Raw genomic sequence first — 72,089 nt, forward strand, 5'->3', positions numbered from 1 at the left:
TGAGATGTATCACTTAAGGGAAGATGGTAAACCTAATTTAGCTCACAGCACAGCTTTGATCTTCATTGTTGGAGATCACAACAAATCTGCTGTAGAGTAGGCTCTGGTGTCTATATCAGGGGAGAAAATAACCTTTCTCCTAGATGGGCACATTCTAAACTGTGTAATCTAATGGTCCTTCCATGTTTAGGTAGCAGTTTTAGGCTCATCTGGGACCATCCCAACCTTGTGATTAAAATTCTATGGATTGATGGGGTGGGGTGGTAGGAGAGGAAGGTTGAGGGTCAGCAGAGGAAGATATAGTGGCCTTTGGTAAGACTGCTTTAGTAAATAGAAAACATGTTTATAAATTTTAGACATCATGAAGCAAAAATATCTGGTTCCCCTCTACCTATGTATTTTTTTTTAAGTAATGCAAAGCCATGCTACTTAATCTGACCAATGAAATGCCATTGTCAATTAGAAGCTTAAGAACATGTGCTAAGTACCCATCCTCCTTCCCTGCATTAAGAATCATGGAAGCATGTGTCAAGGCAGAGTCTCAGTCTGCATCTCTGCAATGTATATGGACTTTGAATAAGAGATCTGTTTGTGTTTTTTAGCCACAGAGATTTGTGGACATTTTATTGCTGCAGTCTAGTTTAGCCAGTCCTTACTGACACAAATATTTGTTGAATTCTTTTCATTTAAATGATGACTTGTAAAACTATCTTAGAATGTTTACTTGATAGGACAGATCAATTGAGTGTTCCAAAGAGTAGAGTCTTGCCTCTGTTAGAGCTCTCCTTTGTTCATCTTTAAGTTTTTAGAAAGAGTTATATTAGTTTTCATCCTTTCCAGCTTTTCTTTTACTTCTTAGACAACTGAAATTCAGCTTGCACTATGACTTCCAAAATGGACCTTTCAGCTGCTTAATAGGATGCTTACTGACAGAAGTAATCAGCTTTTTAAAAACCTCATCTTGTTCATATTTTCTCCAATTCTTGATTCTTCCTCTTTGGACTCCCTCTTTTTTGATTTCCAGGTCATAATTTACCTTTGGATCATCACCTAGCTCCCTGGACTCTCATTCTCATTTCCTTGATGGTTTTCCTCCTGTTGTCAATGTTCTAAATACTAATATTTCTCGGGGTTCCATCCTTAGTGACTTTCTGACATCAAACATCACTTTTAGGCAATCTTACCCACTCCTTGGTCTTCAGCATTTCCTAAGGACTCTTACTTCAGCTTTCACATTTCCTATGAGAGATTAGAATCTCTCACCACCTAAAGCTTACCTTTACATTCTGAGACAACTTACTTTCGTCACACCTACCCTTTCCTCCTATTATTCGTACATTCACCGACACCCAAAATTTGGGTATAATTTTGTATTTCATCTTCTGTCCACTGTTCCCCAGTTGTTTCCTATTTCCTCCTATCCCACAGTTCACAAAAAAATGTCATTTCTACTTGCTTAATAGGTCTTGAACCTGTTACCTCCTTGTGATCATCACTGTTGCATTTATGTAGAAATTTATCAATTACAGGCATACCTTGGAGAGACAGCAGGTTTGGTTCCAGACCACCCCAGTAAAGTGAATGTCATAATAAAGCGAGCCACACATTTTTTTTTTTGGTTTCCCAGTGCATATACAAATTACGCTGTAGTCCATTAAGTGTGCAATAGCATTATGTCTTAAAAATGTACATACCTTCATTAAAAAATAATTTATTGCTAAAAAATGCTAATCATCATCTGAGACTTCAGTGAGTCATAATCTTTTTGCTGGTGGAGGGTCTTGTCTTCATGCTGATGGCTGCTGACTAATCAGGGTGATGACTGCTGAAGGTTGGGGAGGCTGTGACAGTTTCTTAACATAAGACAACAATGAAGTTTGCCACATTGATTGACTTGACTCTTCCTTTCAGGAATGATTTCTCTGTAGCATTCACATTTGCCCTCAGTAGAACTTCTTTCAAAAGTGGAGTCAAACCTCTCAAACCCTACTGCTGCTTTATCTACTAAGTTCATGTAATATTCTAAATCCTTTACTGTTATTTCAACAATCTTCACAGCACCTTCACCAGGAGTGGACTTCATCTCAAGAAACCAATTTCTTCGTTCATCCATAAGAAGCAGCTCCTCATCTGTTCATGTTTTATCATGAGATGTCAGCAATTCACTCACATCTTCAGACTCCACTTCGAATTCTAGTGCTTTTACTACTTCTGCCACATCTGAAGTCATTTCCTTTGCCGTCTTGAACACCTCAAAGTCATCCATGAGGCTTGAAATCAACTTCTTCCCAACTCTTGTTAATGTTGATATTTTGACCTCTTCCCATGAATCATGAATGTTCTTCATGCATTTAGAATGGTGAAACCTTTTCAGAAGCTTTTCAATTTACTTTGCCCGGATCCATCAGAGGAATCTCTATCTATAGCAGCTATGGCTTTACAAAATGTTATTTCTTAAATAATAAAACTTGAAAGTCAAAATGACTCCTTGATCTGTGCTCTGCAGAATGGATGTTATATTAGAGGCATGAAAACAACATGAATCTTGTTGCACATGTCCATCAGAGCTCCTGGGGAGTAGTTGTGTGGTCAATGAGCAGTAAATACTTTGAAAGGAGTCTTTTTTTCTAAGCAGTAGGTCTCAACAGGGGGCTTAAAATATTCAGTAAACCATGTTGTAAACAGATGTTTTGTCATCCAAGCCTTGTTGTTCCATTTACGGAGCATAGGAAGAGTAGATTTAGCATAATTCTTGAGGACCCTATGATTTTCACTATGGTAACTGAGCATTGGCTTCAACTTAAAGTCACCAGCTGCATTAGCTCCTTACAGGAGCGTCAGCCTGTCCCTTGAACCTCTGAAGCCAGGCATTGACCTCTCTCCTCTAGTTATGAAAGTCCTTGTTGACATCTTCTTTCAGAACAAGGCTATTTCATCTACACTGAAAATCTGTTGTTTACTGTAGCCACTTTCATTTTATAGGTAGTTTTTTTTTAAATATATTTATTTTTGGCTGCATTGGGTCTTCATTGCCGCGTGCGGGCTTTCTCTAGTTGTGGCAATCGGGGGCTACTCTTCATTGCGGTGTGCGGGCTTCTCCTTGCAGTGGCTTCTCTCGCTGCAGAGCATGGGCTCTAGGCACATGGGCTTCAGTAGTTGTGGCACATGGGCTCAGTAGTTGTGGCTTGCGGGCTCTAGAGCTCAGGCTCAGTAGTTGTGGTGCATGGGTTTTGTTGCTTCGCAGCATGTGGGATCTTCCTGGACCTGGGCTCGAACCCATGTCCCTTGCATTGGCAGGTGGATTCTTAACCACTGCGCCACCTGGGAAGTCCCCACCTTCATATATTATTGTAGCTAGATCTTCTGGATAACTTGCTGTAGCTTCTACATCAGCACTTGCTGCTTCGTCTTGCACTTTTATGTTATGAAGATGGCTTCTTTCCTTACACTTTATGAACCATCCTCTGATAGCTTCAAATTTTTATTCTGCAGCTTCCTCAACTTTCTCAGTTTTCATAGGGTTGAAGAGAGTTAGGGGCTTGCTCTGGATTTAGGTTTTGCCTTAATGGAATTTTGTGGCTGGTTTGATCTTCTATCCAGAATACTCACAGTTTCTCCATATCAGCAGTAAGCCTTTTTCACTTTATCATTTGTTTGTTCACTGGAGTAACGCTTTTAATTTCCTTCATGAACTTTTCCTTTTCATTCACAACTTGGCTAAATGTTTGCTGCAAGAGGCCAAGCTTTCAACCTATTAGGGTTTTCGACATGCCTTTCTCAGTAAACTCAATCATTTCTAGCTTTTGATTTAAAGAGAGATACGTTACTCTGACTTTCACTTGAACACTTAGAGGCCACTCTAGGATTATAAATTGGCCTAATTTCAACATTGTTGTGTCTCAGGGAATAGGGAGGCCCAAGGAGAAGGATGCAGGAATGGCTGGTTGGTGGAGCAGTCAAAACACACACAACATGTATCGACTAAGTTTGTGCACTGTCTTATATGGGCGCAGTTTGTTGCCCCCAAAACAATTACAATAGTAACAACAAAGATCACTGATCAGAGATCACCATAACAAATATTATAACAATGAAAATGTTTGAAATATTGCAAAAATTACCAAAATGTGACAAAGTGTGCAAATGCTGTTGGAAAAATGATACCTATAGATTTGTTGGACACAGAGCTGCCATAAACCATAAACCTTCAACTTATAAAAAGAGCTGTGTCCCCAAAGGGCAATAAAATTAAGCACAATAAAACGAAGTGTGCCTGCATTTTGGAATACTGTACTCACCTCCACAATGGATTTAGTACTTCAAGTTCCATCATTCTTCACCTTCTTCCATGAGCTCAAATAATTTTAGAATTAAAACTAGATCATCTCTTTCTTAGTTACACTATTTCCATGACTCCCCCATCAAATTCTTAAACTTTTTCTTGAATCCATATCTTACAGAGACATACAAACAAAATACATAAAGAAATACATTTGGGACTTCCCTGGTGGTGCAGTGGTTAAGAATCCGCCTACCAATGCAGGGGACACAGGTTTGAGCCCTGGTCCAGGAAGATCCCACATGCTGCAGAGCAACTAAGCCCATGCACCACAGCTACTGAGCCTGTGCTGTAGAGCCCACGAGCCACAACTACTGAGCCTGAGTGCCACAACTACTGAAGCCCGCACGCCTAGAGCCTGTGCTCTGCAACGAGAAGTCACCACACTGAGAAGCCCGTGCACCTCAATGAAGAGTAGCCCCCACTCACAGCAATTAGAGAAAGCCCGCATGCAGCAACAAAGACCTGAAGCAGCCAAAAATAAATTAATTAATTTAAAAAAAAGAAGTACATTTATCTGCTGATGGGTATACAGTCTTTTTCTCTGTCTTCTGGCTCCAACTCCATTCCTACTATACACCAGAAATGACCCTCTTGGAATCCTCAGGCTCCCTGGAACCAAATGTTGAAACCAACACTAAAAACCATACTAATTCTGAACACCACCAACGTAAAGCACAAATTAGATGGCACCTGTTACTCTTCTTGATCCAGTTTCACTTTATTTTTATATCTTGTCTTTACTACATAGTACATAGAGCACTTATTTTTAGTTTCATTTGTTATTTTGTCACCCTGAAGTGCTCTTCTTCCTGGTCTTTCTGATTTACTCTTGCTAAAGTTAATTAAAATTAGTTGCAAGCTTTTCTCTTGATGCTCAACTAGAGGTTGTTGTATGTACAGCCCCTTTCCTCATTATTCTTTCTGTGTAGCTATTTTTAAAATAGATTGATCAAGATCTTAGTTCGATATCACAGGCTGCAGTATTCAAAGCCTTCCCTGAAATTTTTTTTTTTCTGGTTTAACTTTCATTTTATTTATTTATTTATTTATTTATTTATTTTAACATCTTTATTGGTGTATAATTGTTTACAGTGGTGTGTTAGTTTCTGCTTTATAACAAAGTGAGTCAGCTCTACATATACATATATCCCCATATCTCCTCCCTCTTGTGTCTCCCACCCACCCTCCCTATCCCACCCCTCTAGGTGGTCACAAAGCACCGAGCTGATCTCCCTGTGCTATGCAGCTGCTTCCCACTAGCTATCTATTTTACATTTGGTGCTATATATAAGTCCATGCCACTCTCTCACTTCATCCCAGCTTACCCTTCCCCCTCCCTGTGTCCTCAAGTCCATTCTCCACGTCTGTGTCTTTATTCCTGTCCTGCCCCTAGGTTCTTCAGAACCTTTTTCCTTTTAGATTCCATATATATGTGTTTGAAGTTGGTTCTAAAGGGAGAAAAAAGAGTGCCTCTTCACATTCTTCAAGATTAAAAACTCTTGAGCTGTTAGTTTTCCATAATTTTCTGAGAAACATTATGCAATAAAACAAAATAAATTGACATGTAGAGTAATGAGTGATGGAAAGAGAACTGTGGAAGCACTGGAGTACTTGGTTTAGTGGCAACTGAGGTTTAGTGTCGTCCTTGCCTTTCCCGTGCATTGAGTGTTCAGTCTAACTCTTATTATGTAAACTGCCACATTGTCTCTAAAATAAAACCTTTTATGTATTAGCTAATTTGAATTGGATTTATGTCACTTACATCTAAGCATTTTTCACTTCTACTCACATAACCACAAAAAATTTGGTAATATAGTTCAGAAAGTTTAAAATTTCCCTAGATTTTACTTAAGGATCCCAACTTAAGCAAATCTCTGCTAGGCAAAGTTCTTCCATCTTTTCTCTGTGTCTTCATAGTTCTTCATTCAGAAGACATTTATAGTTCAATCATGCTTCTTTAACTTGGTTTATAGTTTGTCACCACCCACCCCTCACCTCTCACCCTTTACTGGAAAAAACTGTGTTGTATTCATTTCTCTAATTCTCTTTCTCTTATGATTATTATTTAATGTTTGAATGTAGAAGACAGTAGAAAAAATTTAACTTATGTGATTCTCTGAAGATTACTGCAGATTTTTGAAAGGTAAATAGAACATTAGAGGTCAAGTAATTTTGTGTCCTAATATATAAATATATATTCTTGAGAGCCCTTGATAGCTGACCATCCACCTCTGTTTAAACATGTTAGTGATTCATGAGATAGCTTGTTCTACCAATGGATAACTCAATTGGTGTAAATTGACATACAATGGCAAGGCCAATTTTTAATTTCCATAATCACAGAAAATACTTTTTGAAGTTACTATATTTGTCAGGTAGGGCTGCCATAACAAAATACCACAGACTGGGTGGCTTAAACAATAGAAATTTATTTTCTCACAGTTTTGGAAGCTGGGAGTCCAAGATCAAGATCTTGACAGGGTTGGTTTCTCCTGAGGCCTGTTTCCCTGGCTTGCAGATGGCCTCCTTCATTCTGTGTCCTTGTATGGTTTTTTGCTGGGCATGTACACACCTAGTGTCTTTTTCTCTTCTTAGAAGGACACCAGTCACACTGCATTAGGGCCCCACCCTTATAACCTCATTTAACCTTAATTACCTCCTGAAAGGCCCTATTCTGTCAAACTGGGGGCTAGGACTTCAACATATACATTTGATGTGGTACTTATCTTAAGATTCCTTTCTGCTCACATAATCAAGAAGCCATATTGAAATTTTAATTTTAATCAATGATGCTGAAAAACTTCCACTTGGTTTATAAATATTAACTTGGTCTTTTTAATTCAATTACTGGCAGTGAACCATTTCATGCTCTGTATAATTTACAAATATCTTGATTAATAAGAACTAATGACAAAATTATTATTTCCCTTACTACTTTTTCGTATTTCCTTCACTCACCTTTAGGGAGCATGATCCACTTCCTACTAAAAGATACTAATTTTATGAAAAATGAGCAAAGTAAGGTAGGAGAGTAGTTTCTCTGAAGAATCACTACAATTTTATTAACAAAAAACTAGCCAGTGCACAAAGCACAACAGCTTAAATTTCCACTGAAATAATTTTGGTTATAAATTACAGTGTTTGATATCAAATATGCATATTTCATCTTATTCTGAATGACAGTGACCATATGCAGCTTTACAACCATGTAAATTGTATTAGATATGAATACACTAACATAGCCAATTTAATGACATATGGTAAGGATCATATTTCTTTCACTTTTTACTTGAATTTTTTTTTTTTCGGTACGCAGGCCTCTCACTGTTGTGGCCTCTCTCGTTGCGGAACACAGGCTCCGGACGCACAGGCCCAGCGGCCATGGCTCACGGGCCCAGCCGCTCCATGGCAATGTGGGATCTTCCTGGACCGGGGCATGAACCCGTGTCCCCTGCATCGGCAGGGGGACTCTCAACCACTGCACCACCAGGGAAGCCCTTTACTTGAATTTTTATCATAACTAACTTTAATTTCATAATAATCTAAGAGATTATCTGAATATATCAGTAATGATCTCTTGACATTCATTCCATAGTGATTAAGTTGATGCTTTTTGTATATATATTTTGGAAGTTCTTAGTAGGATGAACATAAGGAATTTAGGGTTAACTATTTTAATTTAATTGATAAGGTGATTATAATGCCTCACTGCTTATAATACTTACGTTGCCCCTCCACATTAGTAGCCACTGCTACTTCTTTTTTTTTTTTTTTTTTTTTTTTTTTTTTTTTTTTCTTTTTTTTTGCGGTATGCGGGCCTCTCACTGTTGTGGCCTCCCCCGTTGCGGAGCACAGGCTCCGGACGCGCAGGCCCAGCGGCCATGGCTCACGGGCCCAGCCGCTCCGCGGCATATGGGATCCTCCCAGACCGGGGCACGAACCCGTATCCCCTGCATCGGCAGGCGGACTCTCAACCACTTGCGCCACCAGGGAGGCCCCACTGCTACTTCTTTATACCTTAGTAACAGCAGTAATTTTTACTTGAGTGCCGTCTGTACAAAGACAGAAAATTATGGATAGAATAACTTTTCTCCCCAAATTTACTGAAGAATACCTATGGAACCGTCTAAGAGTCTGAAACAAGCAAGGGGATAAAAACAGTAGTTTAGATAGAAAAGAACAGTCATACATAAAAAGGGAAATATAAATTGTTTAAATTTTTAAAAATGATATATATTTACTAGATGAAAATTTCAGGAAAGCAGTACCCTTTGTGGTTCATGTGAATTACTTATTGCTGTATAGTATCTTCTTTATAATGACTTTTTACTTTTTATGTGAGAAGAATTTTTTTTTTTTTTACTATTTAGGTAAAGTTGAATATTATAAATGGGGTTTATAGAAGTATATAGAATGAGACTTTTCTTTTTAAAGTACAGATTAGAAGGTTGGGTATTAAGCCTAATTAAACTATAATACAAAGCTACAGTATTCAAAACAGAATGGTACTGGCACAAAAACAGACACACAGATCAGTGGAACAGAATAGACAGCCCAGAAATAAACCCACACACATGATCAATTAGTTTACAGTAAAGAAGGAAAGTATATACAATGGAGAAAAAGTCTCTTCAATAAGTGGGGCTGGGAAAACTGGGCAGCTAATTGTAAAAGAATGAAACTCTAACACCATATACAAAAATAAACTCAAAATGGATTTAAAGACCTAAGTGGAAGACCAGAAATCATAAAACTCCTAGAGGAAAATATAGGCAGAATAAACCATAACAATATTTTTTGGATCTGTCCCCTAAAGCAAAGGAAACAAAAGCAAATATAAACAAATGGGACCTAATTAAATTTAAAAGCTTTTGCACAGCAAAGGAAACCATTGATGAAACAAAAAGACAACCTACTGAAAGGAAGAAAAATATTTGCAAATGATATGACTGATAAGATGTTAATATCCAAAATGTATCAACTGCTCATGTAACTCAACATCAAACAGACAAACAACCTGATTAAAAAAGGCACAGAACACATGAATAGACATTTTTCCAAAGAGGACATTTAGATGGTCAACAGGCACATAAAAAGATGCTCAACATTAAGGAAATGCAAATCAAAACCACAATGAGATATCACCTCACACCTGTCAGAATGGTTATCATCAAAAAGACCACAAAAAACAAATATTGGTGAGGATGTGGAGGCACAATACAGGGGTAGGGGATTAAGAGGTACAAACTATTATATATAAAGTAAACTAAAAGGATCAATTGTACAACATGGGATATAGCCAATATTTTATAATAACTAAAATTGAAGTAGAACCTTTAAAAATTGTGAATTACAATATTGTACCCCTGTAACTTATGGAATATTTTACTTCAACTATATTTCAATTAAAAAAGAAAATAAAAAACACATAAGCCACAAGGATATACTGTATAGCACCAGAATTACAGCCATTATCTTGTAATAACCCATAAAGGCATATAATCTGCAAAAATACTGAATCACTAAGTTGTACATCTGAAACTAATATGATATGGTAAATCAACTATATCTCAATAAATAATGAAATCATGAAAAAATGTACAAAGTTTATGTTACATGATTAATTATAAAACTCATTTTTCATACCAAAATTCTATTAAAATAGGGACAGCCCTCAGCAACATATAATAATTAACACCCTGAGGTATTCTTTAGCAATAAGGAATCTCTGTCCTGTCACAATCTGTTTCATAATCTTGGCAATCTCAACTTCTCAGAGTTAGAGGCACGTTTTGTGAAGGAACTCTCTACTCTTGAGACTGGAAGGAAGATAAGTGGATGAGAATAAAAGGTTTCAGTTCACTACACCTCTCAGGTGCTTACTTCTCTGGAGGAGGTGATGTTCGCCTCTGGTTGAGACCATGAGGACTGTGGTGGAGCCAGAAACGTCTTTCTGAGGATTTTACCTCCTAGGTCTCCCTATGAAGAAATTAAAATACCTTCAAAGGTGAAGGAAATATGTATATTTTGGGAGATCCTCCAGCTGCTTTAGATCCAATGGAAACATTCCCTGTTACAATAAAGTAGTCAAGAATTTCTTTTCAAATTTTCTAGATATTTTCCAGATGTGTTATCCAATAAGCCCACATTGTACATATTTAACAGTATAACTTTAAGATTTTTGAATAATCTTCATTATACCATATATATATATATATATATATATATATATATATATATATATATATATATATATATATATATCTCCTGTGGCTTTAAAATGTTTGGTAATTGTTATAGCAGAGAAAGAGCATTGTTTTGGTTGTTTTATTACGGGAAGCATCCAAGCTATTTCTGAAAATTATCAAATTATCTCCACATGTGTAGAGAAACTAGATTAACTGAAAGAAGGAAAAAATAATAAAGATTCATAAGAAAATCTTTACTGTGGAACTATTACTGTGAAATACACTAACAAAAAAAATCAAACGTGCATTAACTCATCTATCTTTTCTAATATATAATTATGTTAAGTCCATTTGATCACATAAACCTATTTTTTTCTGAATAGAAATCTAATGCAATATTACATTCAAATATGCTTTCCTTTCTGAGAAGAACAAATATCATATATTAACGCATATATGTGGAATCTAGAAAAATGGTACAGATGAACCGGTTTGCAAGGCAGAAATGGAGACACAGATGCAGGGAACAAACGTATGGTCGCCAAGGGGGGAAAGCTGAGGTGTGGGGGGGTGGGGGTGGGATAAACTGGGAGATTGGGATTGACATATATGCACTAATATGTATAAAATAGATAACTAATAACAACCCACTGTATAAAAATAAATGAATAAAATAAAATTCAAAAAAAATATGCTTTCCTTCCTTGATGATAATTTTTAATAAACATAAAATAGAAATGAATCCAGTGTTTGTGTAGCATAAATATTTTTATGTACGTGCTCATGTTATATGCTGATCAAAGGCCCATCACATTTAAGTACATGTTCTAGAAAAGCAAATTTCCTTTATGTATAAGAAATATGCAGTGAAAGCGTGGAGTCCTAACAACATTGTTAATCAACTATACACAATATAAAATAAAAATTTTTTAAAATATGCATGCCATAATTTAAAGTTAAATGAATAAAGCAAAAATTAAAATGAATATGATGAGTGACTGTTTTTAAGCATGTTTTCTACAAATTTGCAGATATGTAATTTCTGTCAGTTTCCCTATTCTTAAGTTTTAAGCTCATTGATGTTCATCCCTAATGTAGACATTTGTTACTCTTGTATGAAATTCATACAGTGACTATTTTTCTATGTTAAATTCCATTTAGATTAAAGAAAATACATTACCTTAAGTGAATTTAATCACAATATTGATTTTTTTTTTTTACTATGTGATAATCTGAACTCATCCTGTAACATTTACTTTAAAATAAATGGAAGAAAAACTCAGATAAGTAGTTTGCCTTTAAGATACTATGGTATATAACTTCTGAATATGTTTACACCTGATAGCTTAAGAGCATTAGTAAGTTTTGGAAAGCATCTAAAACTTTACATTTAAATATTGTATATATGCATACAATATGTGTGTTATATATATATATATAAAATATGTATACTAATGTCTACTTTTCAATAAAGCCAGCAAAAACAAGACTCGTGAAGAAGAAACAAAAATAAGTTTTTCAAAATATTTTTCATTAGTCTTAATATCATTAAAAAGGTTTTTGTGGGCTTCCCTGGTGGCGCAGTGGATGAGAGTCCGCCTGCTGATGCAGGGGACACGGGTTCGTGCCTGGGTCCAGGAGGATCCCACATGCCGCGGAGCGGCTAGGCCCGTGAGCCATGGAGCCTGTGCGTCCGGAGCCTGTGCTCTGCAAGGGGAGAGGCCACAACAGTGAGAGGCCCGCATACCGCAAAAAAAAAAAAAAAAAAAAGTTTTTGTTTGGTAAAGACTTGTTTGTTTGTTTTTTTATAAATTTGTTTATTTTTGGCTGCGTTGGGTCTTTGTTGCTGCGCGCGGGCTTTCTCTAGTTGTGGCGAACAGGGGCTACTCTTCATTGCGGTGTGCAGGCTTCTCATTGCGGTGGCTTCTCCTGTTGTGGAGCACAGGCTCTAGGCACGCGGGCTTCAGTAGTTGTGGCTCACAGGCTCTAGAGCGCAGCTCAGTAGTTGTGGCTCGCGGGCTTATTTGCTCCGCGGCATGTGGGATCCTCCTGGACCAGGGCTCGAACCCACGTCCCCTGAATTGACAGGCGGATTCTTAACCACTGAGCCACCAGGGAAGCCCAAGACTCGTTTTTTCCTAACTTTTTTCTTTGAATATCCTGGGATGAACTGGACCCTGAAATATGATTCTAAATGGGATTCTAATAATAAAATTAATTTTTATTATCATAAAATAGCAATAGAATATTTATCTAAGTTAACTGATATGTTCAAACTAGTCTTTAAGTACCTACACAAATCCAAGCCAATAATAACTGTTCTAAATAAAATTAGCTTTTCTTAATAAAAAGGCTGGAATTAATGGAAGAGTAAAAAAAGCTTTTGTATTTTTGAAATGCATTATTTATCCTTGGTTCAAACATTGCTTTCTGTAAACAGAATCTCTTGAGAGTCAATAATAGAATGAATAATAGTCATTAGTATCAGCCTGCATTTATATGTGCTGACACATTTTTCATGTCACTGGTAATCTGTAGTATTTTGCAACACAATGAAAACCTATTTGGCTAGAAAATTACAGAAGCATAGAAAAGTAGATTATCATCTTTCTGGGCAGCCTTTATTTATAAGGCAATTCCCTTAGCAGTATTTCTCATTTGATTAGTTTAATGGAGGAGTAGAAGTATAAATATTTAAGTACATTATGAAAACAAGATGGTAGGTAATTATTGGTAAGGCTTTTATTTTTATGATTAACTTCTCCTAAAAGGGAATCGTTAACAGAATAATTTTTGAAGGATACAGAGACTCAGGTTAATAGCATGCGGTACTTTCTGCTCTAACAAGAGAAAGCAAATCAAGAGTGTTGCTGTGTAAAGAAAACATACATTTGAAGTCAGTCAAGCTATCTTCCTTTATTAACCTGGAAACTCTGAGAGGAAGAACACAGTGTCTAGTGTATGAAATATGAGCGATTTTGAAACACTGTGGAAATCAGAAACGTAGGCATTTTCGAAGGAAGATTGCATATTAATTAATATTCAAATAACTTACATAGTTGTAACAAACCAGAACTGTTACTGTAGTTGGTATGTGTCATCTAATTTGCTCTTCACAATAATCCTATGACCATCTTTGGTCTGTTGGAAGAACTGTGTGAGAAAAGTCTCAGGAAGGTTACAGTTACAGGGAGTTTTCTGAAAGCTAGCCCAGTGTTTTTTTCACTCATGCCAGAAGTAGAATTTCCACACCTTCCACAGAAAGGTGCCAATAGTTTTACTTGGGTACAACTCTAAGAAAAAAAGATGTAAATGTGAACAGAAGGCAGAATACCTTTTAGTAAATCAGAAGGAACTGGGCTAGGTACCCAGAAATGTCAGGCTTGTTCCCTTAGCCATTTTGGTATATATTCTACAGACATGGTTCATAGAAACAGAACACTTTTATTGTTTTAAAGATCAGGAAAATGAGAAAGCTGTCTTCCTATACCAGTGGAAAAGTACTTTTTAGTCTTTTATTGTATTCTTTTTGCAAAACTCTATAATGTGTTGTATAATTACTCTTTCTTATACCAGTGGGAAAAATAAATAATGTAGATGAAATGTCCAGGCTTTATATTTCATGTAAGTAGTTACAAGTCATCTCAGCAGCTGCAGGATTGGGGGAAAAATAAATAATTGTAACCTTCTGAATTTAGTTTTGACTTTTGTTGAACCTTCAAAAATTCTTTGAAGATCTGGATTTCTCTGATTTTTGAACTGAATATTTCCACTAATAATTGGCTTTATGGGTGTAGCCAAGATGTAGCTCTCTTTTTGTGGAGCAGGCTCACAACACTGAATACAGGAAGGAAAGCTTCTTAAATGAAGGAATGAGACAATAGTGGACGTTTGATCTGCTAGTACCTAGAGCAAACAATGAACTGACTAAGCTCTTAAGGAACTTCCAACAAAGCTGCATTAGGGGCATTTGTTCCTACTTTAAAGCATACCTATTTAGAGTGGGAGAGAAAAGAGGAAGACATAATTTGTCAGAGAGCAAGCCCAAAGTAAGGTGAAGCTTTGAAACTGCTGGATGGGGAAGACATTCAAACACAACTAAACATTAATCAAAAAACAATTGAGTATTGATGCATTTCTGTGAGCTTATCTATAAGTCAAACAATGTTATAAAAACTGGAAAAATAAAGATTGTGAGGAAGATGCACAATAGAAACCAAAAATTCTGGCTTTTAATTTTTACTCAAAAGTACTCTTAAATTCTCAGTAAAGGAGAATTGTCACAAAGCAGTAAAGTCACAGAAATCTCAAACTACTAAATTCTCATTATATACAGTTTAATAAATTTGTAATATTATTAAGTATGGCAAAACACCACATGGCTTGACAAATGGCTTTTGACATTTATTTAAACATTTTAAAATGTGTTCCTAATATGTCAAGGTGACCACCGTTTATTCAAATTGTGCTATGGAACAATATTTCCCATAATTAAATTATATAGCTGATTAGCATTAACACAGGTGAGAGGTAACAGAGAAATTTATGTGACCTGGCTGTATTTTTGATTCAGCTTTTATTTTTAATACAGAATTTCCATGTTTTAAAATGTAATTTAGGCTCATCTTTTGTTGAATAGGTATTTCCATATGTCCCATGTAACAAGTTGATCAGAATTCAACAATGATGTAAAATATCATCATTAGAGTAATATATGAATATGCTGGAATGGAATATACATACAATATTTTCATATTGCTTTTAAAATGAGTTAAAATGGAACTTTCATCTCTTTTAATGTTACTGTCACAGTTAAAAGGCAGATATATTTACTTCCATGATAATGCACATATGTAAATATGTGAGAAATGAGTCTAAAATTAAAACAAAAAGCTTTCATGTGCTCTTTCTTCATATGTATTTCACAGTCATTTTTTCTTGCCCCTCTCCTTTCTTACTTTTACATTTCAAGTAGTTAAGTCTTCTCGGTGCCTTATTTCTTATTTAAATTTGAGGCACCTGTTCTCATCTTTGTGACTTTTTCTTTCAGTTTTTTTTTAAAGTAATGGTATTACACGATATTTTACATACATACACACAATACAGATACATATACATGTATGTATTCTTGGGAAACCATCACTCAACCTTAGAACTAGAATATTACCAACATTGCTGAAACTATCTGTGTGCCTCTCTAATTTCATCCTCCATTCTTCTTCCCACATCTAGTCATAAACACTATCCTGTGTTTTTAATAATTATTCACTTTCATTTATTAAAATATAATTTACCATATCTGTATATGACCAAAACATATAGATTGTTTTGTTGTTTTGATATATAAATGGAATCATGTTGTACACATAATTAGACACAGCTTTTTCACTCAATATCATGCATATAAGATTGACCCATGTCACTATCCATGCGTTTCTGGTTCATTCATTTTCACCAATATGTAACGGTTCACTTTGTGAATAAATCCAATTTTATATTTCCACTTTTTTCACATTGGCTATTTAGTTGTTTTCTGTAGTGGATTGAATAGTGTCTCCTCAAAATTCATGTCCACCTGGAACCTCAGAATGTGACCTTATTTGCAAATAGGTTTTTGCAGATGTAACTAGTTAAGGATCCTGAGAGAAAATTATCCTGGATTAGGGTGGACCCTGAATCCAATGACTGTCATCCTTATAAGAGGAGAGTGTGCAGAGACAAGAGAAAAAAAAAGCCAAGTAAATACAGAGGTAGGGAGTTATGCTGTTATAAACCAAGGAATGCCAGGAATGCCAGGAGCCTGGAAGATGCAGAGGATTAGAACCTTTGGAGGAACCTGGCCCTGCCCACACCATAATTTCAGACTTCTGACCTCTGCAACTGAGATGGAAGAAATATCTCTTGTTTTAAGCCCTCATCATATCCTCTATGTCTCTTTATCTCTATTTTGTATCACAACTTTTGAGTCTCTGGGCCTCATCCTGGTAGCACCTTCAGGCTTAGATATTTCTAATTCTTTCTTCAGAGGTGTTTCATCTGTTGGTGAACCCATTCACTGAGCTGTAAATTTCAATAATTTCACAGATTGTTTATTTTTCTTCCATGCATTTTTATACTATTCCTTTCCTGACAATTTTTATTACACTATTTTTTTCTTATTCTTATTCCACTTTGAGCTGCAAATCAGAATTAATTTTGCAATAGAAATAACTATGAATGACTGTTCATATTCTATGGAGATAGAATAACTATAAATTATTTGACCTCCATTTACTAACTATAAATGTTTATCACTTTATTAATTGATATAATTAATATATATTATTTCTAAAAGTGCACCACATAGGTAAATTAAATAACATTTAAAACAAGCCAAAACTTTTAGCAACCTCTAGAAACTTTGTTTTTTTGCTTTGACAACATTACCTCTTTAAATATAAAAGTGGTAATAATAATATTTCCTTCAGCCTATTAATTATTAATAGGTAATAGTAATTATTTGGAAATAGCATCATAAGAATTCTGTTTCTACTGAAGTTCAGTTCTATTTAGCAAAGTACACATAGAACATACTCTTTTCAATTTGTCAGTACATATTAATGTGCACTTTTGATTTTATGGTGCATAGCAGACATACAGCTTTTATCAAAACAGCTATTGTTTTTCAGAGATCTAAAGCATAAGTACTGAGAAGACTTTGTATCATTGAGGTGAAGCTAAATGGATTTAGCTATATTTGTTATTAATATTATTTCTGCTACTAAATATTTTATGTTTGAACTGTTCTCCCAAATGACAAATAGGAAAATATGTATATATCGTTTACCTTTTTAAAATTTCATGTTAATTTTTTTCTTTGTTATATAGAAGTGGATGACACTAGTGATGGGTTAAAAAGAAAGAACTCCTGTTTCCAAGGTAACCAATCTAAATTAATAGCAGCCATACAGAGCTTCATGTTCAGAATATAATGTAAAAGGTTCAATCTGCAGTTCAGAAAAGAAAGCCAAAATTGTTATATTTTAAGATTGGTTTGGAAACATTTTTACATTTCAAAAGTTTAGGCCTAGAATTTTAATTTCAATTAGGCAGTAATATTTCTTTCTCAAAACAAAAACTAAAACTTTTTCTGATAAAATTTCAGATTGAGGCAGAAATGCCACTGGTTTTCCTCAATAATTCCATTATCTACATAACAGAATATGAAATAAGCTATAACAATTCTCCAGTGAAATATTCTGATGGAGAACTAACACTAATCATTGACCTCAAAGTCCATGTGAACGTCTCTTACTCTCATGCATGTATTTATTCATTCCTTCATTTATTCTGTCTATCCATCTATCCATTCATCCACCTATTACACATGCCTGTCTTCTGTTGTCCTTCTACATTTTAAGAAACACAGGTAGTAAAAAGATGGACCTGAGGTTTGCTCACTTGTGTACTCATTCCAGAGTCTGAACTCTTAGCCTCTATGCTATAATGTCTCACAGAAGAGAGTGCAGAAGAGTGAAAGAAAGAATTTACAGAGAAGGCATAAGTGATCCAGTAGACGTAATTTATTAAAGCATTGTTGCAGAGGAAGGCTTTAAAATTTCTGAGCTAGCTAATATTAAGACAAAAGTAAAGGAAAGTTCAGATAGATGAAAACAGTGGGCAATTAATGAATGCTGTAGAATTGAAATTCTAGTAGTTTCCAAGGGTAATGATGGGCAAAACTAAGTTTACAATTGTAGAGTTTACATTTAATACATTGCTCTGTGTGGGACATCCCTGGCGGTCCAGTGGGTAAGACTCTGTGCTCCCAATGCAGGGGGCGCAGGTTCAGTCCCTGTTTGGGGAACTAAGACCCCACATGCCACATGGCACAGCCTTAAAAAAAAAAATTGCTCTGTGTGTGTGTGTGTGTGTATGTGCGTAACTTAGAGACTTAGTTAATTTTGCACACAAAAGTTCATTCATATAGTGACGGAAGTGTTTTCACAAAAACCTTTTAATATCAAATATCCAAGTCAGTAATAGCAAGGTACTGATGAAACTACAGTGCATTAATTTGGATGGAACACATTGAACACATGTTCATTGAACTTTTCCATTAGTTTCTGCTACTACCTATTTGTAGGGAATGAGAGTGAGAAGGGATGAATATGAAATAATTAATGCCTTGATCAGGTATAACTAGCTAGATACAGTCCTGTCCTGAAATCCACATGAATGTCACAAAGTGGACCACTTTGGCGGAGTTAATATGTGATATCAAGAGAAATATTGATAAGAGAAACAAAGTACTTAGATCCTAAGCCTAAAGAGGACAAGAGAGCTCTTCCTGTATATTAAACCATGGTTAGCAAAACTTTGGAGACAGGAAAATATTTTTTCCTGTATATCATGTTATGAAGAGTTGAGCTTCTCCCTGAAAGGTTATTGATTTATGAGGAAATAAAAGAAAATTTTAATCTAAAGGCTAAATCCTCCTTAGAGTACTGACAGCAGAATCCATTGTATAAGACTGTCCTAAAATAAGATCCAAAAACTTCTGAATTCTCATGACTGGAGTACATGTGAAGCACATTTATACCAAATTTCTCTCTATTGTAAATAGGATTAGGCAGGAAAGACAAAATCATTATTTTAGTGTCATGGGGGTTTTATTCATCTTTATGTACTTAGAGAGTGATAGGCATAAAATGATTATCTACTAAATTCCTGAGATAGCTAAATAATATTTAGAAATCATCATCTTGTTCAAATCCACATAACTATTCAAGCTATAAATCAATATACTCTGAACTATAAGAGATGCAAAGTAGTTTAAGACTTGATTTTTGCCTTCATGAGAATTAGGAAATCTCGTAAGTGCAATGCTAAACTACAAATCTTATATTAGAACTTACAGTTCAATTTATGAAATTTTTTTTTTTTTTTTTTTTTTTTTTTTTTTTTTTTGCGGTATGCGGGCCTCTCACTGTTGTGGCCTCTCCCGTTGCGGAGCACAGGCTCCGGATGCGCAGGCCCAGCGGCCATGGCTCACGGGCCCAGCCGCTCCGCGGCATATGGGATCCTCCCAGACCGGGGCACGAACCCGTATCCCCTGCATCGGCAGGCGGACTCTCAACCACTGCGCCACCAGGGAGGCCCCCAATTTATGAAATTTTTATTCAATATTCTCAATTTAAAAAATCCCTGGCCCCTGGCTGATGGATTTCAACTTTGTGGCAAAGTGAGGTAGTTCATTCTATATTTTTAATATTTCTGACTGGCAGAGAGTTCTTACTTAGTAAAATTCTGTTAGAATTGGTCAATTCTTCAAGTTTCCTCTGGCAGTCTTCCTCTAAATATCATCCACTCTTTCATCTGCATTTTAAAGCTTTCTCTTTCTGCTTGTTCTTTATTTTCTACATACAGATATGCCTGAAGCTATGGTTAAAGTACATTTCCCTCTAGGAATTTTTCTGTCTCACCTTTTCATAGCAAAAGTAGGCTAAATAGCTCTATGTTTTCTTAAGAGTATGAATGTGTTTTTACCCACACATGTAAGGTTCTGTGCTAACCACTAAAAGATGCGCAAAGAGAATTAAAAAGAATTTAGAGAAACAAGTTGAATATAAATACATTGATAATTAATAATACAAGACAGTAGGATGGGTCAACTATATTATAGAAATCTATGTTATATATATTTAGAGGAGATAGACATAAGTTTGCATTAGTGAATCAGAAGGTTTTATACAAGCTATACAGCTTAAGGAGATTAATCTTAAAGGCAGAGTAGAAATTTAATGGAGAAGAAAGGTACAGCAAAACTGTATGTATGTGAGAGGGAAACAATTTGGTAGTGAGGAGCACTACAAGGGTTAGTTCAAGTTGAAAACTTAATAATAATGAAATAGAAGAGATTTTATTTTGGAGATATGTTATTTTTGAAATCATAAAAATGACTTTTGTATGCCTTATGCTTCATATGACCTTGTATGCCAAGTTTTTGGTCACCTTTAAATTGGCTAGGTATCATATCCTAAACACAAAAGATCAATTTTAAAATAATCATGACAATTCTTATTCCTATTCCACCACATTTCATATTTTAACCTTTTCTGACACTTACAGAGAACTATACGTGTTATTTCTTTCTCCTACTGCATATATTACAGGGGTGAAGTAATTGAAAGGAATTCAGGTAGATACTACATACAATGTATTTCAATTATTAATTAATCAAATTTGATCCTATAATAATACAGAAGAATATTTGACAATGCAAATGTGTGAAGAACCATAAACATCCAGCTGAATAATTTGACTTCTAAAAATTTAATATTTCTGAAATAATATAATTATGCAATGTAATTAAGATACAGATTTCATTTTAATTTCTAATGAAATACGTATGCAATGTTATCATGAATACCCTGTAACTATTTTAAAGCTAATTATAACATTTACTATTCATTGATATGTTAATTCTTAATAGACTACTCAAATGGAAAAATTTTGATATGTTAATTCTTAATAGACTAGATACTCAAATGGAAAAAAAATTTTTTTTTTCTTTTTTTTTTGTGGTACGCGGGCCCCTCACTGCTATGGCCTCTCCCGTTGTGGAGGACAGGCTCCGGACGTGCAGGCTCAGCTGCCATGGCTCACAGGCCCAGCCGCTCCGCGGCATGTGGGATCTTCCCGGAGTGGGGCACGAACCCGTGTCCCCTGCATTGGCAGGTGGACTCTCAACGAGTGCGCCACCAGGGAAGCCCTCCTAGGTATTTTTAAAAAGGAAATAACAATGTATGTCCCCACAAAGTCTTGCACAGGAAAGTTCTTAACCTCCTAATTTATAAAAGCCCCAAACTAGAAACAATCCGAATTCCCATTAACAGGTGAATGAAAAACAAATTATGACACATCTGTTCAATGGAATCCTACTCAGTAATTAAAATAAACTACTAACATAGACAAGCAGATGAATGAATTTCAAAAAACATTATATTGAGAAAAAGGAGTTCCACTGTATGGAGGTAGGGGAGGAAGGCTCAGATTGACTGTTAGAGGCACAGTCATTCAATTGTGGGAACATTCTGGGTGATGAAAATATTCTACATCTTGTCTTGGTTGGTAGTTACATAGCCTATACAGTTACCAAATCTCACAAAAGTGAAAAAAAGTTCTGTGCATTTAATGTTATATAAATTATACCTCAACTAACACCTGTAAGAAAAAGCTTTTTAAAAAAATTTTTTTATTGAAATATAGTTGATTTACAATGTTGTGTTAGTTTCTGGTGTATAACAAAGTGATTAAGTTGTATATATATTACATATATATTCTTTTTCATATTATTTTCCATTATGGTTTTTTACAGGATATTGAATATAGGTCCCTGTGTGATACAACAGGAACTTGTTGTTTATAAAAAGCTTCTAAATGGAACTTTTTAATCAAGTTTCACACAATATATAAAATGTTCATTTCTGTATATTTAAATAAGTTTTCAGATTAAACATATATCTTAAAATTGCTTGTAGAGCAATTTTTTCTAAAAATGCAAAAATGTTAAATATTTAAAAATATCATATTTTGGTTATGATATATGCTTTAAACAAGACCAATAAACTCCAGTATAAAAGTAAAAGGAAAATATTGAAATACAGAGCTCTGATTTTAATTTTTCACTTGTCTGTTATATTTGATATGTATAATAGTGAAATTATAACTTTGTTCTATCATTTTCCTCTTTACCAAAAAGTATTTAGTACTTCAGTCTATGATCAAAAATTGTTTGCCATTAAGTGGATTTTGTTTACTGGAAATGTCACTACTTCTGAAAATGTCAACTTTGATGTAGTATAAATAATATTTGAATAAAAATGAATAAATCAAACACATATAGAAATGTGAACAGCTGTAGTTGCCCAATTTAGCTGACTTCTAAAAGAAAGTTGTCTTTGGTCAAAAAAAAAATCAGCCCTCTAGGATTGAGATACTAGTGTATCATTTATTATTCATAAAGTAGATCCAAAATAAAAATTGTATTAAATTTTACCATATAGAAATTCAGGGAGACTACAGAAAGAGAAGCTTGATTTTCCAAGTAGGGGATTAAGACATAGAAGGATCCTACATGACCCTTGACTGATCTTTGGTCAAATATGATATTTATAAAATTTATGATTACTTCTTCTAACATGGAAAATAAATGGAATTAGCAAATTAAATCTGCTGCCTTTTGTTCTTATGTAAATCAAAATAAGATCCTTTCATAGTACATAAATTATATATACTGCAATGAGAAAATGAACATCATGTTTGCCATACTCCTCTGAGAAATCTTTTGATTTAAAAAACTGAGCTTATTTTCAGTTTTTGTTTCTCTTAATAAAAGAAGTATCTCTTGAAATGTCTCAATGAAATAATAAAGATTTAATTGGATTTTACTACAGATCACCATTTTTTTCCCACAGAAGATAATAAATGCTCAGCTTAGACTGAATGTTTTAATCATAGTAACTGACTGATACCAATTAGCTGATTTTTTTGTCATCTTAAAAATCAACGAACTATTTCCTTAAGAAATATTTGTTTGCAATCATACTCATCTGCCAATTTTCTGCTATTCCATATGTCATGAAAAAATTTCCCAGAACTTACCCCCACTGGATTGATAAATTAATAACTAGGAAAACTGGGAATAAGGTTCATATTTAGAAATCATTTCATGCATTTTTTGTTAAAAAGAGATTTATTGAGATACGCTTGATTATAATAAACTATGAATATTTAAAATGTACAGTTTGATAAATATTTATACATGCACACTTCATGAAAGGACTCCCACAGTAAAGATTGTACAAGGTTTTTTGACAGTTTATAAAAATGTTAATGGATACCTGTCACAATTCTGTATCCCACTGGACAGCACTGCTAAATATTCTACAGTCAGGCAGTGTACATGTACCCCTACTCTTCCTTACCTGCATTAAAGTCATTTCCTATCTCTGACAAATGTGTGTGTGTGTGTGTGTGTGTGTGTGTAAAATTTTAAAAGGGAGGTAAGGCTAAATAGCACATACATCTATACCATACTTCAGAAGTTTGGTCAAGCATAAATTTTTCCTTTAAAATTGTTAAATTTTAACCTAATAATATCACATTGGTTTGTAATCTATATTAACTAATTCTTTTCTATCTGCTTGGCTGATATATGTAGAACCTCTAATGCTGGTAAAATTTTTTGTCCATTTTGGAATGTTTTAAAGTTTGAGTTTCAGAAAGAAATTATCTCTCTTCACTGAGGGCCAATTAGGACACAATCTAACACTTCTTTTATTCAAAAGTAAAACATTTCAGAAAACTTTCTTCAAAAAATGATAGGTATATGCCATCATATTCTGGCCCTTTCTTTACATTAAATCATTAGATGCAAAAAAAACCTCCACGGCACAATGAAAATGAGAAAATAATCACAGCATTTGACTAATTTCATGCAACTTAAACAACTATTAGAACAATTTTCCTGATCTGTATGTCAAAAATAGTAAATAAAAGAATAATGAATGTACTTTAAAAGATAGAGTAGGGAATTTAACATGTATCTTTTATCTATTACTCCGATAACAAATTTTAATGTATTAGCTATTCCCTGAAGGGGAGATAAATTTAATGTGATTAAATTATAATGGGAAAAACTTTAAAAATATATTTTAAGCAGAAGCTGACACGCCATAGAAAATTTCCAAATGCATTCGATGTAGCTATAATACAAAAAGCATTCTACTTATGTATCTGTGTCCTGGCTTAAACTGCTTTTCACCTATCTTCTTTGCTGGCCTCCCTATTGTTATTGCCAACACAGAAAAATAAACAGGAGTTTTAGTTTTGATGATTCTTCTGTTTCTTATTCTCAGCATATTATTCTAATCCTTTCTTTGTAATTTTATTATTATTTTCTGAAGCCAATTGTGATAGAAGACATAGCATTTTGGATTCAGGTAGGGAAAAGATTAATGGGAACAGAGAGAAAGCTTTCATGTGGATAATCTGAGAGAATGGGATTATGGGAAGAGGAAACAAAGACAGGGCAACTAAATGTGATTGTGACAGTCATATTTTAAATCATCCTGATTACTACAGTGTATTTGAACCAGAGCAAAGATTTGTATTTGTTCAACGTATTTATCATAAATAGCTTTGAGGAAGTTTGTTTATCCAAGCCAGCGTCTAAAAGTTTTGCTTCATTTAAACAGATTAGGATAATAAAAAAGAATTAAATTTAAGAGAGAAATTAGCGCTTTTAGAGAGTTGTATTTGAGCATAAACTGTGTATGAATTAAATAAGTAAGGGTCTTATTTTTTTTTTTTTTTTTTTTCTTTTTGCGGTATGCGGGCCTCTCACTGTTGTGGCCTCTCCCGTTGCGGAGCACAGGCTCCGGATGCGCAGGCCCAGCGGCCATGGCTCACGGGCCCAGCCGCTCCGCGGCATATGGGATCCTCCCAGACCGGGGCACGAACCCGTATCCCCTGCATCGGCAGGCGGACTCTCAACCACTGCGCCACCAGGGAGGCCCCCAATTTATGAAATTTTTATTCAATATTCTCAATTTAAAAAATCCCTGGCCCCTGGCTGATGGATTTCAACTTTGTGGCAAAGTGAGGTAGTTCATTCTATATTTTTAATATTTCTGACTGGCAGAGAGTTCTTACTTAGTAAAATTCTGTTAGAATTGGTCAATTCTTCAAGTTTCCTCTGGCAGTCTTCCTCTAAATATCATCCACTCTTTCATCTGCATTTTAAAGCTTTCTCTTTCTGCTTGTTCTTTATTTTCTACATACAGATATGCCTGAAGCTATGGTTAAAGTACATTTCCCTCTAGGAATTTTTCTGTCTCACCTTTTCATAGCAAAAGTAGGCTAAATAGCTCTATGTTTTCTTAAGAGTATGAATGTGTTTTTACCCACACATGTAAGGTTCTGTGCTAACCACTAAAAGATGCGCAAAGAGAATTAAAAAGAATTTAGAGAAACAAGTTGAATATAAATACATTGATAATTAATAATACAAGACAGTAGGATGGGTCAACTATATTATAGAAATCTATGTTATATATATTTAGAGGAGATAGACATAAGTTTGCATTAGTGAATCAGAAGGTTTTATACAAGCTATACAGCTTAAGGAGATTAATCTTAAAGGCAGAGTAGAAATTTAATGGAGAAGAAAGGTACAGCAAAACTGTATGTATGTGAGAGGGAAACAATTTGGTAGTGAGGAGCACTACAAGGGTTAGTTCAAGTTGAAAACTTAATAATAATGAAATAGAAGAGATTTTATTTTGGAGATATGTTATTTTTGAAATCATAAAAATGACTTTTGTATGCCTTATGCTTCATATGACCTTGTATGCCAAGTTTTTGGTCACCTTTAAATTGGCTAGGTATCATATCCTAAACACAAAAGATCAATTTTAAAATAATCATGACAATTCTTATTCCTATTCCACCACATTTCATATTTTAACCTTTTCTGACACTTACAGAGAACTATACGTGTTATTTCTTTCTCCTACTGCATATATTACAGGGGTGAAGTAATTGAAAGGAATTCAGGTAGATACTACATACAATGTATTTCAATTATTAATTAATCAAATTTGATCCTATAATAATACAGAAGAATATTTGACAATGCAAATGTGTGAAGAACCATAAACATCCAGCTGAATAATTTGACTTCTAAAAATTTAATATTTCTGAAATAATATAATTATGCAATGTAATTAAGATACAGATTTCATTTTAATTTCTAATGAAATACGTATGCAATGTTATCATGAATACCCTGTAACTATTTTAAAGCTAATTATAACATTTACTATTCATTGATATGTTAATTCTTAATAGACTACTCAAATGGAAAAATTTTGATATGTTAATTCTTAATAGACTAGATACTCAAATGGAAAAAAAATTTTTTTTTTCTTTTTTTTTTGTGGTACGCGGGCCCCTCACTGCTATGGCCTCTCCCGTTGTGGAGGACAGGCTCCGGACGTGCAGGCTCAGCTGCCATGGCTCACAGGCCCAGCCGCTCCGCGGCATGTGGGATCTTCCCGGAGTGGGGCACGAACCCGTGTCCCCTGCATTGGCAGGTGGACTCTCAACGAGTGCGCCACCAGGGAAGCCCTCCTAGGTATTTTTAAAAAGGAAATAACAATGTATGTCCCCACAAAGTCTTGCACAGGAAAGTTCTTAACCTCCTAATTTATAAAAGCCCCAAACTAGAAACAATCCGAATTCCCATTAACAGGTGAATGAAAAACAAATTATGACACATCTGTTCAATGGAATCCTACTCAGTAATTAAAATAAACTACTAACATAGACAAGCAGATGAATGAATTTCAAAAAACATTATATTGAGAAAAAGGAGTTCCACTGTATGGAGGTAGGGGAGGAAGGCTCAGATTGACTGTTAGAGGCACAGTCATTCAATTGTGGGAACATTCTGGGTGATGAAAATATTCTACATCTTGTCTTGGTTGGTAGTTACATAGCCTATACAGTTACCAAATCTCACAAAAGTGAAAAAAAGTTCTGTGCATTTAATGTTATATAAATTATACCTCAACTAACACCTGTAAGAAAAAGCTTTTTAAAAAAATTTTTTTATTGAAATATAGTTGATTTACAATGTTGTGTTAGTTTCTGGTGTATAACAAAGTGATTAAGTTGTATATATATTACATATATATTCTTTTTCATATTATTTTCCATTATGGTTTTTTACAGGATATTGAATATAGGTCCCTGTGTGATACAACAGGAACTTGTTGTTTATAAAAAGCTTCTAAATGGAACTTTTTAATCAAGTTTCACACAATATATAAAATGTTCATTTCTGTATATTTAAATAAGTTTTCAGATTAAACATATATCTTAAAATTGCTTGTAGAGCAATTTTTTCTAAAAATGCAAAAATGTTAAATATTTAAAAATATCATATTTTGGTTATGATATATGCTTTAAACAAGACCAATAAACTCCAGTATAAAAGTAAAAGGAAAATATTGAAATACAGAGCTCTGATTTTAATTTTTCACTTGTCTGTTATATTTGATATGTATAATAGTGAAATTATAACTTTGTTCTATCATTTTCCTCTTTACCAAAAAGTATTTAGTACTTCAGTCTATGATCAAAAATTGTTTGCCATTAAGTGGATTTTGTTTACTGGAAATGTCACTACTTCTGAAAATGTCAACTTTGATGTAGTATAAATAATATTTGAATAAAAATGAATAAATCAAACACATATAGAAATGTGAACAGCTGTAGTTGCCCAATTTAGCTGACTTCTAAAAGAAAGTTGTCTTTGGTCAAAAAAAAAATCAGCCCTCTAGGATTGAGATACTAGTGTATCATTTATTATTCATAAAGTAGATCCAAAATAAAAATTGTATTAAATTTTACCATATAGAAATTCAGGGAGACTACAGAAAGAGAAGCTTGATTTTCCAAGTAGGGGATTAAGACATAGAAGGATCCTACATGACCCTTGACTGATCTTTGGTCAAATATGATATTTATAAAATTTATGATTACTTCTTCTAACATGGAAAATAAATGGAATTAGCAAATTAAATCTGCTGCCTTTTGTTCTTATGTAAATCAAAATAAGATCCTTTCATAGTACATAAATTATATATACTGCAATGAGAAAATGAACATCATGTTTGCCATACTCCTCTGAGAAATCTTTTGATTTAAAAAACTGAGCTTATTTTCAGTTTTTGTTTCTCTTAATAAAAGAAGTATCTCTTGAAATGTCTCAATGAAATAATAAAGATTTAATTGGATTTTACTACAGATCACCATTTTTTTCCCACAGAAGATAATAAATGCTCAGCTTAGACTGAATGTTTTAATCATAGTAACTGACTGATACCAATTAGCTGATTTTTTTGTCATCTTAAAAATCAACGAACTATTTCCTTAAGAAATATTTGTTTGCAATCATACTCATCTGCCAATTTTCTGCTATTCCATATGTCATGAAAAAATTTCCCAGAACTTACCCCCACTGGATTGATAAATTAATAACTAGGAAAACTGGGAATAAGGTTCATATTTAGAAATCATTTCATGCATTTTTTGTTAAAAAGAGATTTATTGAGATACGCTTGATTATAATAAACTATGAATATTTAAAATGTACAGTTTGATAAATATTTATACATGCACACTTCATGAAAGGACTCCCACAGTAAAGATTGTACAAGGTTTTTTGACAGTTTATAAAAATGTTAATGGATACCTGTCACAATTCTGTATCCCACTGGACAGCACTGCTAAATATTCTACAGTCAGGCAGTGTACATGTACCCCTACTCTTCCTTACCTGCATTAAAGTCATTTCCTATCTCTGACAAATGTGTGTGTGTGTGTGTGTGTGTGTGTGTAAAATTTTAAAAGGGAGGTAAGGCTAAATAGCACATACATCTATACCATACTTCAGAAGTTTGGTCAAGCATAAATTTTTCCTTTAAAATTGTTAAATTTTAACCTAATAATATCACATTGGTTTGTAATCTATATTAACTAATTCTTTTCTATCTGCTTGGCTGATATATGTAGAACCTCTAATGCTGGTAAAATTTTTTGTCCATTTTGGAATGTTTTAAAGTTTGAGTTTCAGAAAGAAATTATCTCTCTTCACTGAGGGCCAATTAGGACACAATCTAACACTTCTTTTATTCAAAAGTAAAACATTTCAGAAAACTTTCTTCAAAAAATGATAGGTATATGCCATCATATTCTGGCCCTTTCTTTACATTAAATCATTAGATGCAAAAAAAACCTCCACGGCACAATGAAAATGAGAAAATAATCACAGCATTTGACTAATTTCATGCAACTTAAACAACTATTAGAACAATTTTCCTGATCTGTATGTCAAAAATAGTAAATAAAAGAATAATGAATGTACTTTAAAAGATAGAGTAGGGAATTTAACATGTATCTTTTATCTATTACTCCGATAACAAATTTTAATGTATTAGCTATTCCCTGAAGGGGAGATAAATTTAATGTGATTAAATTATAATGGGAAAAACTTTAAAAATATATTTTAAGCAGAAGCTGACACGCCATAGAAAATTTCCAAATGCATTCGATGTAGCTATAATACAAAAAGCATTCTACTTATGTATCTGTGTCCTGGCTTAAACTGCTTTTCACCTATCTTCTTTGCTGGCCTCCCTATTGTTATTGCCAACACAGAAAAATAAACAGGAGTTTTAGTTTTGATGATTCTTCTGTTTCTTATTCTCAGCATATTATTCTAATCCTTTCTTTGTAATTTTATTATTATTTTCTGAAGCCAATTGTGATAGAAGACATAGCATTTTGGATTCAGGTAGGGAAAAGATTAATGGGAACAGAGAGAAAGCTTTCATGTGGATAATCTGAGAGAATGGGATTATGGGAAGAGGAAACAAAGACAGGGCAACTAAATGTGATTGTGACAGTCATATTTTAAATCATCCTGATTACTACAGTGTATTTGAACCAGAGCAAAGATTTGTATTTGTTCAACGTATTTATCATAAATAGCTTTGAGGAAGTTTGTTTATCCAAGCCAGCGTCTAAAAGTTTTGCTTCATTTAAACAGATTAGGATAATAAAAAAGAATTAAATTTAAGAGAGAAATTAGCGCTTTTAGAGAGTTGTATTTGAGCATAAACTGTGTATGAATTAAATAAGTAAGGGTCTTATTTTTTTTTTTTTTTTTTTTCTTTTTGCGGTATGCGGGCCTCTCACTGTTGTGGCCTCTCCCGTTGCGGAGCACAGGCTCCGGATGCGCAGGCCCAGCGGCCATGGCTCACGGGCCCAGCCGCTCCGCGGCATATGGGATCCTCCCAGACCAGGGCACGAACCCGTATCCCCTGCATCGGCAGGCGGACTCTCAACCACTGCGCCACCAGGGAGGCCCGGGTCTTATTTTTAATATGGGAAGGACTCCAGAGGGTTTCTCTAGGTGTATGATGTCAAGCAACTCTGAACTAAACTAATTAGATGAAAGTATTTTTCAAATGAATACTTTTACACCTTTATATGTAAATCAATTTTATTCTTACTGTATAAGGATGCCCTGCATTCATTACAGGTTACCTAAACCAAGATGAAATTGGAAAACATGTAGTTAGCTATGAATATGATAGAAGGGATTTACAAAGAGTTTAAATGAATGTGGGTTACTAATAAAGAGAAGTGATGCGGTTGTTTGATATTATGCTAACAACTGCAGCAAAAATGATAACAAATAAAAATACTAGTTAATATTTATGAATTACTATGTGCCCAAAATTTCCTGTTTCATGTGCATTAACTTGTTTTTTCCAGTTTTATTGCGATATAACTGACATATAAAAATGTGTCTGTTTAAAGTGTACAACATAATGATTTCACATATGTATATATTGTGAAATGATTACCACAATAAGTTTAGTTAACATCCATCACCTCACATTGTTACAAATTGTGTGTAATGAGAATTTTTAAGATCTACTCTCTAAGCTTTCAAATATACAATACATTACTGTAAACAGTAATCACCATATTGTACATTACATTCACAGAAATTACTCATCTTATAACTGGAAATTCGCACCTTTTACCATCTGTACCCATTTTCCCCACTTCCTACCCCCACCTCTGGCAACTACCAATTTTTTCTGTTTCTATAAGGGTTGTTTTTTTTTTTTGAAGAATTCCTATAGAAGTGAGATCTTACAGTGTTTGTCTTTCTCTGTCTGATGTACTTCACTTAGCATAATGCTTTCAAGGTACATCCATATTATCACAATGGCAGGCTTTTCTTCTTTTTAATGTAATATTCCATTGTGTATATATATATATATATATATATATATATATATACATTTTCTTTATCCATTCTTCTGTTGATGGACATTTAGTTTGTTTCTACGTCTTTGCTACTGTAAAAAGTGCTGCAATGGAACTCCCCCGCCACCCCGGACATACCACCTCTGTGTCTGTTGCTCCATGCCCCAATCTTCGGCCTGCTCCCCGCTACGTACCGGGTCGGCCTCGGCACTCTGGAGATATTGCGCGCTCTGCAGGCTCATCCTCCGCCGCCGCGTCTTTCCGCGAAGCCTCTGTGGGTCTCTCAGGCTCCTCGGAGCGGCCCCACGGCACCGCGGGTGCTGGCGGCCGCCGCCATCTTCCTCTCCTCCGGCTCCTCCTCACTCGGCGGGGGTTGGGGACACTGTCCAGGTTACTGTGGATACTACCATGGAAGAGACATGGTCCCTGTCTTGGAGGAACCCACCTTCTGGTAGAGATACCAGAGAATAGAGACATGATTTGGATGCAATATTATGGGTGCAAAAATTAAGTACTGAAGGACACAATGTATATGAAGCTGGCCCATGTTCTCGTCATTACTACACCTCAGGTGTGGAGCTAAGTGATTGAATCAAGATTTTAAAACTTCAGGTTACAAAGTCACAAAGGCTCTGAAGAATTCAGGACAAAGACTGATGATTTAAGGGTAAGGCTTTCAGCACCAGAATATATTAAAAGTTCCTCAAATTGATGAACACAGAAAATCAGAGAGGAGAGAAAGAAACAAAGGGACTTTGTGCTTTGCCTCCCATCCTTCGCCAGAAGCCTGAGGAGATTTATAGAGATTCTTAATAGGTTTCTGGCATTTGAGAACAGAAGAAACCTCAATCCCTATTACTGAGTAAAGCCAAAGAAGGTAGCAAGACCACAGAGTTCCTAGCATCCAGAAAGGCAGAGGAAAATAGTCAAAATGGTATTGTGAGCTATGCTTTGAATTTCCACATCTTCTCCAAGAACTCCAATCACAAAACCTTTTTATTTTATTTTTTTATTAAGAGATGTCTCTGGGTTCATTCACAAGATAATCATCTCTAGGTAACAGAAATGAAAAAGCAACACCACTAGGTTGGTAAAGCTAGAGCTGTGACCCTGATGGTCTTCTGGGTCTGGAAGCAAGTAGAAGTTGGCTAGGAGTTTGAATTCCTCAGAGCAGTGGGGATCAACAGCACCCCGTACAGGGTGTGGCACATTAGGCAGGCTCACTGTGAAACTGGGATTTGGGAAAAGCTTCCAAATGATTTCCACCCTGACCTAGAGTTTAAAAAACAAAATAAATAAACAAACAAAGCCCCTACCTATCTGTGGGGGTGGAAGGAAGAATAGAAATCAGTGCACACAGGACTTATGCCAGTCTGCTTTCCTGCCTAGAGGACAGATGTGTTATCTTTCCCATATCCCTGAGGGTCAGGAGTCCTGTGACACCTAGTTCTGGACTATGGGGTCTCCGGATCTACATGGAGGCTACACTAAAACAGCAAATGGAGTGGAATAGGTAGAAAGATAAAGCTACCATTTAAGATGAGCTGCGAATTACAATTCACACACAAGGCAAGTTAATGCTAAAAACATTAACCAACCTCTCAACTTAGTTTTGTTTAATTGATCTGTGAGTTTCTAATAAAATTATATTAAAACTTCCCCCCACCAAAAAAAAAAAAAAAGTGCTGCAATGGACCTAGGAGTGCAGATATTTCTTCCACATAGTGATTTTGTTTCCTTTGGATGTATACCCAGCAGTAGAATTGCAAGATCATAGGGTAGGTACGTTTTAAAGTTTTTGAGGAATGTCTATATTGTTTTCTGTAGTGGCTGCATCCATTTACATTCCCACCAACAGTGCACAGGGTTTCCCCTTTCTACATCCTTGCCAATACTTGTTATTTCTTGTCTTTTTGATAATAGCTGTTCTAACAGGTGTGATGTGATAGTTCATTGTGGTTTTAGTTTTCATTTCCCTGGTGATTAGTGATGTTGAGCATCTTTCCACGTACCTGTAGGCCATCTGTGTGTTTCCTTTGGAAAAAGGTCTGTTCAGCTCCCCTGCCCATTTTTTCATAATTTTTTTTTTTACTTTTGGGATGTATGAGTTGTTTATATTTTTGCATATTAACATTGATCAGATATATGATTTGCAACTATTTTCTCCCATTCTGTAGCTTGCCTTTGCATTTTGTTGATGGTTTCCATTGCTGTGTGAAACTCTTGCTTGATGTAGTCCCACTTATTTATTTTTGTTTTTGTTGCCTTTGCTTTTGGTGTCAAATCCCCCCAAAATATATATATATTTTCAAAACCAGTTTCAAGGAGCTTACCCCCCATATGTTTTCTTCTAGGAGTTTTATTGTTTCAGGTCTTACTGTCAAGTCTTTAATCCTTTTTGAGTCAGTTTTTGTGTATGATGTAAGATACGGGTCCAGTTTCCTTCTTTTGAATGTAACTGTCCAGTTTCCTCAACATAGTATTGTTCAGCATAGTATTCAAGTATTCAACATAGTATTGAAGACACTATCCTTTTCCCATTGTTCATTCTTAGCTACTTTAGAGGATACGACTCTCTTTTTAATCCTCACAATAATGTAAAACATAGTGTTACTTTCACCCCCATATTAAAGATGAAGAAACACAGGTAGAGATGTTAATTAACTTGCTTAAGATCTCAACAATGGTTAGGAAATAATGGAGCAAGGTTTAAGCCCAAGAAGTCTGGCACCAGAGTTTCACTCTTAATAACTATGATACCTCAATCCCCATTCCTTAGATCCATAATTTCTTTATGAAGTTTTCTTGCTTTTTTTATTAGGCAGACTTTTCTGCTGTCTTGTTTTCTTTTATGAACAAATACTCCTTTCGCTTCCTCATATTGATGAAAGTCACAAAACCATAGGGCTTTCAACATACTTTGTTGTAGTGTCTTCCAATGCAAGCTGTCACCTTCTCTCTATGATTAAATCCATCCCACCACTTCGGACTTGTACCTCAATACTTTCCTCTAAACATATGACAGTCTAGTGTTTGGAACATTCTGGACTACTTTGTGTTCCAAACAGTGGGCAAATGTGACTACCCACTACTCAAAACCTGTGTTCATAATATTCTTCCAATCTATCATGTGTTTCATTTCTCTTTTACCAAAACATAACTTACTACTTAGCACAAATGCCATTCCCTCTGAATATTTTTTTTTCTAAATAACTGTGTCAGATTTAGTTGTTTCTTCTCCTATTCCAGCCTATCATCTTGCCTGTACCCTTATGATTGTACTTGTTTTATTTTCCTTTTATTACAATTTGATTTTTAAATCTCTAAGTCCATAAGGAATCAAATATCTTTGGAGTGTTAACTTTTTAGCCATTGAACAAGTTTAACATAACTAATGACAAAATTGTACCCTCACTCAGGCATAAGGTTGATTTTTGCATCACTGCTTATAATGGCAAAATTTGTAAAGTGTCCAGTCATCAAAAGGGGAATGGTTAATTTGATTAGTCTATAGTCATACTCTAGAATAATATCAGTTTTTAAATATAATGAATTAAATTTATGCATAGTGAAAACAGAAAATCCTACAACACTTATTATTAAAAAATAAAACTAATAAAAGACAAGCACTCTGATTTTCCTGGTTTTAAAGACAAGACTAAAACAAAGAAATAATGTTTGTGTATATATGGTATGCTAAGCAGAATAAAACCTCTGAAAGATGATCACACCTTAATTCCTAGAATTTGTGGCTATGCTATTACCTTGCATAGCAAAAGCGAATTAAGGTTGCAGATGCAATTAAGGTTGCTCATCAGCTGAGTCTGAGATGGAGAGAGTATGCTGGATTATCTAGGTGGGTCCAGTGTAATCATCTGACTCCTTAAAATCGTTAAAAGAAGAAACATCTTCATTTGGTTCTCTGAATACCAGACAGTAGTGTGAGAAAAACTAGATGCTCCAATGCCGGCTTTGAAGATGAAAGAAGGTGGCTACAACAGGGAATGCGGGCAGCTTCTAAAAAGTGGAAAAGGCAAGAAAAAGATTCTCCCCTAGAGCCTCCAGAAAGGTAAACAGCCCTACTGATATCTTGATTTTCTCTCAGTGGAGCCCATGTCAGAATTCTTTTTTTTTTTTTTTTTTTTTTTTGCGGTACACGGGCCTCTCACTGTTGTGGCCTCTCCCGTTGCGGAGCACAGGCTCCGGATGCGCAGGCTCAGCGGCCATGGCTCACGGGCCCAGCCGCTCTGCGGCATATGGGATCCTCCCAGACCGGGGCACGAACCCGTATCCCCTGCATCGGCAGGCGGACTCTCAACCACTGCGCCACCAGGGAGGCCCCCATGTCAGAATTCTGACACAGAGAACTGTAAAATATTACATCTGTGTTCCTTAAACCACTAAGATTATGGTAATTTGTTATAGCAACAAAAGAAAACTAGTACGCCTGGAAATAGAACATTGCCTGGAAGTACATACCAAACTCTTAATTGTTCTCCATGGGAAAAGCGTTAGCAGAGGAAGCTGTCACTTATTATTTACATAATAGAGAGGAAGATAAATCAGAATAATAACAGAAAATATTAAAATGTGATATTAAAAGAGCAAATAAGGTCACTAAAACAATTTGGCTAATGTGCAATTAAAAATGGGGGAATGATGCAATGTTGTGTTAGTTCATACAAGATTTTTCCTTACAGCTTAGTATTTATTTTGTGCCACTGAAAGAGCTGCTGAATGCAGCAGTCCTTGGTGTTTTTCCTTTTGTCTGATAAGACCATCTAGTTTTGCTTGAGAGTGCTCGTTGCATGGTGATTCCAGATTTTGTGCATTAGTTAATTCTTTCCCCATCTAATGACTTAGGATATGTGTATTTATTTTTCTTATGCTAGTGATTACCTTAAACATACTGAAGAAACCTATAATTTTGAATTCATCAACTTCCTTATCAGCTCTTTTTATCACATAAACCTTGAGAAAATTAAAATTAATCCCTTCCTCTCACACACGCACCCAAGCTGAATTCAAATTCTTGCTGGCAATTTCAGGATCTCAGGGAGGTCACAGCCTGGTCTTTTTGATCCTCACAACTATTCTGGCTGCTCCCCAAACACTGGGCACATTTTTGTTTGCACCTCATGCCATTTGAGTCCACAAACTCTCTCAGGCATTCACTTGTTTTTCTTTTCAATCTTTCAAATGAAAAAGACATATCCTAGCTCTTTTTTTTCCTGGAAAATTATTGGAAGATGGAAACAGAATTTCAAAACAAAACAAAATTTAAAAAAATAAATAAACCCACAAAACAAGCAGTATATTCCATATAACCATTATATACTGAATATTGACTCTTCTTCCATTTCTGGATTTTGATTGCCTCCATATAGTGCAAAGACTACAAAGGTAAGGGTCTTGTTTCCTTATTCCTATTGACTCTCACCCACACACAAGTCAAAATACTGTTCCTGAAATTGAGTGTTTATCTGGAGGTTATTTTTTTGTTTTTTTTAAACGGAAGAAAGAAAATTAAGAGATCACAAGTTAAAAGTCTATAAAGCACCCTCACTGGAATGGGTTTCTTTAAACTCCTTGTTCAAAATGTCAACAACAAATTTAAGTGTTTATTCTTTATTGATCACACTGAAACACGCCGCATCCTTTGAATCTGCAGAACAAGATCTTTATTTCAGGAACATTTAATTCTAACATATACTGTTTAATTATAAAAAATCATGTTGACTTTTTGTCTAGTACTATATATATTCTTTTTAGTTTATTAATTTTTCTTAATGCACTTCTCCTAAGACTGCAAGTCATCTAAAAAGGATATTGGTGTCTTCCTTCCAGTATTACCCTTCTCCTTTTAATGTTTCCTTTAGAAATGATTTATGAGACTTATAGTCTTAATATAGTAGAATATAAATATCTTTATCCTTTTCATGTCCTTTTATAATCTCCTCTTGAATGCGGGTAAGAGTTGTGACTTGCTTCTAACCAAGAGAATATGGTCAAGATGATAGGATGCCAGTCTTATGATTATATTATATAAGACTGGTTAGACTCTGGCATCATGCAATTTTCTAATATTGCAAATATGATGGGGAAAACTGGCATCTCATTGTTGCCTTAAATATCATTTCTCCTATTCCTAATGATTTGAGAATTTCTTCATATACTATCATTCAGATTTCCACTTGTGAGTGTTACTTATCCATACAGTATTCTTTATCTGTATTTCTGTTGTGTTTCTGAGTGATCTACATGAGTTTCTTGATTCATCTTTATCTTAGTTTTTGTTGTATATACTAAAAATAGCATTTTACAAGTTGTTAATGGTCTGTTGACTTTATGTAGGTACCCTGTATAGAAATCCATAATTTTGATGAAATCAAATGAATATGTGTTTGCTTATTAATTTATTCTTTTATTTATTTAAACTTATGCTAGGGCCCTATTTGAAATTTTTCACACTACTAGGCCAAATATATTTTAAATAATTACATAGTAATTACTAATTACTAAATATGTTTAACTTTCACATTTAGATCTTTAATACATCTGAATTACACATCTACATATATTATAAAATTTTATATTGAAATCCAATTTTATTTTCTCTATATAAGAGGTTTCTCTAACACCAGCTACAAAATCTTACTTTGTTTACCTATTTAAAATCAAATATTCAAAAACACATTTCTTGGTCTCTGAGTTATCAATTCTATTTCATTGGTCATTTTTTTTTCATTCCTTGTTTGCTTCTATTACTATGGCTTCATCATACCTTTTTAAAACTGGTAGCACATAACACTTCCCTCATTTTTTTTCTTTTTTTTTTTCTTTTTTTTCTTTCTGAAAAAAAGTGACAGCCTTTAATAGATCTTTATTATTCCAGTGAAATTTGAAAATAATCTTGTTAGTTCTGGTTATCTTAGTAAAGATTTATTTTTAAAAACAGATTCAAGTTTGGTCATAACCATGTATACCTTTCCATGTTTTATGTTTTTCTCATATCAATATTAATATGTGATTGTATGATTAGATATGAGATGGTATTTTATTATAGAATTTATTTGACTTTATGAATTATAATTTACTAGCAACAATTTTGATACTATTTTAAGCAAATATCTTGTGGCTACTTTTCTCTATGTAATCTTAGCCATCAATTTATTCACTTATTTTATTGCTTCCCAGATTTCACATGCACACATAAAAATATTGTGAAAATACTGACAGAGACTGGTTTAGGGCTTACTTGCAGGAGCTTTAAGTGTTTTAATGATTCTATAATGGTTTGGATATTAAGTGTTTAAATTAAATTTATTATAACCTATAGATTAAAATCCATACCCTTGCATGGTTTTGGCCTAGGTATTTTTATCAGGTTGCTCAATGTTGTCAGTAATGAGCATTCTATGATTGCTGATATACATTGTTTTATTGCTAAGCTTCATTTCTAGACAGTATACATATAAGGAAGTTATTGAAGTGCACAGAAAACGGCAGACAGCCACCTAGTTCCTAAGCATACCTTCCAGTCTTTAAAGAGGTCTGCTCTAGTTCTTCCGTGGCTAGTCTGCCCTTCAGCCTTTAAACTGGACCTGTTAGTAAGGTACATCAGAGCTTCTTCCACCTATTTCCTATAGCTTTTACTGCATCATAAAATACACACTGTATACTGTTCTGTACTAAATTCTTGGAGCCCCTGTGAATTGTAGAAGTGCCATTGTTATCAGTTATTGTTCAGTTTGTGATGTGAAATTGTGGCTTTCTCCTGTCTTCAAAGCATATGAAATACTCTACTTTAATGAGCTGTGCCCTTACACTTCCATCTTTCTTGGAGGTCAACAATCAAATACTTATTTTGGCATTGCTGTGGATGGTTTCTTCCTCTAGAAGTATCTGCAGAAAAAGCCTTGTTTACCTTACCACATAGTAGAAACTGCCTGTGCATTGCTTTGCAGCTCTATGACTCTCTTTAATAAAAGTGCTCTTTGTCTTCTGTGATCTCTAATGAAATCCATTTTTTTTCCTAAATATGAATAAAGTTATTTTAAGTGACTCTTGTAGAAAGAGTCAGTTTCTCACTGGGATCTGGACTGAAACCCACTCCTCCAATTTTATACAACCATTAAAAATCTATATAATTATATTTCTGCTCAAAGAAGATAATGCAGGATTCTTGTCTAAATGAAGTGGAATTCTCTTTAATACTGCATGGATGTCTTGTATAGTAATTACATGTATTGTTTATGACAATTACAACATGACTATACAGAAAGAGACATTTCTAATAAATATGAAAAGCTTAGAGTAGCATGACAGTGTTTATAAGACAAATGTATACATGTTTACTGTTAGTAAAAGACTGTGTAATGACTTTTTTATTTACTACATCAGTATAATTTCAGGAAACCATAAGTAAATAAATAAATAAAGTCAATGTTAATGTAAACATTAAAATAGAGTGCATGTTAGAGCATAACACTAGTAGATTGCACTAGTTGTGTATTTATCTGCTATGTTCAATTATAAATCTTTTATAGAAGTTTGCTCATTTAACTCTTAGTAGGTACCGTTGATACCTGCATTTTACAAATGAAGTAGCTGAGGCATTGAGAAGGAAATAGCTTGCCTGACACCATACACCTAGTAAGTGGTGGGAGTAATATTGGGATGCAGAGGATTTAACTCCAGTGCTCACATTTTTAATCGTCACATAACAGGTTCAGTCACCACAAGGTGATTACCTTCAGGGTGTTTGGAATTTGGAGGCAAACTAAAATATGATTCTTTTACACAAAGTGTTAAATGATTTACGTTTCCATAGATGTGGAAGATAAGCTTGTGTCACAACAAAAATGCAGGTCACAGCACTATCATTCCTTTGTCCCTGCTTATTTCTTGCTTTTCAGTGTTTCAACATTCAATGTCTCACATGATAGATACTTCCATTCTATCATGTGTATTCCAATTATCCTGTAGCTGGTCAGTGAAATAAAACTAATTTGAGAATACTCCACCTAATTCGCCATTTTTGTCCTGATGCATATACAGCAAGTGATGTTGCCATTTATTCTAAACTATAAATTTGGAAACCTGAGATTATCTCCCAAGCATTTATATATATTTAATATATATGTAAAAGAACTCTCAGTAAACCATGTGATGTTGAGCTTATTTATCTCCCTGATGTACAAAGGGCTGCTCTAGTTATGAGAATCCCTAGGATGTTTGACTTGCCCCACTCCACTCACAGCCCCACACCAGTAATTCTTCTGATCGCTAGAAATCTCTCCTAAATATTTTCAAGAGTTCTTAAAAGTATTCACAGGCATCAAACGTATAAGAAGGCTGCTTCAGCTAGACATATTGTTATCTATCTAACTGTTAGGAAATAAAGGAAAGTAAACAACAAGCCTGCATTTTAGCCATAGAATCTCTCCTTGTCTTGCAGCTAAGCCATACTGTAGCACATTGTTATTTGAACAAGGAGGAGAGACAGAAGATCTATATCTCTGTTTCTAAATTAAATTAGCAATATTGGATAATATTTTTAAAGCATATTTTCCTATTGATTCGTTTAGAAAATTCTGATTCAACAGGACAAGGATAGATCCATGGACCGTACACGCTTCCAAGATATATTTTACCTGCTGCTCTGTATTCAAATCACTGAATCCATTATCCTCTTTTGTAGACAGAGGATCAGCTGACTTTTAATCTCAAATTTATTTCCCAGGCTAAGGAAGCCAATCAAATATCTCTTTGTTAAATAGCTGTAGTCAAATGATTATGTTCTTATACTGTGAAATGGGTTATTTTCTTCTTTATTTTCTCTGTTTATTGATGCCAGGAAATCCCTTTGGCTAGGCATCTTCATTTATTCAATTTACCTTCAGTTTACTATACTCAGAATTACCTGTCTTAAAAACGCTAATTTTCTAGAACACTGGGCTTGAAAAATAAGGCTATACCAAATAAATCTATGATTCTGTGAGTTGGAGAATGGAATTAGTTAAATTTGCCAAGAACATTTTTTTTTAATTTATGTACTAGTGGTCAGAAAAAATACTTTCTCTATAAAATGACAAGATTACAACTTTAGTTTTACTGTTCAGACCTTTCCAGTTGTGTCAGGGTAATTTTGGCTAATGAGCCTAGTATGGGAAAGGCAATCTTTGACTTCCTACTGAGCTACATTTTGCAAACTTTTTAAAGAAAAAAAAAAAAAGGATAAATTATGAACGTTTTTTTTCCCCAGCTCATAGTAGAGGGTCAAGCACATAGCAAGTACCTGCCTTAAAAAGACTGAATGACCGACTAGCTAAATCAATGCATGAGGTGATTTTCCAATCACTACAAGGAGGTTATCTGTTGTGAAAAGGAAATTGCGCTCTGAAAAAAGTAAAGCTTCTAGGATAAAGCTCTCAGACATGGAATGACTGGTTTTTAAAGAAAAATAATGGCTCATTTACATGAAATACTTATTTATTTCCTAGAAGAGATTGTGTGATTTGCAACCATGTCACATCTACCTTTTAGATGCTTATTTGAGTAATTTGTGCCGACTAGGTTTGTTATCGAGTGGTACTTGTGAATCAAAGGTTACTGGTTGCCCAAAATGATAAAAAGCATTATCACATAACTGAATGCTATATCAGAATTTAATATTCACAATTGCAATCAATCTATTCTGAAAAGTCTAAGATAATTGTAAATGGGCAGTAATAGTTCTTAAGAAAACACAATCAAAAGTTTATTCCTATGTTATTGCTGGAGGTTCAGTAATAAAAGTTTTTTTCATATTCTTAAGAAGTCCTTTGATCATAATTAACCTCTGACACTGCCTTCTTGCCCCCTTCAGTACGGTATCAAAGATACTTTGCCATATGGCCCCAATCTACACATCAATTATTATCTTCCAGTTTTCATCCCTCTTCTCAATCTCACCTCTCAGTGTATACAAACATATAATATATCCTGGCATGTGAAAACCCTCACCACCTCCTGAATATACCTGTTGTTTTTATGCCTTTGTTTAGCATATTCTCCTTTTAAAAGCTGTGACCATCCACCTCTACTTGTTAAAAGACAATTCACCTTCACAAAGCATCTCAAACACCACTGGTAGCCTTAATAAATCTGATGTTTTATTGAATCCAATTTTCTTCTTTATTTGATAACATGTTTTAAAATGGAACTCTTATGTAACTACTCATATTTTATTCACAGTATATGATTTAAATGCCTTTACATTAAACAACTCTTCATACCTCAATGGCATAAAATCTTCATATTTAATCCCCCAGCATTTAAAGTACTTGTATAATGTAGGTTTTAAATATAAAACCGTGAATGAGTTTGAGAATCAAATAAAGTTAAATAGGGACTGATTTTCTAAAAGAAAGAAAATAGGAATATGTCATAAAATATAAAAATGTCAGTTAATATTCTATGGTTACTTAATCTCTTCAAATACAGGGCTATTTTGAACTGAGCAAAAATACCAAGACAGCAATCATGAAAAATGTGTTCCAGTCTTTGGTCTACCAATAAGTAGTTATTTTCTCCAGGTCATTTACCTCAATATTCAAGTAAGAGATTACACTTGATGTCTCCGTTGTTCCTTTCATCACTCATATTTGTGTGTCTGATTTGGGCTCTCTTTAAGACAAGTGAGAGGTTCATTCAGCTTTCCTAGGTATTCCACCTTGAATAATATTTCATTTATTATTCCTACATAGTGGATTACCCCAAAACTTAGACACTTTACACAATTTTTATTTTACCCATGATTTTATGGGTCAAAGATTCAGAAAGTGCTGGATTAGGCAATTCTCACTTGGGTCTCATGAGACTAAGTCAGATGCTGCTTGGAGCTGTAGTCACTTGAAGGCTCAGCTTGGTTGGCCATCCAATATGATCCCTCAAATGCCCATCTGTCAGTTGGGAGTTCAGCAGGTCTGTTAACCCAAGTACTTAAGTATGATCTCTCTAGCATGAGAGTCTCAGAGTAGTAGAATTTCTGATATGTCAACTGAATATCTCCAAAGCAAGGAGACTAGCTTGTCTAGCTTGTCTAGCTAGCAAGACTAGCTTGTCCAGCTAGTCCCTCCAAAGCAAGGACTAGCTGCCCTTTTAAATTGAGGAAATGAGAGTCAAAGGCATTTTTTAACTTGCTCAGGGTAAAAGTAAAACCCTAATAATCTAGCCCCAAAGCCTATCTTCCTAACCAGAATATTTTGCTATCTTTATATAATAGAAACAGCACAGGAATCAGTTTCTGCAAATCAGTAAGATAACCTCTAGATTTTCTTTCAAAATAGAATTATGACTGTGATAGTAATTGACAATCATTTAAAATCCATTAATTCAGTTATTCAGCTTTACATCTGTATGTCCATTTCAAATCCACTTATTTAACTACAGAAACTTGGGAGCAGCAAGCATTATTCATAATCTTTTTATTGGCCTATTGGATGGCAGATATTCTGCTTATCTCTCTTTAATTTTGTGCACAAATGTTATCTGTTCAATATTGTCAAGGAAAGGTCTTCTTAGATTAGATAAATATAAAATATCTAATTAACTTTCAGCTTTCTTAAGATCCATATATCTAACTATCCACTGGATATCTTCCTATAGGCTGCAGAGACCTCTCACTCAGTGTATCTTCCACTTGATCATCTGTTCACAATCTTTAATAAAAACACCAGTTCTTCAGTTGATAACACCAAGAGTCATCTTTTACCTCTCTCTTACCTATCTCTACCTATCAAAAAAACTATCATGGAATTTTAATGAATCTAAAGTTTTTATATATCTTAAATATAATCTAGCCCCTCTTCTTGTTAAAGCATACCTTGGTGAATGCCTTTATCATATTTGTAAGAGTTACTGAAACAAACTGTATTCTATTCTTGCCCCATTTTAATCTGTTCACGTTACAGAGTGATCATTCAAAACAGAAAATTAGATCATCTCACTTCCCAGATTAGAAATACTTATTATCTCTTCCAAGTTTTCAAATTAAAGTTTCTTAGAAATCTGTAAAAATTTTAGTTGGCTGCTTAAAAACTTCATGTCTCAGCTGCACAGATTATACCCACTTCCAAATACATGTTGTTTTTATAAAAAATACTAGAAGTTCATACTGTGTTCTTTTTGAACGCTTCAACAATGATCTGATAGGCCCCAAGTTAAACTGATCTTACTCTCCAGTCCATGGCATCATATCATCACCTGTGTTTACAAGACCCTTTTATTTTGTTTTATCTTAAAAATTATTTTTTTCAATTTCATTCTCTTTATCCTCCATGCTTAATTTCTTCCCATCTCAACACATTAGATAACCAGTTTTAGTGTATTTAATGTATGTGTGTCTAATCACTGCTACCAGATTTTATTTAAACATACGCATATTCTTGGAAAATACAAAACTGTATTTTGTTATATTTGCCTATTTATTCCCTCAATATTTTACTTCTGAATTCCTTTCAGTTTACTACTTCTTAACATTATACTATTATGTTAAATGTATTTAATTTCAAATTATATTACATTACAGAAAAGACTGGAGTGATAACAATAAGGTATCTGTTGATAGACCTATGTGATAAATTACTTGGGTTATAAACTAAATGTGCTGTAGAGTGGAATAGCTTGTCTAGAGGTTATATGCATACCAAATTTCAATACTTCCAAACTGCTTTCCAGGATAGCTCGAACAGTTTATAAACCTTGTACAGTGTATGAAAGTTGTTTTTTTCCAAAATCCTAGCAAGTGCTAATTCTTACAATCTGATGGATGTAAAGTGGTATAATTTGAATTTTTATTTCTCTGATTTCTAGCCAGGTTGAGGGTCTGGGTCTCTTCATATATTGAATGGCACTTTGGTTTCCTGTTTTGTATACTACCTCTTCAAATCATATGCTTGATTTATTTATTTTTTTCTGTTGAATATACTGCCATTCTCTTGCTGATTTTTGTTAAATAGGAATTTAAAATTCAGTATTAGATGGATATTTGCAATTTCTAGTCAGATCAAAATTATATTTGCTCTTTTGGTTTAAAAATGCTAATGTTATCTACTAAGCTTAAAATGCATCAATACAGTCAACAAGTTCAATATTTTCCTGAAGTCCTGAGTAATTTTATTTGTTGGACTTTGTATCTCTGCAAATGTTTAACACACTCTACTCAAGTCAGATAATTACTTTAGGCCTTAGTGTTGGCACAACTTCCCTTGTAGGCCTCTTCTGTTCTAACTCATTCTTTTGGCTTATATCTAACCCTATTTGGAGCACATCACTGACCCACTATTCCTCAGGCCATTCTTTGGATTGTGGAAGATGTGAACGTACATAACTGTCTCTTTTGGGGTTCCAGATAGGGACTATACTCATTCTAAATCTTTCTGTAAGGGAAATTCTAATATTCAGAATCTGGATTCCAGATGCCTGACATCATGTTTTATACTTTCTTGGGAACCTCTGGTACACTTTTACTTATGAATTAATACTCAGTATGTCTCAATGGATGTCCCTTTTATCACCTACAGTAAAAAATCTTGCCTGAGATAAAAGAATTATGTTTCATTTCTTCTGCCCCAGCTTCTTCTTGCCCTCTTTGTATTCGAATAACCTCCACTAAATGGAGTTCATATGCATATATCCGTGTTCAGCTCTGAGTCAGTATCAATTGATTCTTTTTCTCCTCATTTTAAGTCATCTTTCCCTGCTCTTTTGCAAGCCTGGTGATGTTTTAAATTAGATTCCAGATGTTGTAGATTAACAATAGGAAAACACTCTAGCTGTTGTTTTAATTCAGAAAATTTCTAATTGAATAAAGTTGCACATGTGATCTGATAATTCTGAGAATATGATGTTATGATTCAGAATATTGTCACCTTTGTTCTGCTTTTACAAACAATTTAGTAAGTTCAATAAGCAGGATTTGTTTGCTTTCCCTAGAAGTAGAGCAATTAAGATGCTTCCTCTTCCTGAGAGTATGAATATGCTGCATTACAAAGGTAGTCCACTTCAGAGGTAGAAAGAAATAGTGACACAGGTTTCACCTGTTATAAAATGAAATGCTCTACTGGACAAAATAAAGCTAGAAAGCAGTGTAATGCAATGCAATGCGGCCAGATTAAGCAATATATATACATATTTTTTTTTTCCCTCAGCACTTAAAGAAGAAGAGTGCATTAAAAAATTCAAAGCAGTGATACTGGAAAACTATATTTTAAATACATTTGAGATTTAATCATTAGTTTGATAAAACACCATTAGCTTGTTTAATAAAATATTTCAAAGTCTTTGCATAATATTTTGTTAAATATTTACTTTTATAATATTAAAGTAAGCTCAAATTACTATCATTTTTTTCCTATAGATCATTTGAGAGAAATGGTCTATTTTTTAGCATCATGTTCATCCTTTTCTCAGTTTTCTAATTGGGGAAACATAAATATCTTCACTGAAAAAAAAAATGTTGCCTTCAAATCTTCATTTGGATAGGCATAATATAATTAAAGTTTAGAAAGGAGAGCTCTTAATTTTACAATTCTGCTATTTCAAAAATATCAATGCAAATATTAATGCACATGAAAATGGAACATTTTCATAAAACCTAAATTTATTTATTATGTCCTTATAAATTCAGATGCGATTTCCTATCAGCATAATTATCTTAAGAAGATAAGTATAAGTACAGAATCATTTCTCTACAACTTCCTATTTTCTAATTTACTAAGTGGCATGCCAAGGGATGCAAAATTAATTCTATGATGATTCACCAATCAATGGTAGGATAGTAAGTCCATCAAACATTGCCTAAACTATAACAGTATCCTAGATACATGTTATACCTCTGTATAAAAGAAGTAAATCATTTTTTATTGCTCTGAAAGAAATTTTGACTTATTTAACAAAAAACATGATAGGAAAAAACAGTATTAGGCAACAACCTATTATTGTTAACAAGGGCGTACATACAAGATCTATAGAGGATCAGAGCAAAGAAAAACGAAACTACAGGAGGAAGTAGAGTTGGATGCCAACCAAATGAAGAAAGAATTTTAGCTAGATGGAGGGAATTAAAGTTCTGTGCCACAGTAAGAAAATAAAATCACTACTAACTTAAACAAATAATATGCTGTCCAAACCAAGATTCACTGGAAAGTGAAAGCGGGTGCTAAGAAGTTATAATAATATATTATTTAAAATTTTTTTATTGTCCCCCAAACTGATTTTATTATGATGTTGAACTTATTTAAAAACTTATTTAAAATCATTTTCAAAAATAAACTTCCTTTCAGAATATAAGAATGAGTCATAGAAGAAAAAGATAAGTAAAAGGTTAGAAACATTCACCGTGAAACATGAATAACTGGTAAGTTTAAAAAGATTGAATATCGAATTCCCTGGTCCAGTGGTTAGGCTTTCACTGCTGAGGGCCAGAGTTCAATCTCTGGTCAGGGAACTAAGATCCCACAAGCCGCGTGGGGCAGCCAAAAAAAAAAAACAAGATTGAATGTCAACAGTATTTTATGGGAAAATCAAATTCTTTAGAGGAACCTTACAATATTCTTTATTTTGATTACATAAACATTAAAAATTAACACAAGCAGTAGTAATTACTGTTGGTTTATGTTTACATACTTAATTAGGTTTGTGTGTCCTCAAAGCTTTATGACTTATATACTTCAGAGGATGGTATTATTTATTTACTACAGAATTATGTTTTCATATGATAACTGGGGATATTATTCAAAATTGCATCTTATGGTTATAACTTTGACACCACTGACACAATTATAGATTTTTTTCTGAGGGCTGCAATAGATTTTTTTAAATACATTTTTGGTGTACAGTTCTATGAATTTTAACACATGTATAGATACACGTAACCATACAGCAATCTGGGTACAGAACAGATCCATTATCCCAAAACACTACCTTGTGATATTCTTTTTTAAGTCACACCATCCTCCTAACGACTACCATCCTGCTACACTCTGAAGCAGCGATGGCACAGCAAGAAGAATGGAAAATGTTTATAGGAGGCCTTAGTTGGGATACTACATAGAAAGATCTAAAGGACTACTTCTCCAAATTTGGTGAAGTCCTAGACTGCACTCTGAAGTTAGATCTTATGACACAGCGATCAAGGGGTTTTGGCTTTGTGCTATTTAAAGAGTCGGAGAGTGTAGATAAGGTCATGGATCACAAAGAACAGAAACTGAATGGGAAGGTGATTGATCCTAAGAGGGCCAAAGCCATGAAAACAAAAGAGCCTGTTAAAAAATTTTTGTTACAGCTTACCCTTCCCCCTCCCCATATCCTCAAGTCCATTCTCTAGTAGGTCTGTGTCTTTATTCCTGTCTTACCCCTAGGTTCTTCGTGACATTTTTTTTTCTTAAATTCCATATATATGTGTTAGCATACGGTATTTGTCTTTCTCTTTCTGACTTACTTCACTCTGTATGACAGACTCTAGGTCCATCCACCTCACTACAAATAAGTGGCATGGACATATATACACTACCAAACGTAAAATAGATAGCTAGTGGGAAGCAGCCGCATAGCACAGGAAGATCAGCTCGGTGTTTGTGACCACCTAGAGGGGTGGGATAGGGAGGGTGGGAGGGAGGGAGATGCAAGAAGGAAGAGATATGGGAACATATGTATATGTATAACTGATTCACTTTGTTATAAAGCAGAAACTAACACCCCATGTAAAGCAATTATACTCCAATAAAGATGTAAAAAAAAAAATTTGTTGGTGGCCTTTCTCCAGATACACCTGAAGAGAAAATAAGGGAGTATTTTGGTGGTTTTGGTGAGGTTGAATCCATAGAGCTCCCCATGGACAACAAGACCAATAAGAGGCGTGGATTCTGCTTTATTACCTTTAAGGAAGAAGAACCAGTGAAGAAGATAATGGAAAAGAAATACCGCAGTGTTGGTCTTAGTAAATGTGGAATAAAAGTAGCTATGTCAAAGGAACAGTATCAGCAACAGCAACAGTGGGGATCTAGAGGAGGATTTGTGGGAAGAGCTCATGGAAGAGATGGTGACCAGCAGAGTGGTTATGGGAAAGCATCCAGGCGAGGTGGTCATCAAAATAGCTACAAACCATACTAAATTATTCCATCTGCAACTTATCCCCAACAGGTGGTGAAGCAGTATTTTCCAAATTGAAGATTCATTTGAAGGTGGCTCCTGCCACCTGCTAATAGCAGTTCAAACTAAATTTTTTGTGTCAAGTCCCCAAATGGAAGTATGACGTTGGGTCCCTCTGAAGTTTAATTCTGAGTTCTCATTAAAAGAAATTTGCTTTCATTGTTTTATTTCTTAATTGCTCTGCTTCAGAATCAATTTGTGTTTTATGCCTCCCCCCACCCCAGTCTCATGTTAAAAGCCCAGTGTGACAGTGTCACGTTGTAGTAGTGTCTTACTAGTTTTTTAATAAATCATTTTGTATTTAAAAAAAAAGTAGGTAGGTAGGTAACTTCTATCATCCTGCTACCTACTCTCTCTTTGTCATTACAGCTATATCTTCTTGTAAATGTCATACAAATGGAATCAAACAGTATGTGAACTTTTGGGATTGGCTTATCTCACTTGCATAATGCTTCTGTGATTCATCCATGGTGAAGAATGTTAAGGTTGTTTCTAGTTTTTTTAAATTATGACTTATGTGAATAGTCATGTACAGGTTTTTGCTTGAAGATAAGTTTTTCTTTCTTTAGGTTAATACACCGTAGTGTGATTACTGGGTCATATAGGTAACTATGTGTTTATCTTTATTAGAAACTGCCGTACTCTTTTCAGAGTAGCTGTATCATTTTCCATAACCAAGGGCAATACATGAGAGTTCCAGTTGTTCTACATCTTTGTTATCACTTGGGATTATCAATAATTTTTATCTTAGCCATCCTGAAAGGTGTTATAGTGGCTCTCATTATGGTTTTCATTTGCATTTCCCACCTCACTAATAATGTTGAATGAATTTTATGTGCTTTTTTAACTTTTATATATCTTCTTTGATAAAGTATCTGTTCAAATCTTGTACCCACTTTTGCTAATTGGGGTTTTTGTTTTATTTCTGTTGAGTATTGAGAGTTCTTTATATATTCCAGTTAAAATTCTTTTGTCAGATGTGCGATGGCAAATATTCTCTCCCAGTCTGTTGCTCCCTGTCACGTTTAAGAATTCAGTGTCTAACACCAGGCCACAAAGGTTTTTATCTTATTTTTTCCCTCCAATGTTTTGTAAGTTTACTTTTTACATTTACATTTATAATCTACTTTGACTTATAGTGTAAGGTGGGAGGTTTAGGTTGAGTTTAGTTAGTAGCTTATGGATTCCACTTATTCCATCATCAATTGTTTAAAGGATATTCTTTATCCATTGAATTGCCTTTACCTCTCTGTCAAAATATTTTGGCCATATGTGTGTGGGTCTACCTTTTCATTCTCTTTTTTTGTTCCATTCATCTATGTATCTATCCTTTGCCAATAGCCTACTCATAATAGTTTACAGTGCATTACAACTGTATTTTATAAATCCTGAGTTTGTGCATAAATTTTGCATGTATGCTTTAATATTCTACTAGGTATTTAATTATAGAAAACATCACATAAACCTGGCATTTAATCTGGGCTATTCTACTTAACAGAGAAACTATGACTTTGTATAAGTTATATAGAGGATATAATCTCCATTTCCTCATCTTTAACATTGTCATACATTATCCAAATTATAGGAGTGATGTAAGTGTTAAATGAGTTAGCTTTTTTAAAGTAAATAACAGTTAATATATGTTCCCAATAAGTGTTATTTCTTTTTGCTCTTTATTCTACCCTAGCATTATGCATTTGCCTGATTTTATTGGATATTATTTCAGTAAAAGTAACCCTTTAAAAATACATAAAGCATGGGAAAAGCAATAAACTAATATAAATATAATTAATACAATTTTCTGCATAACTGCAGAAAAAACAATATAATATGAAGCTTTCAGAGAAGAATTACTATTTTCCACTTGTGACCTTGAGCTAGGGACAAAAACCAAAGAGAACATATCATGCAGCTCGGTATCCTTTAGATTTAGTGCACAGAGAACTAATCCATCTGTTTGTGGTTCCTTTTTTTGTCCCCTGATAACACTTAGTTAAAAGACACATGCTTCAACCTTCAAGATAAATTATCCTTTCAATTCTTAATGGTTGTAAGTGATAAAATCTAAGAGCAAATCAGTGTGTGCATTAAAACTGGTGACATCTATGCCTTTGACTTGCTGAATGATTATCAAGATATTTAAAGGTTAAATGTTTATTTATGCATTTATACATGGATGGAGTTCATGAATACACTCATCGTTGCTCTCAACATTTGAGTGCCATATATGAATAAGTGGGTAGATTAGGCAGAATAATGGTTCAAATGAAAAATAAAAATTAATAAATGTACAAGGCTCAAAGAATTTGATGTCTACATTCAATGTAGTAGTCATCTTAACAAAAACAGAAAATTTGGAGAGGGGAAACTGGTTTTATGAAAGATATTTCCTCTATAAATAGCATTTTAGTGCACATCTGGGAGAAGTCCCAGAGGCAACCTCAATAAACATGCATTGGAACATTTTTCTAAGAAAGAACTCAAGCTGTGTTCTAGTAATTTAATTTTCTGCCCCTTATTTCAACACAACAGTAAAAATGTTCACTGTTTAAGATTGCTATAACTGTTCTCAGAATCTATGTTTTGGGACTCTTTTAGGTTATATGATAATAATTCAGTGTTCATGAGATCACATTAGCTAGGATGGCTATAGACAAAATAAAAATTACTTTTTTGGGGGAGGGGGCAAATGTTCCCATACAGACTGGATTGAGTCTTCTATTCCCACCAATGAGGTCAACAAACAAACAGATAAGAAACATAGTAAGATGGTAAGATTTCAAGAAAACATTTCATAAGCTTTGTTTTAAGCCATATATAAATCTATTGCTAGGCATTTTTCTGAGTAAAAGCATATGTGTGTGTGTGTGTGTGTGTGTGTGTGTATACACACATATACATATACATATATATATCAGAGGATTGACCTAAAATCACTGCCAGAAAGAAAAATTCCACCTTAACTGTGAAAATTCTGAAAAGAAACGTGGTTTTTCAGAGGATTGAACATGGGGGAACAAATTAAAAGTGAGCACAGTTCTTGGACTTAAGCTTTGCAAGTCATCATGGCTGGGCAAGAAAATGGTGCAAGAAAAGACATCTGTTTCCATATTAACTGGTAATGGAAATAAGAGACAAAGAGTGAAGTTTAGGGTTTTACAGGAAAAGATGGCAAAAAAATAATGAAAATACCAGAGTTGGCACAACACCTCTTCCAAATAGCAAAAATAAGCACAAAAAAGAAAATTACAATGAATAATTTAACATTCGTATCAGTTAGGGCTCTCTAGAGAAACAGAACCAATGAGATACCAATAGATGATTGATAGACAGATAGATGAAGAGATTTATTATGAGAATTAGCTCACACAATTATGAAAGCTGACTTATGCTTTCTCCAAGCTAGAAAAGCAGGTACTATAATTCAGTCTGAGTATGAAGGCCTGAGAACCAGGGGAGCCACTGATGTAACTCCTAGTCCAAAGCCAAACACCTAAGAAACTGGAGGAACATTGGTGTACCTCCTAGAGTCTAAAGGCCCGAGAATCAGGAGCCCTGATATAAGAGAGCAGGAAAAGATGGATGTCCCAGCTCAAGAAGAGATAGTGAGAATTTATCCTTCCTCCACCTTCTTGTTCTATTTGAGCCTTCAACAGATTGGATGATGATTCTCAATACTGTTAAGTATGAATCTTCTTTACTCTGTCTACTAACTCTTTAGAAACATCTTCACAAACACACCCATAAATAATATTTCACCAGGTCTCTGGGCTTCTCTTAGCCAAGTCAAGTTGGCTCATAAAATTAACCATTAACAATATTAATTAAAAATCCTAAAGAAATGTTTATTCAACAACTTTAAGTTTATTCAACAACTTTAAGAAAGTAATACATCACAAACAACTGGCATTTATTCCAGTAACACAAGCTTGGTTTAATATCTAAAAATCTATTAAGCCAACATGCCATTGATGTATCTAAGGGGGAAAATCATATGATTATCTCTAAAGATGATGAAGTCTTTGACAAAATTAAATACTTGCTCCTCATAAAAATATAGCTAGGAAGATACAAATTGATACATATTTCCTTAACAAGATAAAAGCAAGAAAAATTAGTTATAAAACCAGTATTTTACTTAACAGGGAAAAAGAGGTATTACAACTAAGATCAGAAACAAAGATGCCAACTAAGACTTTAGTATTTAAAACTGTATTGGTAATACAGAAATCTATGGAATCTAGAAAAATGGTACAGATGAACTTATTTGTAGGGCAGGAATAGAAAAGTAGACATAGAGAAAGGACATGAGGACACAGCGGGGGAAGAGGAGGGTGGGACAAACTAGGAGATTAGGTTTGACATAAATACACTATCATGTGTAAAATAGATAGCTAGTGGGAACCTGCTGTATAACACAGGGAGCTTAGTTCGTGCTCTATGACAACCTAGATGGGTGGGATGGGGGGTTGGGAGGGAGGTCCAAAAGGGAGGGGATATAGGTATACAAAATATAAATAAATAAAATTTAAAAACTGTGTTGGAAATATCTGCCAATCCAATTAGAAACAATAAATAAATTAGTGCCTCAAATTGTAAAATAGGAAGTACAACTCTATTTGTACATGATAGGATAGTATTCTTGGAAAGCTCAAAGAATCAATAATACATTTGTCTCAAAAATAAAATAATTTGCTAGAGTAGGAGAATAACATAAACATACAGAAATCAAAAGCCTTCTGACTTACAAACAACAACCAGTTCAAAGACATAATGAGAGCAAAAAAATCTCTATTAATTATAGCACACCAAAGATGAGAAAACGTAGAAATATATGTAAAGAGAAATATGCAAAATGTATATGAAGAAAACTTTAAAATACTTATGAAAGACACAAACTAGGCTTGAACAAACAAAAAAATATATATTATTCTTTAACAGAATGACTCAGCATCATAAAGGTGACTCTAAGTAATTTTATGAATTTAACACAATCATGATAAACATGCCTACAAACTTTCATGGATCTAGACAAGCTGATTACAACTGTGTAATAATAACATATAATTAGAAACATGGGGGCAAGACATACACAAGTTTAAACATTCTCTAAAGCCATGCTCCTCAAAGTAGTGTGGTGTTGGTGAAAAAACATAAAAATAGACCAATGACATAGAATAGAATGTCCAAAAACAGAGCTAGTTATTAAGGGACATTTGATATATTATAAATATTACATCTGACATTACTAGGGCATAAATTTACTTCTTAATAAATGGTGTTTAGGTAACTATTGTACAGTCAGTTGGGGAAAGATATACAATATTAACTAGTTTAGAAAAGAGAGTTAGAAAACAGAGTTAGAATATTAGAAAGAAGGAATTTTAGAATGAGCTGCATTGTGACATTAAAAACCTATTTATACATATATACACAGTTTTATATTCACTATTGTGTATATACACATACATATATACACATAAATATGGGCACCTTGCTACCATGCAAAACAAAAAAAAATGCAGGGAAATGCACATAAAATAATGATAGCATGTCAATGAGACAATGAAACCAACTTAAAGGACCTCCCAGTAGTCAAAGCGTAGAAAATTTGAGCATCAAAAGAAAAAATAATTGTAACAACTTTTCTGAAAAAACAAGAATCTATAAATGTGTACTGATAGAAATGAATGGGAGAAAAGGGAAAGATCTCTCTTACCATTTAATGCTATAATGATTTCATATGAGCAGATAATTGAAAGGACCCACAAGACTTTGGAGAGCATATTCACAAAGATCTTTATAAAGTCAAAGGATACAGAAAGAGTGTGCAGGCAAGAATCAATAGCCTGAGAGACTTCCAGGCACAGTTCCCCAGAATTATTCTTATTCACACATGATGCATTCATCTCTGGAGTATAAACCTTTATAACCTGTTTGAGGCATGTGGTTTTAGAAGAGCTTCCCAAATGTTCCCAGTGGGATCTTTTATGCCCTTATATCGTTATACAGCCAAGCCAAGCCATGTAACATGTTACATCATGTGTAAGTGATCAATATGCAAACTGGCTTGGTGACACCTGGAAAGTTTCAAACTTTAAATAGCACATTATAAATCATTAGTTAGCACTCTCAATCTTCTCTTAGCCAAGAATCAGTTTGAAACTTCCAGGCATACCTGGAGATAAGCACTGAGCTGTCTTAGACCAGCTGAAAATAATTTATACAGAAAACTGATATAAAGAAGGAATGATAGAGTTAAAAATAACACCACTTAGCAACTATCATAATAATTGAATAAGACAAAATCATGAGTGGGAGCTAACCTAATGGGTAAAAGTTTAATGAGGAGCAGGATATTTACATATTCTCAAAGTAGTTCCCGCCAAAGTACTTTTTTTTTTTAACAAGGAGGAACTAGCAATTTTACAGTGGATGAACCTAGCTGATATCACCTTAGGCAAATCATCAAAGTTAACATCATCAGTAATGGGACAAGGTGACAGCATGTGCCCCCTTATCAGTCACTGAGAAGGACACAGCATCACTTCTATGATACTGCTGTCAAAAATGCATTATTTGAATGGAATCGTTAGTAAGTGTGAATCAAAATGAAATTGAGGGACAGCCTACAAAATAACTGGTCTGTAATTTTTTAAGTAATGTCAAGCTCATGAAATTTAAAAAAAAAGGCTAATGAATTCTTATAGAATAAAGGAGACTTAAAGAAACACAGCAAACTAATATAGATTGTCTGAAGTGGAACCAGCACTGGGAAAAAATAGCTAATAAATACATTAATAGAAAAATCAATGAAATTTGAATATGTACAACTGAGTTAATAAAATTACTGTATCAATGTTCTAATTAATGATTTTGATAATTGTACTATGGTTACAGATTCTTAGGAGATGTATTCTGAAACATTTAAGGGTAAAGGTATAGAATGTTAGCAGCACGATATTAAATCTCTATCTATCTATCTATATATCTATCTACCTATCTATCTGATACATTCATGACCCATGCTCACCCACATAATTGAACTGAAACATAGTACTATGTGTGCCCTCAAGTACTGATTTTCTGGCTCAAAATTAAGCAATAATGAAAGTATTCAGAGGGTTAAATGAATGATATTTAGTATGACTTTTCAGTTTAATCACACAAGATAAAATAACAGTGCTAAGCACTGACTTTTTAAAGTTATGAGTTACAGTAATAATAGTTTAGGTAGCCCTGACCATTTCGTTACTTAAATAGCATTAGATGTTGGGAATGCAGAGAAATGACCATGGTTCTCATCTTTTAAAGAGGACTGGAACATATAGGGAATCAGATTATTCAGTTTAGCCCAACTAATTGAAAAAAAATGTTCAACTGCTAACTGAATTGTTGTTGATAGTGTTGGCTAATTTTAGGGCTTTAAAAATGAAATATATTAATTACATAAAGATATATTTGCTATGAACTATTATTGATAAATCAATCCAAATTCCTTTTAAAGTGAACTATTTAAAATCTCATTTTATGAGAGGAAAATAAGTCTTAGAGATTTTAGAGATTACCCCACTAGCCATAAAAAATCAGGGAACAACATTTTGTCTGGTTCCAGTACCAATGCTTTTAATCACTGTTCTATACTTTTTTATTTCCAGTAACTCCTACAGTTCATAAAATGTGAAATGTTGTGAAAATGATGCTGTGACTGTTATGGACTTGGATGTTAAGAGACCTAGCAGCTCCCACTTTCTCTCTGGGGATCCTGCTGCTATGCTGCAAATAAACACAGCTACACTATTAAATGGAAGAGCACCAAGGTGTCAGACAGGCAAATAAAGTCTTCAAGGACCTTCCAGCCCAGCTCAGCAAAATGAGGAATACAGTCAAATAAAAAAAGAAATTATTGCATTTATCTAAAAGAACTAAAGATTAATCTATTTTACTAATCAAATTGAATCTGTACTCCCATTTTCCAATTTTCCAAAATAGGAATATTGGTTGAATTAGGTAATATAACAGCTTAAATGATAGGTTTATGGAAATTACATGCATGTGGGGAGAGAGTGAGAGCAAGAGCGAGAGAGACTTTCAAATCGCAGTGCTAGTAAATAAGAATTTAGATTAAGAAAAAATTGAAGAATGGATGATATCCCTTCTTATGCATAAATTCTAGTTAAGTCAACAATTTTTAGTCATGACATAGGTCTAAGAATAATTTTATCAAAGTCTATTTGAGATATAAGAAATAGAAGACTGAACAAGATAGCATCAGAAAACTGTTTTCTGCTCACGCTTCATATATCACACTTATCTCTAGGACAGAGATCTTAAGATGATTGTCCTTTCTCATCGTTTAACAATAGGGGCTTACCCAAGACACAGGGGCCAACTGAGGATAGAATATATCCCATCATCTCCATCCTTCTTATCTGTATATTTTTTGCCTCACAAAATTTTTTATGCCAGACAAACTATTTATCCTCAACTAAAATGAAAAACCAAACCAAACAAGACAAAAACAAAACTTCCATGCATTTGAATGTGGGTTGAAAACTGATATTCTGAGAGAGAGAGGGAGAGGGAGGGAGAGACGGGGAGAGAGAGAGAGAGAGAGAGAGAGAGAGATTGTGTGTGTGTGTGTGTGTGTGTGTGTGTGTGTTTATGCCTATGTCTGGGATATTACTCATTTAGTAGTACCTTTTTTCTCCCTAAGGATTTTATAAATACATGACAATATCAGCTATAGATGAATACAGTTTATTTCTTCCTTTCATTCCTAACTGAATTTGCACATTTTAGTAATGGCTACATTGTTTAAGTAAATTGTAAGAGTCTACATCCTTTTGTCTGTAGGAGCTGGAGAAGCAGTCAGTCAAAAAAAATACCCTGTTAAGTATAATACTTTATATAAAGAATTACAAAGTAATTTTTGTTTATTTAGCATCCTTTTTAGCTGTTTGTCTTTGAAGGAGAAGTACAGCGGGGCTGGTACAGAAAATTAGATGTATAGGGAATTAAGGGTGGTTTGGTCCGTTTGTATGTTTATGGGAATTAAAAACTACATTTTATGGCATTTAATGCATTTCCTATTTCTTTGTATTAAGCTTGTTATGCAAAGAAAATTTCTAAAAATTAAAATAATAATCTACATAAAGTAATATTCTTCTGTACTCTTGATTTATAGAAAGAAAATAAACATACATTGGATACCATCCATATATATATATATTTATTTCTGTCCCTTATGAATCAAACCAACATATTAAACATTTCATATTCTCATTATAAAACTGGCAATAATAGCTTCAAAATTATTAAGAAAATATAAATATGCTGAAAGTTTTACATTTCCCTTGAATAATCAGAAATGAAATTATTTTACAATTAGGATTGAGGAGGATTTTTTGTTGCTCTTTCTTGGTATATTTTTATTACATAATTGTAATCATTTTAAAAGGTGACTTCTCCCCTCATTTTTAGCTGTACAATTAAAATCTAATAAAAATACTTAGGAGAGTGTTTTCTATTTTTATTTTCAAATTTGGGATGATAGCATAAACATCAATTTTTTATTGAGAATCTAGGTAATTTTGTACATTCTGCAAATTTAATTAAAGCAGTATTTCCAAGTATTAACAGAAAATATAATAACTTGGGATGATTTAAGTACCACTTGACAGCTCAAACTACTCATAAAAGAATACTTTAGAATATTTACAAAAAATATATATCTTACAATATGTAATATTCAATAATATAACCTGAAATTTTTCAGCCCTTTCAGTCTTTGAATAAGATCTGAGTTAACTGCATATGTTTAGAACTTTCAAAATGGCAAATGATGCTCAAAATTTTATTGGTTTTAAGTTTTTGTTTAAAAGTTGTGCCATATATTTAACTAATTGGAAAATGTTCAATAAATATAAAAATACTTTCAGTAAATAATGTGAATATAAGGATTTTCATGAAAAATACTATGTAATCAGACAATATAACTCAGCTATTGAGGAATATGATTAAAATATTAATTGTTTTTATCTAGTGACTGATTAGTCAGAAAACACAAAGAAAAATATTTTGAAATCACAAGTCATTTTAGAGAAAAGATTCTGATAATTCATCCAGTGGAAGTTACACTGAATTTTATTACAGAATTACCATGCTATCTGGAAGAAATGTGAATTGGCTTTGAATGGTCTGAATTTGGTATGTAAAAATGATGAACTATGAAACCATATGAAGTGATTACCTCAAAATGAATTAAAACAAGACTCACATAGGAAGGAGGGAAATTATAGATTCCTTTTTTCCAGCTTTGGAATAATAATTTTTTCTCAATTATATTGAGATATAATTGACATATAACATTGTGTAAGTTTAAGGTGTATAATGTGTTGATTTGATGCACATACATTGCAATATGATGACGACCTTAGCATTAGCTAGTACTTTCATCACCTCACGTAATTATCACTTCATTTTTGTGGTGAGAACTTTTAAGATCTACTCTCTTAGCAACAGAAAAGTATAAATTCTAATAAAAGTTGGTTTATAAGATAAGTATAGGAACTGTGCTTATTGTTTTTAAAAGCAATAAAGGCTGGCATATCCATAAGAATCACATTCATCATAGTATAATTTTAGATCATGATTGTTCTAATTGAATTATGAGAATATTTGTAAAGCTGTATCAACTTTATTGTAAAGTTTTACTTATGTGATATTTTAAAAAATCTAAACTAATGACATGAAACATTTACTAAAGAATATTTTTATCCATTAATTACTCTAATACAAAAATTTAATACTTTAATATTAAATACAAATGTATTTAATATTAAATACTTTAATAAAGTAATTTGATTACTTTAATCAAATTGATTTATTAAGTACATATTTTTTAAATTTACATGTATGCATATACACACATACAGAAATGTATGACATATATCGCAACATGTGCATTATTCTGTACTTAAATCTTTAAACCAGTAATACATGTATGTATATGTATGTATATATGATATTTTTTTCAAGTCATATTTTAACCTACTTACATTAAAAATATTGATGCTTAGCAGCTTTAGGTATTCGATAGCAGATATAGAATATATCCACTAACATAGAAAGTTTCATTGGATAGTGCTAATTTTGATATTCCTTTTTTGCTGGGCAAGCATTTACATTGAGTAATTACTATGGCAAAAAATACTTGAAGAATCATCTTTGTACAAGAATTTGTACCCATGTATGAGCATTTCACCAGGGCACATACCAAAAGTAGAATTATAGATTTATAAAAGATTGATATTTGAAAATTTGAATAATAAATATCAGCAGGTTGCCTTTCAAAGAGGCTATACATCCAAAAGTATATGAGATCATCCATTTAACCATAACCTTTCTGATAAATTTGAGTTTTAAAATATTTTCATGTATTAAATCTGATGCTCACGTAGTCTACTTTGTAAAATGCTTTCCACACTTAGCTTCTGCAATCAATACTGTCCCTGATTCTCTTCCTGCTTATCTGTATTCCCCTTGTTTTCTACAGTGCCCCTTTCTTCTGGATGTCTTTAAAATGGGATGTTTACCTCAAGATTTTATCCATGGTGCTATTGTTTTACTACTCTGCACTCTGCATCGTGTCAATATCTTTAGGTATATAAAATTTTTTCCCCCAAGTTTCTACTGCTATCTCTAAATATCTCCTAATGGACAGTCCCAGACTAGAATGCATGCTCCACATTAATGAGGGGAAGATTGTCTTTTTTCTCATCTTTTTCCTCAAAGCCTATCACTGTAGCTGGCACATTGTAGCCTCAAAATATACAGCATATGATGGTTGACTAAATGAATAAACAGCGGAAGATAGAAAATTTAATAAGAATAATCTTAAAAATCTCTACTTGTTCACTGGTTTATCAAAGTAGGTATTAAACTTCATCCTTTGCCATTATCCTGATTTGATCAATTTCATACTGTAATGATTTTTTTCCTATAGTAAGAAGGAAGAAAATCACTTTTTCCTTCTTCTCTTCTTCTCTCTCTTCTCATCACACCAAATCTCCTTGCAATTTTATTGCTCCTGTACTTTCTAGGCTTGTTTTGAACATATATTTTGGGTATATAATATTTAGGTCAGATAAATAAGAGTAGGGTGAAATTTGACTTTTAACTGAGGCTAATCAGATTTAACATTTTGCCACTGATGCATAACAAAGTTTGCAGTATTTCATATAGTGTGCTCTTAAAAATTGAAAACTTCAAATTTATGTTATAAAAGACTTGTAGTAACAAAAGCAGGAATTCTCCCATTTGCTTTTCTATATTTGAATTTAAAAAGAATAAAATCTTCTAAGTATTAAGAGAAGTTTTTAAGATGTTACTAAGATTAAAGATTTTATAATAGGAAGATTATACTGTATTATCAAGGGGTCCCAATCTAGGTACATGACCCTTCAAAAACAGAGAGATGTGGCAGAAGTTAGTGAGATGCATAGAAGGCAAAAGCAGAGTGATTCCAAGTGTGAGAACTCAATAATGGGCCCGAAGATGAAGGGGACATTGTAGAAAGAACAGACAGAGGCCTCAAGGAGCTAGGAGTGGCCCTCAGCTGATATTTAGTAAGGAAACAAGGACCTCAGCCCTACAACCACAAGGAGAAGATTCTGCTAACAATCTGAGTGGGTTTGGGATTGGGTTCAATCTCAAAGCTCCCAGGAAAACAAAAAAACAAGCCCTGCTAACATCTTGATTTTAGTTTAGCAAGACACGTGCTAGACTTCTGACCTACAGAAATGAAGATAATAAATATGGGTTTTTTTAAGCCACTAAATTTGGTAACTTGTTATTGCAACAATAGAATACTAACACAGTTACACAAGACCAAAGGCAGAATAAAGCAAGCACCTCTTTTCTTATCCAGTTCAAGAACTAGAAACAGAATGACTTGGAAGGACTAAATGATAGGCAGTATTCCAGACACATTTCTATTACAACCCACAGGACGGATTGATAAAGTATATCTCAGAGCTTCTGGACACAGATCTGCTTAAGTTTCAGAGCATTAGACCCAAGCATTGTTGGTGCTTATGCCAGGATTAGTTGAAACAACATTTTGTTTCTGGACTTTCTCCACAATTTTCAGTAATTGGAACACCAAGAAAGTCAGATAATAAAAACAACTACATATTATCAGGGAACTTAGTGCATCGCCAAGGAGGTAAAATCTGAAAATGAGCCTAGTTAACGCTGGGAAGAAAACACTTTGAATGTATGAACTCTCCTTTCAGAGTCTGATATTAAGAAACTGTTCCGTATGTTGATGTATTTGTTTATTAATTTTGCAAAAAAATCTTATCAAGTATGGAATAGTGCTCATGAGATAATTAAATATAAGTATATGGTCAGGAAAAGTCAGCTATAAGGTGCAAATAAGGAGCAATTCAAATCATGAAATGTGTGATTAATGAAATCATCTTTTATATGAGGACATTTATCAAAAGATCATAAGGCATTTATGAGGAATGCAATTCTCAAACAACAGAAAGAAATCAAGCACTTATTCCTTCCTACAAAGCACTATGAAGAAATCTTGAGGGCTTCAAATTTTATTGAAATTTTAATAAAAATGATTCCCTTATATTCCTCTGATTTATTTCCTGGTATAATATTATGAATTCTAATTTATTGTTCATTTACCTTTGGATTTACACTATACTTCATATATTCTGAAGTTTGTAAACCAACAATACATTGTTGTTATGCAATGTTTATAAACCCTGTATTCTCTAAATTCGTCATGGTTTCCTTGCTTCTAATTATTTGTTAATAATCATCACCCAAACCTAGGAGACACTTGTATATAGGGTAATCTAAATAGGCAGAACACTTCTCTTCAAAGACTCATTTCACAGTTCACAATTCTTCCTGAACTCTTAAAGTAAATGGGAACAAATACACAATATAACATAAAGCTGCAGCTACAGGTCATTTTAACTTAGAACAACCTGTACATATTTTGAAAAATTAAAATCAATATGTGTATGTACCTTAAAACTTAAGACACAATTATATGAATAAGAACACTATAAAAAAGGATAGGGTGATGAAATTTTCTGGAAATAAGAAACACTGGTTCACTATAAATTGGAGAGATCAGGTATCTGAACGCTACCTGATTAGAACAGGGGTTGGGCAGTAGAGTGTTACAATGATTAAGGCAATGTCTATCACTTGTAGCATGATCATGTGAAACTACACAGACAGCAATTCACATGTACATTTACATGATGTGGTATGAATAAACAGGAACATTCAAAAGAAGAAAGCAAATTCAATGTAAGAGATAGGAAAAAAAAAAAACACCCAGCAGAAAAAATGAGATAATTATTTCTGATGAGATGTAAAAATTCCTAAAGATAAACAAGTACTTGTCTGATTTCTATTTATCTTATTATAATGATTTAAACATAATTGAGTTACAATGACTAAATATTGTAGCAGCAATTAATAGTATGCTCGCATATGGCATTACACATTTATTACCTTAGATATGTTTGTGTCTATGGAGTACTCTTGTTTTAGCAAATTATAAAGATGATTTAATTTCCAGATTCCAAAGTTTAATATATATTATTTGTGACATATCTCTGCATAGGGAAACAATAAAAGAAGAGATAACTGATGATTCAAACATAATTGTTATGATATTATACATTGTATTCTCTAGATTTAGTAACGGTTGCCTAAGAAAATTAATTATTTTTATATAGGAGGTATAACTTTGTTTTCTTCCCTAGAATAATAAGGTATGTAATCTTAGCAAAGCAAAGCATGGAGAGTAGAGGTAGAGATAGTCATGGTTGAAGCTGTGATCTAGGAAAACAGGAGATAATCTGAACAGGTATAAAGGAGAAGAGAGTCTTAACACACACTCTCAAGACAAGGAGACTACTGGCTAGGTGTGTGATCTGATAATATACAAAATATATAATTTATATTATTATTTGATTGGTGTATTAAGAATAAAGAAGTTGGATATCTGAAGAGAAAGTGAAAAGTGGCATACTTGCATAAATCTATGACTCCAAAAATTATTTTTTCTAGTCCCTTGGTAATTCAATGCACCATGAAATTTGAGGTGAAATTCAGCAATGATAAGGAAAGACAAGAAAAAATAGGAAGATTTTATATGCTTTAGTTATAGTTATATTTTATAGGTATCTTGGAAACAGTATAAAGCATGTTTTAATATGAGAAATCAAATTGCAAACAGTTAAATTTACTTAATGGCAATTAAGTGGCAAAAGTAGTCCAACAACAACATATAAGTTCTATATAACACTAAGTTCTCAATTAACAGAGATGTGAAATGGTCTGTATGTGCAATATCCAGCTATTGTTGCATACTTGTTGAACCCCATATTAAACTAGTTAAAAAATGAAAGCATTATATTTAATAATTTTACAGAAAGAGAACCAGCTGCAGTTCTTTCATAAAGGTATCTAATGGGTTTGTAACTCAGTACAGTTGGAAGACTTGATCATCATTTACTGATGATTACTATGGCCCTGAAGCAGTGCTTTATCAAAGATGGTTAATAGAGAGGATAACATTCCTTGCTGCTGGCAAGCATTCTCGAAGAACCTTCCTTGGTAGAGATGAGTAACATAGTGAATATTAGTCTATTGTTTTTATCCGAGAGGGCAGCAGAGACGAATGGCTTTGCCTCTATCCCTTCATGCAGGCATAACACAGAATCACTCCCTGAAGACTGTAGGTTTAAGTAGTCATCATCATCGAAATTTTCTTATCTTGGTTCAATGAACATTGGGCACAAGAGATTTTTGCAAAAGTGATAACCTTTGGGGTAATAGCACTACTAACATATTTGTATTTTTTTTCATAGTTTGTATCTGAGATTTTGAAAAATATGCACAAAACACACGGATACACACATATACACACACACACATGTTAAAAGTAGATGACATTATTCTCAGTGCAAAATTTTCATACTATTATACTTAATTTCTAAAAAGTAAAACAGAAAAGGCCTTCCCAGAGGAAGATGTCTTAGCTGTCTCAAAGTCAATACCTATACCTACTCTTCTTTTTCCCCCCTGGGCACAAAGAAACAACTTTACCTCTTTTTATCAAAAATAAACATGGTTATCTAGTCTTGACTCCATATCCATACAACTTCAAAGAACTTTACATTTACTATTTCTCTCTTTATAAGAAGGGGATATTTATAGATGTAGGATTTCTGGAGAAAGGAATATATATTTACAAATACTTTGAGTGTAATTATCAACTGCCTTCTAAAAGGTTGCCTCATTTTATGATCCCAAAAATAACCATGACAGTTTCCTTTTAGGCCATATCTTTAGTGTTAAAATAAATATTATTGACTTTTTTTAAATGTGTGATTATGTGGAAAATGTCAACTACTTGCCATTCTGTTACATTTATCTTACTACAATGGTTCAAACAATTGTTCATACTTTTCCTGTGAATTGCTTTTTTATATATATATATTTTTAACTTATTTATTTCAAAGAGTGCTTCAGGTAAGAGTCCTTACAATCAACTATATATATATACACATATATATACACACATATATGCATATATGTGTGTATATATATATATATATGTATACACACATACACACACACACAATATTCTTTAAATTTACCCAAGAAGAATCCAATCTTGAATTTATTTCTATTAACCTCCAAATAATATTTTAAGATCTTGGAAATAAGAATTAACCCTTTGTGCCTACTTTTCTCCTCTATAAAAGATTAAATGAATTACTATATTCAACCCACTTAGAATAAAGATTGGCAGAACAGAAGCACTTAATAAATGTTAATAATAAAATACTAAATATTTTATCATTATCTAAAAAGCAGTTACATAATTTTTTTCTTTTTGGCTCAGTTCTTTGAAAATATTTCTTTTTTTTAATTTTAAGTTGGCACTGGCTCTTTTTCCCTAAAACAATATTTATTTTTAAAAATATGGACCAATTTATTAATATTTAATGGCATCTAGAATTTGAGCCTTCAAAGACTTTATCATCACAACTATGTAACATAACTATGTAAGTGTTCCCTCTTATTTTTCTGTTATATTAAAATTTGATTTATTTTCTAGTGAATATTTACACTTCTTTTTGTCTAGACTACATATTTATGAAAAAAGTATGAAATATGAGTCTACTTGCTTCTTTATATTGTTATCCAGGTGTCACGAGACCTTTTAGATCTTAAGACAAAGATTTTGATAGCATATTAATTGATAGAATTTTCTTTATTTTTTATAAAAATGACATAATTGTAAAATGACTTTGTAGCAGATGCTTGAAATCCCAGTTGAATTTAATGCCAAGTTAGAGCATTACAACTTGGATTTTGTTGTAACCAGTAAAATAGGCAATATCTGAAACATTAAGCCAATTTTTTCTATTAACTTAAAGTCCTCCCCTTAAACTGTGTGTAAGGAATTCCAAACTGCATGCCACAAGAAAGGATGTCACTACACAGAATAGATGACAAATTATTTGAATATGACCTTTTTAATTTGAAGATAAACTTTTGAAAACTCATGGCAGAGACAACAGTTTGAGACTAAATGATTTTCTCAAAACCATAGTCATGGGAAACTTACCAAAAATACAGAACATAAAAGTGATGGAAGAGGGCTTCCCCTGTGGCACAGTGGTTGGGAATCTGCCTGCCAATGCAGGGGACACAGGTTCAAGCCCTGGTCTGGGAAGATCCCACATGCTGTGGAGCAACTGAGCCCATGCACCACAACTACTGAGCCTGCGCTCTGGAACCCATGAGCCACAACTACTGAGCCCGCGTGCCACAACTACTGAAGCCCATGCGCCTACAGCCTGTGCTCCACAACAAGAGAGGCCACCGCAATGAGAAGCCCATGCACCGCAACGAAGAGTGGCCCCCACTCGGTGCAACTAGAGAGGGCCTGCATGCAGCAACAAAGACCCAACGCAGCCAAAAATAAAATAAAAATAAAATAAATATATTAAACAAAAAGTAATTGGAGATGGAAAGTGTCAAAAAGCAAAGGAAAAGATAAAACATGAAAAAAGGGAAGATAATTAATTTTAATAATTTTGATTTTTGATAATATTGTAGTTTTATTTTTGGCAATAAACATATAATTATTTATTTATGGTTAAATGGTTATGCACATAAATATACATCTTAATATATAGAAGATATTTTGGAATTTTACACACATATAAGTAAATCTCTGTCCATGTCAGTTATGTCTCAATGTGTAAGGAAAAGAAATGTTGTATAGTTCTATATTCTTAATATATATTTATTAATCTTCCACCCTTGACAAACATGTAACTATGTTTAAATTTTTAAAAATTAAGTTAAAACATTTTACCAGTTTTATGTCATTTTGTATTTCTTTGACTATTTGTGTTATTTAAATATTTTTCTTTTCTTTTTTACATTCTGTGAAAGTATTTTTAATAAAGTATAGTTGATCTACAATATTATATCATTTTCAGGTGTACAATATTCAATATTTTTATCGATTGTAATCCATTTAAAGTAATTACAAAATAATGGCTATATTTCTCTCTGCTGTACAATATATGCTTGTTGCTTATTTATTTTATACATAGTAGTTTGTGTCTATTAGTTTAGTATCTCACTCTCACCTCACTCCCTTCCCTCTTACCACTGTTTTTTTTTTTTTTTTTTTTTTGTGGTATGCGGGCCTCTCACTGTTGTGGCCTCTCCCATTGCAGAGCACTGGCTCCAGACGCGCAGGCTCAGTGGCCATGGCTCATGGGCCCAGCTGCTCCGCGGCATGTGGGATCTTCCTGGACCAGGGCACGAACCCATGTCCCCTGCATCGGCAGGCGGACTCTCAACCACTGCTCCACCAGGGAAGCCCCCCCTCTTACCACTGTTAACCACTAAGGTTGATCTCTGTATCTGTGAGTCTGTTTCTGTTTTGTTACATATATTTGTTTGTTTTATTTTTAAGTTTCCACATATAAGTGATAACAGAGTATATATCTTTCTCTGTCTGAATTACTTCACTAAGAAAAATACTCTTCAGGTCTGTCTGTCCATGTTGTTGCAAATGGCAGAATTTCACTCTTTTCTATGGATGAGTAATATTCCATTATATATCCAGGAATTAGGAGATTTTTTTTAGATGCAAAAATGGACACATGTATTAAAATATTGTTTGATGTAATGAGAAGTTTGCATATAGCACTTCTGCTGCATGCCAAAATGCCACGGTGTCTGCAGGAAAAGTACTATTGTGATTGCTTTAGTTGGGAAAAGAACCAGCTGCCTCTCTCACGAAATATTATTTTTAATTTAAAGAATTACTGACAGAAGAAAACACTTATTATTCAGAATTGGGTATTATACAATAATTTTCTTCCAAATAAATGGTTACTTTAAGGAGAACAAATGATGATGGTAGGTTTTTGCCAAGGTAAAACTTGAGTTGAAAAATTTTGAAAAACTGCTACAATGAACTTAAGAGCTCTGGATACTTAAGGACTATCCTGACAAAACTGAAGGTAATGTTAATTAATGGGTTTTTTTATTATTTACCATAAAATATATCAACTTTGACAGATCTACATAACTGCAAGAACTAATATTTTCCAACTGACAAAAATACAATGTTACAAAATCACACATGAGTAAAAGACCAATTCAAAGTGCAAAACAGACCAATGGATTATAATATAACAGATTATAAAATTGTCATTGATATGGCTTCTGATTTCATTTTGCAACTAACTTTTAAGGAAATACCGCTTATCAAATTATGGGGTAGTATACAAGAAGAATGTCACAAGCATCTGAAAACTAATAAATATGCCTCCCTTTTCTAAGTGCATATTTGAGTGGGGCCAGGTTTTCTTCATACACAAAACAACATATTCCAACAGACTGAATACAGAAGCAGATTTGAGAATCCTGCTGTGTTCTAATAAACTAGGTATTAAAGAGATCTGAAGCATTATAAATAATTGCCACCTTTCTCATTAATTTTTGTTTTGGAAAATATAGGATTTTTATAAAAAATAAGATATTTCCATTAATAATTTCTTTTGCTATTTTAAATGAATTATGAAACATTTGTTTTTTAAGTGTTATCTTCTAATATGATACATCTTGATAGATATGAGCCAAATAAACAAAAGCTATTTGGGGTCCACACCAATTATTGTGTAACAGTGTCCTGAGATCCAAAAGTATGACAAAAACCACCCAAATAAATAACTAGATTATGGTGAAGAGGAACCACATTATTCTGAATGGCCAGTTCACTGCAAAGTTGAAAAGATCTAGTACAAAACTACCTCAGTACAAAACTTTGCTCTGCAGCTTACCTTGGACAGTTAGTTTAGTGACAGTAATAATGCCTACTCTCAAGTTGCTATAAGAGGAGTATGCCAGGCATATATATATGAGTGCTTTTTAAAAAGAAAACTAATTAGCTGTTATTGTTATGCATATTGTTTGCAACTGTTTTTCTGTTATTGGGTATGGTCTCTACTCATCCTGAATCACATGACTTGAGTTTGGTATGAGGGTTACATAAAAACTTTGAGAAAAGAGGAAGGAAATAACAGATTTGCCTATTAAAAGTGAGAACTACATATTTAAGTTAGTATATAAGAGTTCTGAAACTCTAAATGAGACTAAACACATTTCTTCCACTGACCCATTTTTAATCATTTAAAATTCTATAACTTTTTCCTCCAAATGCTATCTAGACTTTATCCCTGAGCTTGGGTATGAAATAACACCTTCTTGTCTTAATAGACAAAAACAATGGCATGTTAAAACTTGTCTCTAAAGTCACAGCATAACAGAACACTTTACAGGAAATAATAACTCTTTTGTGGTTGTAGACTAAAAAAGAAAATTCTGAAGGTAATTCAGATAAAAGACTCTACTGGTTATCTAAGTGCCAGCTTCAGATACTGCTTTAATTTGTAATTGCATGTCAGTTAGTAAGAAATAAAACCAAAGAACAGAATTCTATCACGTGGATTTGTATGCTTCCCAATTCAGTGATGGTTTAGTTCAAGCTGGCAACTGTAACAAGCCTCAAAATGTATAATCAATTAGAAATGATAAAAGTTTATCACTCACTCAAATGAAGTCCAAAATTGGTGTTCTGTATCCGTGACTGTCCCTCGTGCAAGCAATCATTTGAGCACCCAAGCTCCCTTCATTTTGTAGTTCTGCCATTTCAAGAAGTGCCTTCTGAGTTTCCCATGCTGCTCTGCATGAAGACTGTGAAAAAAAATAAGAGTATAAAGATCACACATAGGAGAATCTTATGAAGTGGCATACATGATTTCTGCTTATACTCACTGCATCATCTAGAATTCCAACTTGTTCCTGCATTTTACTAAAATGAGGCTGGAAATCAGTATAATTGTGGGTCAATGATAAAGGGAAACAGATTTGCTAGCACAATGATTATACTTGTTCATTAACTAGATGAAAGAAAGAAGACACCCCATAATCATGGGCCTGATAAGATTTTTCAACATTTTTATTTAGGTTGAAAAATTTGGTATCTACATGGGGATGAGGTCATATCCCTAGCATAAAAAAAAATAGTAGTAGCATAAAATTCTAATGTCTGTGTAGCAGTATTTCTATTTTGGATTATTTAATAGCTGTCTCAGGCTAAAAGCTTACTCTTCTAAACCCATGAGAGTAACAGGCTGTGGGGGAATAAAAAGATGAGATTTAGTCACATTGGCCTCATTCAAATACTAAAAATGGTTGTTAACTTTGATTTATCAAGAACTCTTCTGGATTTAAATCACTGTTTTTATAGATGAAAAGTTTATATAATATACTACAGGCTCACAGTTTAATGATATATGTATATAGATCAAAAAGTATGAAGTGAAATGGATCTCAAAAGTAAGAAATGTACTAATGTAATTTTTGAATGTGCTATAGTACATTATTATTTACTCATTAATCATGGGTTACAGGCTCGTGTTATTTGAAAATTTGCTATGCAACATATTTTCAGGAGCAGGTTACAGAAGAAAGCAAGGAATTACATTTAGCACACAAATATGGCATCTTGATTTCTTATTGAAAATTTTATTTTGGTAAATTTTTATGTCCTTTCTTATAAAGATGTCTCATTTTTTCAGCCACTCCTAACATTCAATATTGAACCATAGCCCATATTTTATTTAACCAGTTTGTTTCCAATATTTTCATATTACAAAAATTCTACAATAAATGTTTATCTATCTATGTACCTACTTACCTTACTGGAGGCTGGGGATTAGGCCATTCCTGAAGGTCAGCATAGTTCAACAACATGTTCCTGCTCCAGTAGAGTAAGAGACCCTTATTTTATTTCTTGTACAATTAAAGCATTTTCAGTC

General features: G+C 33.7%; 1 pseudogene across 1 annotated transcript; it reads left to right on the plus strand.

The window, feature by feature from the left end:
• Positions 1 to 31,534: 31,534 nt before the first annotated feature.
• LOC309811189 (heterogeneous nuclear ribonucleoprotein D0-like) lies at positions 31,535 to 49,835 on the plus strand (annotated as a pseudogene). Its single transcript has 3 exons — positions 31,535 to 31,797; positions 48,415 to 48,747; positions 49,215 to 49,835. The product of its transcript is annotated as a heterogeneous nuclear ribonucleoprotein D0-like (transcript).
• The last annotated feature ends 22,254 nt before the right edge of the window (positions 49,836 to 72,089 follow it).

This window comes from Mesoplodon mirus (genome assembly GCF_964341445.2).
Source record: "Mesoplodon mirus genome assembly, chromosome: 10".
Lineage (NCBI taxonomy): Eukaryota > Metazoa > Chordata > Mammalia > Artiodactyla > Ziphiidae > Mesoplodon > Mesoplodon mirus.